The sequence below is a fragment of the Sparus aurata genome, chromosome 17 (assembly GCF_900880675.1).
Source record: "Sparus aurata chromosome 17, fSpaAur1.1, whole genome shotgun sequence".
Classification (NCBI taxonomy): Eukaryota; Metazoa; Chordata; class Actinopteri; order Spariformes; family Sparidae; genus Sparus; species Sparus aurata.
The window spans coordinates 34,512,418-34,573,365 of NC_044203.1; the positions used below are offsets into that span (position 1 = coordinate 34,512,418).

The window sequence follows — 60,948 nt, forward strand, 5'->3', positions numbered from 1 at the left end:
TAAAAATTGATTATCGAATAGTTGGCAAACAATTTTCTATCAATCTGCTGATAAAATTGATCAACAAATTGTTGCAGCTGTAGTCAGCAACAACATTTCAGACATGAAATTAATGAATGTGATGATTGTAATTAATTAGATAATTATGAAAGGGCTTTAAACCACAATAGGCTTGGTAATTGAAGATGTTATAACTCTAAAAACCCAAATAAGAGAATATTATCTTGTGCATTTAATAGAAAATAAATATATTAAACATTTGTCCACCAGGTTATTTTTGCTTTTAGAAAAATGTGCTCTAGGTGAACATCTTTGAAGTCAGAGCTACATTTTCATTAGAAGGTGTGATGTAAGTCTGTGTGCAATGTGCTGAACAGTTCTTGTTATTGACAACAAAATTGTGAAATGCCCAAATATTGCAAGTTACAGGTCAGACGTGCACGTCAGTGTGTGTGTTATCTGAAGCAGTCATTGTTGTGGTCAGTATTTTGACATGATGTGATCAGATAACGTGTCTAAATCTTTAGAGCCATGTGATTGAAGACGTGGAGCAACCTGACAATGACAACACAGACTTGGACAACACTGGTAAATCCTCCTCCTATTTCACATCAGCTGTTTACATAATAACTATCAGGGTTGAGTTTAACTTTGTTTGTGTTCTGTGATGTCTCCAGAACAAACTTTTTTTTTTTTTAACTTTTCCATTAGCATGTTTAACATCACTGTGAGCTGGTAGAATAATCTTGGAGTGAAAAAATAAATGAAAATGGTGTCATTATGACTGTTAACTGAAGGCCTCACTATGGGTTAAATATTCATCTTGAGTTTTGATGAACTTACAAACATCTTAATTATCAGTAGAGAAAAATTCAGATTATCGGACGAGACTTAAATGAAATTACATGAACTTCGCTGTCTGTTTTTTCTTTATAAACTAAAGAGATCCAGCTGAGCTGCCATGAGGAGCTTGAGAGTTGTGAGAAAACCACAGAGGTAAGTGTGACATTCATTTACTACACCGACCTCGAAACACTGTGAGAGCATTTAATACTAAAAATTAAGTTCAAACTAGTAAAATACACATATCCTATTGGCTTGATTCAGCATTGTTTCCCTGTCATGTGGAAATTCATGATGATGAATCAAAACATAAATGAAATTGAAAACCATTTCCTAATCAGCAACATGTAAATGTGTTTTTAAGTGGAAAATTGAAGGTATAAAAAAGAAAGATAAAAGCTTTTTTTCAAATTAATTTCACAAGCATTTTGAGGAAACGTGTTTAACAATACAGTTATTGGGTTAAAGGTTTTCACAGCTGGTCTAACTATTAATGTAAAGAGAAATGTCTTGAACATAAGGCGTGTTAAAAGTCATTTTGAGAATTCAAAACATCTATCATCCGTCTGAAAGAGCCGAGAGACTCCTTCTGTGTAAACACACAGCAAAGGACCTCTTTGAGTGCACTTAATGGTCGGTGGCGTTACGGACCATCTGTCCCCTCTCAGATGGACACTCTGGTGAAGAAGACCTCCGACATGGAGGTGGGCCTGAAGAGGACCAGGAGTGGACGGATCATTAAATCCACTACAGTCAGTCAGCCACTCATAACTCAACAGCCACCAGCTCTGTTCTTGCACTGTTATAGCTAGACGACCTGAGACACTGACACAGAATGTATCTCTGTGACTGAGCATAGATGAGACAGAATCTTGACATAATGCAAGTAAAAAAAAGTATATATTTATGAGGCAGCCAGTATTTTATTTATAGGGTAAGCCTGACATCTTAACTCGTTTTTTCACAGTTACATGAGCTCACTGAGGTTATTTTAAATCATTTGTGATGTTTATATTGACCTACAGCTGGACTGTAAGAACAGATAAGTGAATATAAGACATTATATAACTTTGAATATATTCTACTTCAGAAACGGTCCACTTGTATGATTAATGTGATATTTGTTGTAGAAAACTGTTTCATAAAGTGTTTCCACTTTGAGTCGGAAATTATTTACTTGATGTGAAAAATTAGGAGAAAATTATGAATCATCAAATAATAAAATGATGTCAAAGATGTAATACGACTGCTTTGGTGTGTGTGTGTGTGTGTGTGTGTGTGTGTGTGTGTGTGTGCGTGTGTGTGTGCGTGTGTGTCTAGGAGACAAACCTGATAGTGAACAACAAGAAGCCGACAGACATGAAGGACAAAATGGTGAGAAATTCTTGGAGAGTTTATGAACTCTGATCTGAATTTGATTGAATCAATACAATTTAATATAAAGCTTTAAAGGCAGCTAGCAAATAATAAAGCACCTCTAACGCTCTGAAGTGAGACGTACAAGCTGCGGCATTTGTCCAAAGAGACAGTTCTGTTCATTTAGTTCAACATGCAACGTTTTTAGTGTTTGAAGAATAAAAAAAAGACTTTGATTAAGGCTGATCAAACAGCTGTACTTTCACATGAAAAGCTTTTCTACAGAAGGTTTTGGGATGATGATTTAGATGGAAACTGCGTAGGACGCCTGTTTGTTTCACAGATGAGTCAGCACCGATCACTTCGTGGTTTTCTCGGAGTGGGATGTTATCAGTCAGCAGACGCATGATATTCTGTGGTTGTGAACTGCATTGTTTCTTCTGCTGTTTTTAAAGGTTTCTCAGTATGACATCCCCAACAGCCAGGAAACGCCGTCCACCTCCGCGCCCAAGAAGAAGCGCAAATTCAGCGAGCCCAAAGAGCGCTTCTGACTGCACCCCCCACTGCTAACACAGCAGCACGGCTGTATTGATTTCCACTGATGTTTTTAAAAAGCAAATTTTGATTACAGCATGTTACATAACTGTTTTTTAAGTAAATTCACCTATGATAGGTATTATTGTTTGTGTGCTGGCAGTTTTGAACAGTATTTGACAGTTTTTGAACAGTATTGAGCTCCACAGTGTTTGAATGCAGCACATCTGAACGTGGACATCTAAGAAGAGTGAAGAACAAATGTATTATTTGACACAGTATTGAAGTTGACTTTGAGTGATTATGTTTGTTTTGCTGTTGCTAGTCTGAGTTATTTGTTAACAGCTTGAATAAAATACAAAAATGTAATCCAGTGTCATCTGGTGTTGCAGTTTATGTCACTTGTTTAAGAGCAACACAAGGTTTATTTGCTAAGTTAGTGCTCCGACTTAGAAGTTAGAAGGAAAGGATTTCTTTTTTAATTGCATGTGGACTTTATGGCTTTTAAAACTGGCTGTATTGCTAGCAGTATCATTTTATGTACTCAGAGGGATTGGTTTTTATTTTCCTCGTTACAAGTTGCTTCCAAATTATAATTTTTTGACAAGTGAAGTAACTCAGTCAGCACTGAGGTCAAATAACCCCGTCGTCATTTCACTTACTTTGTGTCTGTTGGGGTCTCACTGTGTACACACCTACCAATGGCGTTGGTATAAAAAGAGCAGTATGCAGAGACTGCAGTCATGTGTGAGGATACTGCGGTGCATGCCAGGATTTTATGAGTCATATTTTTTTATTAGCTGTAAGAACCTTGTATAAATGCAGCGCGCTGTAAGTGCAGAAGAGAAGAGACGTTAGTCGAAACTCCTACTAGCATCTGCACACAGTAGGTGTTAAACTGCTGCAGGAGTATGTCAAGCTGTTTTAACATTAAAAGCTCAACTGGATTTATTCATATTGAATACGTCTGTAATTCGGTTCTTATTAGTGAAAAAGAACATGTCAGATATTCTTTGTTATCCATAACGAGCATCCTTGATATCCTGGAAAAACTCTCATCTCAGATATCTACAATTCAGTTGTTCTATTTGTAATTTTAATTTCACATATCCAGAATAAAAACAATTCCAGATATCCACAATTGGATTTTTGACATCCAAAAGTACATTATGAGCAATAAAAATGCAGTTTCAGATATCTACATAAAGAATTACTAGAAAGAATGCAATTGCAGATATCCACAAATGTATTGTGTGTCTCTGTTAATGGATACCCCCCCAAAAAGATAATAATAAATGCCTAAATGATCCTCTTTAGTTCTGGATTGTAATAATTGGATTATAGATATCTGAAATTGATGTTTTTCATTATAAAAATGTTACTGAAGCTAAAAAAATCTACTTGTGGAGATCTGAAATTACAAGGTGACGTGATTTCTCAGAGGAAGAATGATCCCAATATGTTCTTTTTGAGTGGGAGGAACAAAATCCAGATAACTTCAATATACCAGCACCAGAAGTATTTATCAGTTAAAGTTATTATTACTGTTTTATTAATGTGCACATTCTAAATTACATATTGAAGAAATTTGCATTGAAATTTCATGTCTTCCAAGTCATATTTTGCATTTTGAAAAACAAGCATCTGCTACTAATGTTAACAGTAGAGATATGCAATAATTTTTGGAACAGTGTTTAACATTAAATATAAAAATGTGCTCAATTTTGACTGTTTTCTGAATGTTTTCTCACTTTTAGACCAGTCTGTTCGAGCATCCTTTGTCTTCATATGCAGTTATTTTATTGTGACATGTGTTGTGTTATGTTACATTTATACGCTGTGTACAGCATGTTTGTGATTCAGATTTATAAAATGTCATCTTTTTAAAAAAAGAATGATCTTGCGGTCATGTGGAAAAAGATTGATCATTGCAGAAATGCAGCTCTGGATGCTTTTAAGTCAAAGTGCACAGCAGCTGCTTCTATCAGCAGTGAGACGCTCAGACATGGTGCTTTCTTCTTGGTTTGTTGAAAAGGAAATACAGTCGTCTTCTGCAGTTGAAAGATTTAACAGTTTCAGCTTCCTGTCAGTAACTTCTTTCTTCGCCTCTGGGAGAGACAGTTCGACTTCGCCTGCCTCACGAAAAACAAACCTCAGTCTTTGAGTAGATCCAGAAAATGCCACCATTTGCATGTGAGGTGCCTTAAATGAAGCTGTTAAGTGAAAGTGGATTATATCTGTACACAGTGACCTTTGGGCCCAGATAAGGGCCCATCAGCAGCCTCCCGCCCGGCAAGCTGTGTGTTTTTAATCTCCTATTGTTTTTCCCAGAGAGAGGGACATTTGCTGATAGACTGCCTTAACCCACTGCGGATCAATACTGCAGGAAGCCTTTGTGATGCATATCCAAGCAGCCCCCACCTCTCTGTGTCTGCAGCAGGCCAGAGGGGGCAGAGAAAGAGAGACTCCATCAAATCAGCCTTCACTTCCGAACACGGGCATTGTCTTAGCCACTACATTTATTTCATTGTCTGTGCGTTTTTTTAATGGGTATTTTCTGATAACATAGAAGCGTAAAGCAGAATGGACTGGGAAATCCGTGGTGGACAATACCCACACACCAGCACATCGACGCGCTTTATGAGCTGTGAAATGAATCAGGGTTACCTAACCTCACAGCCCGACTCCAGTCCGGCATTTTTCAACACTTTTTTATTATTTTGACAGCAAGGGGTTCTCTGGGTATTGATAAGTGATGAAATGCAATGAGGGTAAAGGCCCCCTTTGCAGGTCTAGTCATGTTCTGTAGATAACCAGTATCTCTGCTATAGACATTACAACAGCACTATATCACAGAAATGAACCGATAAATAGCACCCAAAAGGCAAAATATATCCAGTGGCATGGAAAATATAGAAGAAACGTACGCTGGAAAATGTTGAGAGAAATTGTTTCTTCTGGCACCCAAAGTGATCTGTGTCTCGGAGATTCAGCCCTCTAAGGCACAAAGACATGGATATGGACTAGTTTCAATCACATTTGAGTTGAAAATGAAAATGTTTTAGACTAGTATTCCCGTCGAGCACGTTCCAAATATCTAACGATGGAGGGACGGGGGGAGGGAATCTAAATTGCAATTTTATTTCGCGTCCACCCTCAATCCTTCACTCGGATCCTGGGACTCTACATCATTTCTGTACACACACGTCTCCCAGAAATGAATTCTGAAATTAAATTCAGGGACACACGTCCAGCGGCCAGTGTTAACAGATCAATCAGCTGGCCAAACAGCAGGAGGGGCCCGCCGGACGCCTCTGCGGACCAATCAGAAATCTGGGTTCGGCCTGTCTGAGTCGATAGCTTAGGTCCAGGGCCGCCTGGGTACGGTCAAGGCAAGACACACTGACAGACTGATGGACAGACAGCCGCAGTCCATCCCAGGGCTCTGTATAGATTAAAGCCAGCTTCTGTGAGCCTATAGTCGCTGTGCGGTGATTGTGCCTGCAGGGCCTATAGGCCCCAAGGGGGGGCAGGGCTTTACACCAGGAGGGGGAGGAGCGAGGGATGAAGTGGACATCCAGCCCAGGGACCGTGACCCCTTTGACCTTGCCAGAAGGGCAGCAAATGTTTCCGAGCTGATTAGCGCTTCCCCAGCAGAGTACCCCGCTCACTGTTAACCCTTTGGAATCAGTTAGTGGGCAGAGGTATTGGAGGAAATCCAGAAAAAGATGTCATTCAAATGTTCTCTGTGAAAAAATACGGCAAAACAAGCATTGAGTGAATTCAGATTTTTGAATAAATGCCCCAGAGGATGAAACATTCTTACACTGTTCGTACACCTACATAACACAACATAACATAGCAACACACCGTATGCTACCAGAGGTTAACAAAGCACTTACTGTATTTAAGTTTGAGGTTACTTTTTCTGAAGGGGAAAACATTTTCATTTTATTCCACTAGTATTGGCTACTTATCAGTATCAGTGAAATTCTGACTGATAAATAGAGCTGATAAATTGAAGCTAATAGACAAAGAGACTTGACGTTTTTACAGTCTCAGAGAAAAACAACATGATTGCAATTTTCAGTGCCTGTTACACAAGTTCCAAAAAGTTTGAAGACAACAAATCATATTAAAGCTATAGAATATTAAATCATCAACACTTAGCTAAACAAAAATGTAGACTTATCAGTTATCTTCTTAGTATGAGCCTTGAGAAGAAGGTAATTCTTGAAAGAAAGAAATCAAAAGAAATCCATATATTGTCCATAATATAACCAAATGTATGACATTTTTTTCATCTCAGCATCAATATGCTGCTCTGCCATTAAAGCATTAATATAGTATAATAATATGACACTCATTAAACGTCCATTCTGCACGAGAACTTCTTCAACTTTTGATGCTGATTAACATTTAGGTTAAAGATAAGGCAGGTTTATATGTACTTCACTTTTCAACCACCAAACCAAAGTGATGTACAAAAGACATTTAAAACAAGATATGAAAGAAAAACTAGACCAAAAAGAAAGCCATAACTATGATGTTAGAGAGTCAAATAAATAGAAGATTAAAATAGGTCAAGTGAATAAAACAGAAGAATAAAAATACTGTGAAGGGCAAAATATGAATGAATGGTTCTGGATTTAATTCCAAAAGGCTCAAAGCAAAGTTTAGATTCATGTGAACTGAGAGCTGGAGCAAACCTCATAATATTTCTGTGAATGCAGAGGCTTTTACTTGTGATGAAGTATTTGCACACTGTGGTATTGTGATTACTTCTTCCTCCAGAGGATGTTTACATGGAGATTTAAAACCGAACTCAAACAGCAAGTGGTGAATTTACAAGCAGGAATGAAATATCCTCCAACAACCACAAGGGGGCGATAAGAAGCCATGGAAGGAGCAGCAGGAGCGAGGCCCTGGCAGATAACTCCTGCTGCCTTGTGTCATGACAGAATAGCATCTCCTTGCTCATGCATGCCTTAATCAGCTCGTACAGTTGGCCTCCACACTGTACACAATTTAAAAAGCATGCGATCCTACTAAACAGCCAACACGAGGCTATTCAACTTGTCTTTTGAGAGACACTGCAGTGGAGTCAACAGTATTGATCCGAATAAGGAATGATAAAAGGAGGGGAGGCTGAGAGCAGGTGTTAGTGGGGCAGCAGATTCAGGGATTTAGTCGCTCACCGGGTATGTATGGTCAGCGCTGGCGAGCGGCGAAGGGGACCAATACCTACTCGAAACAGATGCTCAAAGCAATGGGATGTGCCCCCATTGTGATCAGAGTGGACAGCTGAATTGTTTACCACCAAAGGGCCCTTTTCTTCAGCGGCAGGCCCGCGCACAATGGGGCCCCCACCGCACTGACACACTGAGGATTTCTGTGCAGGGGGGGAAGCAGGGCAGGGTGGGAGGGGAGTGCGTGTGGACAGGGGGTTTATAGGGTGAGCCTCTGTCCGTACCCCCTTTTTTCTTTCTCTGTGCTCAGATGGACCTCTCTGCGTCCCCCCCCCATCTCCTCCACAAAGCCCCCCTAAAGCTACCGGAGGGCAGGGGTTTAAATGTCACGCTTGGCCATCAGAGCGCCCAGCCCCCGGCTCGTGTCTCCAGGGGGAAGCACGCCAAGAGACAGGGAGAGGGAGAGAGGAAAGCTGAGGGGAGGGAGACACTTGCCCTTGCCCCATTGTCCATTACGATAGGCATGAGCTGCTAACTGACTCCAAATCAAGTGTATCCTCTCGCCACGCGCCCTAGCCTTGTCCTGCTCTTGCTCAAACACAAAGGCCCTCTGTGTTTTTGTTTTTTCAACCATCCATAGGTGAATAGCAGCTTTGGTCATGGTATGTTTGAGAGAGCAGCTTAAAGGAGGCTGCGGAGTCTAAATTCAGCTGGCCACCGGGCTGAATGATAAACACAGTTTGTCATCCCGAGACGCTCGAGATCCGTCCACATTGCACTCCGGTGAGCTCTTACATGACAAAAATCAATGCTTACTTTTTGCGTTCAGTCACATAAGAGGGACTTCAAAATGTTAAAGCGGATAGAAGGGGGGGATGAGGTGTGAGGTGACAAAGTGTCAAGTTGAAATACAAGTACAGGACGAAATATACGAGCTGCCGGCCAACTTTATCCCAGCCCAAGGTCTTGGCCCATAGTTAACCCACCTACAAGATTGAGTGTTTTATGTATCTATTTGTTCTAAATAGTGGCACACTTGACCTTGAGTCAAGATGTGTGTGCTTGCAGCCTGGCCCGGGAATCATCCCTCCTGTCAGGGACGGGAGCGAGTGACCTTGAACCGCAGAGGCGCAGGCGTAGCTGAGTGCACAAACTCATTTAACTCCTGGGTTTGTTATCGACATGCTGTAATCGTTAACATTATGGATGATGAATAACTACTGACTGTCGTATACCTGCGCAATATGTCGCCGTGCCACGCAGACTCGGGCAAGCTGTGGGGCCGGCGATGGCAGACACGGCGTGCTGATGGTCAGGTGACTGGAGGACCACATCACTTAGACTTGTTTTTCCACCCAATCATAGCAACAACTCATCAAGAGTGCCAGCAAAGCACACTGAGGTGCTTAAGGACATAGATCACTCCTGTGCTTTACGCTTTTTTTCCCTTTTTTTTTTAGCACACATACCTCTAGGTGTACTCAGAAACACTTAACCTCCAGCATCAGCTGTTCAGATATCTGCAGAGTTTTTTTCCCCCTCTCACTCTGTATTGATCGTTGTAAATGGGTGAATTTACTGTAGTTTCAGAAAAACACAGAAAATGGACAAAGAAATTATTATGGTCAACATTGCCAGAGCTTGAGGCATGAATTCTAAATTTTTTTTTGGTTTTTTGGTTTTTAACGGTAAAGCAAGAGAATTAGTGGTTAAGTATTCATGAGGTAATTTGTGAGAGAAGCACAGAATAAGGACTAAAATGCATGGATATTTCTCCAGCGCTCTGATTCCCTGTTTTAGTACACTGAGGGCTTCGTTTATAATAATTTATCTCATCAGTTCCCTTTATTTTACTTGTTTCTATATGAGCTGGAGTAATAACATTATGGCCTTGGGAGCAAAAGATCCCAGCATCTAAACTCCCAAACTACATCAGGGAACAGCAGGTACCGTAATAAAGTCTGTTTGCGCATTCTTGTTTGGCATTTCCACTGCATCTGAGGAACCACGACGATTAAGTAAATTAATCCCATACCATACTGAGATACAATTCAAATCAAAATCATGCTGCCTTTTCTCGATAAAGGTGAAACGGGGGACAAAACAGCATTAAAATAAAATGAAAATTGTGTTAGTTGCAAAGCATTCACAATATCTTTCAAAATAATCGCAATATGATTTTTTTTTTACCATATCTTGCAGCCTTGGGGACAAATCAATAAGTAAGCGGTTGAACTAGAAGACTTTGCCCCCGTCACTGTCTCAACAACAAGCAATACTGCATCCTGATGCTTCACATTCCAGTTTCAAAAGTTTAAGAATTTGAACTATACTTGAAAAAAAGATATTTTCAGTATGCCAGAAAAGGAATGAGAAAAATGATCAATTTTTACTTTAGGGTCTTTAACCTTGATTACTAAAGGGGTGTGACAAATAATCAATACTGCCATATGTCATGATGTGCTCTCCTGTGATATGGTATCAATACTCCAGCCTGGGCGTCGCTAAATGTTCTCTTGTGAATCTAAGGCGGAGGTTTTTCCTTCTTTTTATAACTTACAACAGCAACTTTGCTGTTGTTTTACACTGATATACACTGATTTAAATCCTTAAGATACCACCGTGACTTGTGATAATGATTGTTTCATTACCTGGTTTAAGAATCCTTTGATTACATCTACTCCTTCTACCTCAATGGGATATTTTAATGATATACAAGTTTAACTGCAGGACAAAAGATATTTCCAGCTCCACATCACATTTCTGTAAGTTTCATACGAGAGTTTGGCTTTTCAAACTAGTTTTGATGTCAGAAACCTCTTTGCACATATACATCTTAAACTCAGACTCAAGGTTAGCGCACAGACACTTTCTCCCTTCAGCAGACGAATATGGGAATAACCTTGTAGTGTCAAACTCTGCACATACATCAATCTGTTCAGCGGAGGTCAAATGTCCAAGTGAAAAGACATGCAAAGACATTTTTGAGCAAATGGGGACTTTAAGTAAAGTAAAGCATTATCAGCTATGAATGAATGATAATTTAAAATTCTAAATCTATGTGGATGTGGCTTTATTTGACATATAAGCAAACAACCTATTAAATATCATCACATTCTGACTCATATACCGTGAAATTCCCATTGCTGCATGTAGACACTCAACTACCTTTTCCTTACTGAGGTCCGTCCACTTTTATGTCAAATGACCAATACTGTTCTAACTTTACAATGTTGTGTAATTGAAGAGGCACATCTTTTAGAACAAGAAGTGGATACTGAAAATACATTATTAGGTTTAGATCCAAAACTGATCAGAGAGAATGCAAAAGAAAAAAGAAAAACTAGCTCAATGACTTTTCACATGTCTAATTGTTGTAGTTACTCCTCAGTGGACTTATTTAGAAAGTTTTATCATTTCAGTTTGTGGGTGAATTTATGTTATATTGTGTATTTTTTATTGTTTAAAAAGAAAAAAGTCTTTCTGGGGAAGAACCGCCAAATACCTGCAAGTCTTCCACAAACCTGAGGAAAATAATGCTTTAAACTTACTGTTTATCATACAGTGTGTCCTATTAAGGCTCAAGTCATTCCCATCAAGTTCACGTATTTAAAAAAATAAATGTCGATAATAATCTATAAAATCAGTGCAACCGGAAGCTTTTTATCAGGCGGTAATAATTATGATCAGCGATGATTGCTGATGATAGTCTTGCAATAAATTATATATGACAGAATGACCTGTGTGGATTTTGGAATTGGAAAAATGTTATCACATTATCAAATCGTGTGAATTGTACAATTTGTAGCTATCAGAATTACTGCTGGTTTGCTGAACACAGGTTACAACAGATGCATCGCCCACGTAGAATACAGTAACATTTTATAATCAGCTTGACCAAAATTAAATTAAAAAGTACAACATGATGCAATACCATAGGCAAATAAATGAAACTGGAAAAAAAAAAAAAAACAACTCGAAAATACTTGAAATACGAAACACAAAACCAGGTCACTGCAGTCTGGAAGCCTTTCACAAGTTGGCCAGAAGTTTGGAACCCATTGAATGTACATTTCATATACAGTAACTCAGAGTTTCCACACCAGGTCTCCGGTTTGACCACATACACAATCTGCCGGAGGGGAGAAAAAGTTTGGTAGATTTTCCTCTCTCTGTCTCTCTCAGGCGGCCTTGGGAGTTTGACTTCTGCCCTGCCAGTGTTTTCCTCCTCTCCGGGCTTTGAGGGCTTTTCATCTCACCAAGGTGCAAGGGCAGCCACTTCTCTCCTCTCCCAGCCCCTTCTTCCTCACCAGCATGCACATACACATGCTGGATTTCCATTTTAGCTATAGCGTGAGATTAGCTGCTCCACCACCCCAAGGCTGGCTTAAGACAGAAGGGCAGACATCCAGCAGTGTTGGTGGGATGCATGCGGGGGAGACGATCCCCGAAGACTTGTTTGAGGCCGCTGCGGATTCTGTGGATGAATCCTCAAAACGCTCATGTGGTTGTTTAGGATGAGCCGTGTTGTGAAGTGTCAATTTGTTGTCAACTTGATGGCCTCACAAAGGGCGAGCGCTGCACTAAATGAAAGTCAGACATATTTAAAAGCGTCTATTCTGCCTACAGATTTTTTGCGGAGAAAGCCAGTGACATCTTCGGTGTGATGGAGTGAAACACCTTAAACCCAAGGCTGTTTTCTGCTTCGTACAGTGATGGTGACCACACTACATAATCTATATCTTTTTTCAGGAAAGATTTGATTACATGTCTGTAAATGGCTAACTTGTATGAAGTAGAAATCTATCATTTTGGACCCTAACTTCTTTTACCTCTCCTCATTCTTAATTAGCTGGAGCAGAACTTGGATCACTTCCTCCTCATCAGAAATCAAAACCTTCTTACAACTGAAAAGTAAAAAATAATTAAAATCCTTGACCTGCTTTCATTGATTTTCTGGTATTGTTTTTATTTGGCCGTATTTTGACCTATCAGACACTATTAAGGTGAATCCAATATTATTTGTCACGGTTAAAGTGCTGAAATTAGATTTAAAAAAAATATTTTTTTAGAATCTGTGTCCACTTTACTCTGGTTAATCCACAGAACATGTAGTCAAAAACCTTCAAATGGACCATTTCTTCAGTGGCATTTTCCTCGAGCAACCAAACAAAATTAATTTTGCGTGTACAGATTTGTTGATCAAAATCCTCCAGTGTAAAATCTCAAAACTCCAAGCTAAATGTGTGTAAACTGACACTTAAAGTCACTTTTGGGTTATTGCTATGTCTCTGAGAATTAATGCGTAATTGTACTTCAATTTACCGACCAAAACATTGTATTATTTTGAAAGGCCTTTGGCAGAGTTAAGCAGGATTACATGCAGGCCTGCATTAGCCAAACCACAATGGTAGGACAGCAGGCCATTTGACCACAAACATCCAACAAGCCCGTCAGACAGATCCGGCATCCTGTGGCGTTAGCGCCCGTTACAACTGACCCGTAACATGTGGCCCAACTACAACTAAATTGTGGCTGAATTATTGATACAGTGGCGTCGGCCGCTTTGCAAGTGGGGGCATGAAAGGGAGCCAACATGGGAATGGTCTGCTAATTTTATATGGAAGCCTCAGGGCACATTCCTCCCAGTGAAGACCAAACATATTGACATATGTGTGTAGGGGGAGAGACTGTATATAATATCAGCCTGGTGTTGAGGGAGAAAAATGGACAATTTGACTCCTCGTATAGACTAGACCTCAGTCAACATGTGTTGTGTTGTGTTTCCCATTTTTCTGTAAATATGGCTATACAATGTGAGCTTGTGGACGTTGAGATGATGCATGTATGGAGAGCTTGGCAGGTTGGAGTAAATATGTATGGGATATCCTTTTCACTTTTGCCCCCTTGCTTTTAAGATTGCTCCCCTAGAATCATTACAGCTAAACCGTCTGTTTCACGTTCATTTGTCAGTGTAATATCAATACTGTACAGAGAAATGGCGAGATGAATTGTGATGTATGGGATCAAGTCGTTTAGAAGGGTATACCAGGGGGGTGGGGGCTGTTTGTAGCTAAGCCAAGGTTGTTGACCATCAGTGAGCTGGCTGGCTAATTTCTCCAGAAGTGTCCAAAAGCCTTTGTGTCCTCAGTGCACTTTTATTTCCACCTCTCTTGGAATTGTGATGACCGTGCCTCGGGGCGACAGAGACACCTTGAGGAGCGCCCACCTTTAAATCCGCTGCTCCATGACTTCAACCATGACCCCTCGCTGGAGGGATCCCTCAGGCGAGATTTAAACGAGCTCCCCCAGGTCCGCTGCGGCTCCTCTATTCACCGTCACGTTTTTAAAGACATGAATTGGCCCCCTCTCTGATGGTTGATTGTAAAACGTATTTGAATTAAAGTGAGAAGATTTGGATAAATTGATATAAAAAAACATATATATGAGGGTAAATGTGCCGTGACATGTATAAGTAAACACTGTGCCCGAGAGAGAAGGAAAGGGCTGGTTTTGCAGCGACTGTGACAGAAAGACAGAAGGAATGCTGTGGGCCCTTGCGACATCCCTTTTCCCTTTCTTTCTTTCTTTCTTTCTTTCTTTCTTTCCCCTACTGTCTTTTTTTTATTTTTTATTTCTAGGCTTATCCATAAAATAGAAGGAAATCCCAGTGCTCAAAATACTACAACACCTTTACTGTATTTACATTCATCAGACTCCTGCCTTTTTTTCCTTTTAATGTAATCTTTTTTCAAATCTTCTTTTCTCACGTTTAATACTATCGCTTACATTTTTACAATTCTTTTCTTTCCCCCTCTCTCTTTTGCTATTATGGAGGACGAATGGCGAGAAAAGCATACAATATACAGGCTATTGATCCACGCCCATCACTGCAGAAAAAAAGTCAGTTCAGGGGGTGGGGGAACGGAGGGGGACTGGACACAGCGATCGATAACCTACTCTATCAGCCGTTTCCATGGCAACCGGCCGAGCAAGGACAGAGGGCTGCCATGCATTTTGCACCTGTCTATTTCATATACCTATTGTGATAATGAAAGTGTCAGGGAAACGAATGCAAAGGTGAAGTGGGGCTCCAGCCCAGCGTCAACTTCCACAATTAGAGAAATTACATAAAGGTTAATAGCTCGGTGGAAAAGGAGAGGTGAAAAATGGGAGCAAGAGTGGGGGGTTCTGGGGGGATTTCGGTGACCTCCTATTCTCCCTGATGTGGATTGAAGGACGCTCGGAGGCAAACTAGGTTGCAGCAAGTCGGATGTAAATCCGGATGTGTGGGTTCTGGGTTAATTTCAGAAAAACATGCACAGATGACAGTTTGAAATCGGCAGTTGTTTCCTGACGATGGAGACTGGGCCTCTTTTGTGGTTGACCCCAATTTGGAGGTCGAGCAAGCATGATCAATGTGCTGGCCATTAGCTCACCATGAGCAACTGTAGGCACAAAAGCAGAGAAATATAGCAGGGTAGATACAGAAAAGGGGCGAGGAACGGAGAAAGGGAGCGGCGCTGTTAGTCGAGGTTAGCCAAAGCTTCCTTCAGATCAAAACCCAGCAGGCTGAGCCAGACAGACTGTCAGGAGAACTTGACACCCAGACAATCACAGAGTCTCCGTCTGTCTGACCGAGGTGGGCATTGAACTTCCAACACTCTTTGAACCGGAGGCTCATTGGCTCCAGAGTCTTGGCGCTGAGCTGGGTCGCCCCTAAGTGAAGGGGATGGATATCATGATCTGGGACCCGTGTTGATCATGTGCCGTATTGATCGCCAATCGAAGCTACTGCTGAAAATGCAGGATTGAGAGGGAGAGAGGCAGAGAGAGAGTGGGAGGGAAGGCAATCAGCTTTGGCTTCTCGCTACGGTCAGTGGCCCTGTATCAGGCTGCTGTGGTCGCCAACACTGCTGCAGAGAAGGAAATGGCGGTTTCAGAAAGTGTTGTACACTTCGAGCGCAAGGTATCTAGCTTACATACATTTCTTTGAGGGTTCCCATTCTGTACTGGTCTATTCTGGTCTACTCCCATTGATGCAGCAGTCATGAATGACAAATCACAAACCGCAATGGATTTGCTTGAATGACAGCAGAGTGAAACTCAAGCTTGAAAGCAGCATGTCGGCGAGTGGCAAACTGCACCACTGTGCACAACACAGCGGTTCGCCTCTAGCACCAGAGGCACTCTGTGTTTTGTGAGCTGTGACAGCGAGCTATTGACGGGCACGTGGCTCTGCAGTGTTGTTCAGGGGCCACTGGCCACTGCACTGACCTTTGACACCCCATCCATGCACTGGCCTTCATTGTTAGGAGGAAGAAAGAGGAGCAGGGGGATGAGGAAGTTGAGGGGGGAGTGATGACCCTTGGGTTTCCTTGCGTTTGGATTTCTCCCTCCCCCACAGCCTCACCCCTCCCATCACAACACCTCCATCCATCCCTCCCCCCTTCCCTTACCCCTCTCCCCCCACACACACTCCACCTTATGCCGATCAATGACAGTTTCATGTGGCTTCTCTGGGCCTGCAGTGACGTGTGTCCTATTGATTTATCGACATTACTCCAGGCAAGCGAACCCAGAAGCCCCCTCTCTCAGTAGGCAGCCAGGCTCCAGCCCAGCAAAGGCGTACCTCCCTCTGTGCCGGGTGGGCCCATGCCAAGTCATCCAACTGTACCAGGCTCTTTGGAAGCAGCAGCGCATTAGCTGCACACAACCGAACAGTATTTTCATGTGGATGCATGTCTGCGTATGTCACTGGGAATGCTTTTAAGCATCACCCCCTCCCTCTGCCCATCTCGTTTCTGCCTGTCCCCCCTCTTCTCCCCTGCACTCCATGGGACATGTAATGGGGACAATGAGTGAGACACCCTGGCACTCACAAACACATTTACTGTCGCCTCCGATTTCCAGAGGCGACTATTCCACTTTTATGGTTAAAAGGTTCTTTTCTTTCGCCCGTGTCAATGTCATGCCTCTGTGGCCATGGTTCATCCTTGTGGCTATTGCTCTCATCTGCCCCTTTTCCTATCTTTTACTGGGGTGGGGGTGCAGATCAGACAAGCCCATCCTTTTACACTCTGCCCCCACCCCCCCAGGCTCTCCTGTGTCCAGTGAAAGGCCAGTGGATTCAGGGAGGGGAGGGGTAGAGGGCAGCTGGACACTCCCCGTGGCCTGGCTAGCCACTGATGTGGGGGTCGTATGCGGGGGGGGGAGATACAACACCATTAGGATAGGACTGCTGCGATGGCAGCTGGCCTTAAAAAAGGAGGAGGAGGAGGGGGGTCAGGGGACACTCAGAGATCAGTGACCTGGCCACAGTGTCCAGCTGGGGGGTCATTTCATGGCCCACCTCCAGCCACGTGCTGGATGACCATCTGGGGATCTGGCAAACCCCAAAACAGAGGTAGCATCATCTTCTTAGTTGAAGGGACGACAACAACAAAAGTCAAGAAATCTGTCAGCCTAATCTGGAGAGAGGTGGGAGGGGGCACTGCAGCTGCCTGTTGTTGTTTGGCATCAAGTGTGGTGCGCATCTGCTGTTTAATGCAATGCGGTGCAGTGTTTGCCCCTCACTTGTGCTCTGATCTTGTTGATTAATTGTAGATATAGTCAATCTGTCCCATACTTTTAGTTCAGAATGATTATTTTCACCATAATATTTTCCCCCCGAATAATTGTTTAGTCTACAGTGCATCAGAAAATGATGGAAAATATCCAGTCATCAGTTGAACTCCCAACAAAATTCGTAAAACTGAAAGAGCAGCAGATTTGAATTTTGTGTTTGCTATTTCTGCTTTGATTAAAATAGTTGTTTTTTTTCGGTCTATCTCATAGTAATTTGACGTATTGGTTAATCAATTAATCGTCACTGCAGTGCATTCGATTCTGCCCTTATTGGTCTATATGCTGAAAATGACTAACTGAGATGCCTATAGTTTGAATATCTGCTGGACTATACTACTGAAGTGGGATCCTTCAGAGGTGAAAGGTGTTTCTAAATGGGATTTCTCCTCTAAAGTGCAGGAGAGCACAGGGGGTCACTCAGCAACCCAGATGGACCGCCAGATTCTCTTTTAGCTGAGACGTTCAGTTTGATGGCCCTGATCGGCGAACAGATTAGCACTGGTTTGTTGTTAGTGCTAACCTCACCCTCCTCCTCCTCCCCTTCCTCCTCCCCTTCTTTCTTCTTCTTCCACCTTCTATCCTCCCCCATCCTTTCATCATCCTCCCCTTCTCCCCTGAGCCTTCTGTCTTAAACTGTTTAAGGTGATCGAATTTTGCCCATCCTCCCAATGTGGTCGGAGGGGATCAAGGGTTGCTGACCCCAGCCTGATTGTAAAGGTTGCGGAGGGGAACCTCCATAATAAATAGAGGTCCCGCTAAACAGATCTGACCTTCTAGATGTTTCTATGAGCTTAAAAAAATCTCTGTCTTTATTTTTGGGGATTCTCTAATCCCTTTAACATTTATCATTGTTCTGCTAATGAAAGTGATCTTTGCGTTCATGTCTGATAGGTTTCTAATTAGATTCACATAGACCCATGTGGAAATGATCCAAAGGAGCCAAGGGAAGATTGAAGCGGTGGAGTTATTGCTCTCAGAAACACCAGAGTGCTCCACTGTGCTGAAAGAAATTCATAAATGTGGTAGAGGGATGGGGAGGGCCGCAGTTGTGCACCAGTATAATCTTTGGTCAGCACTTCTTCATGGCCGATTCTGTGAAAGGAAAGAAATGCTCTTCTGAAATTTGATTAATTGCTGTCTCTCCGCCTCTCAATCCAAACATTGGTGGAAGTGGAGGCCAGTTGACAGGACAGATACATCAGCCTCGCGAGCTGCAAGCCCCTGGCAAGCAGAGGCATTTCTTATCCTGTAACAGGATATCCACATACAGCGAGGTGTGGAAAAGTGAGAACTGCATCGTCTTCATTTGGCCATAACAAGGGAGAGGGGGAGGCGGAGGGGAGGAGAGACGGGGAGGGGAGTCAGCCAGCCAGCCAGGCAGGCAGCTCGCTAGGTTGGGCCGAGGAGTATCGATTGATTTCCCAATAGCCTCTGGTCCATGAGCGGCGAACCCTGGCCCCGGTTGCTAGGTGACCACACCATCCAAGATGGAGAGTGGGGTGATGAAGGGTGACAGCAGCTCTGAGGGTCAGCGGGGCCAGTGGTCATTCTGCAGCCCCTTTGGGACGCTCCGGACATGCAGATAATGCAATGAAACTGGACCTCAGCACGCAGGGAGAGACGAGCGAAGCAGGAATATAGAAAGACAATACCGGAGAGGAGAGTGTTGTCCACCATCTTTGTTCTACTCGCCTGTGATCAATGCAGAGTCTGCGAATCGCTTTGTCGCCGCATGTATGTTTATGACGTACATTACAGCAAAAATGAAATTGGAATGCAGCAGTTAGATTGGTTTTATGGAGATTGTGTTTGCTTTCAGGTTTCACGTTGTGGAGATTTCCGCTAAAAAATAGATTCCTTGAAAAACGTTTATGACACCCGTGTGAATCCAAAGGGGCTGTTGACCATATATGAAAATATTGATTTGACAAACAAAGGGCTATTCAAATAGTCACTGGCCAAAACATATTGCCTAAATTTGAGGATGAAGGATATCGTCTTTTCACAACCACAGTAAAAACACACCGCTGCTCTCATCGCCGGACTAAAGCAATTTACTCAAATGTGCAATTTACTAAATCGTAAAAGAAGCAGAGAAATTTATTGTCATAGTTCTGTCAAAATAAATACGCAGCCCTGAGTTGTTAGGGTCCAAAGCAAAGAGTGAAATTGAAAATGTATGCAGAGTATGAAATAAGGTGCTTTATAATGACATATATTTACAATTATAAAAAATAGTTTACAGGCATGTGAACAGAACATTTTACAGCTTTTTATTAAAGTATGACTCATGACAAGACCACTCCTCATAAAAAAATATACGGTGTTATTTATATAATCATCTGTTTTAAATGTTCAAGGCGATGAAACCGTTGCAGGATAAATGCTCGGTGAATGCACGCTCCCTCAAAAAACATCCGTGATCCGAACAGTACAAAAGACAAATACTGTAAACATGAACTGGCCATAATCTATATCACATATTCCACAATGATACATGATACCGTAGCGCTTTTCTACATATCGATTGTTCCACTGTGCGAGTGAAAAATGATACGGAGGGCAAAAGAGAAGAAGAAGAAGCAGGAGGAGGAGGAGGAGGAGGAGGTGGTGGTGGTGTTGGAGGAAAAGAAGAAGAGGGAGGGAGGGGGGTGGTTATAAACTGGGAGACAAATGTAAAAGGATCTACATCACACTGTAAGCTCTGCACTGAGAGAGAAGTTACCAGAAGGCAAAAAAAGCAGCACAGAAGGGGGTGGGAGGTTTTGTGTGTGTGTCGGTGTGTGTGTCGGGTTGAGGGTCACGGGGAGAAACCCATCCAGTCGGCCCTGAAAGGCCACCTTGCATTCTGGCTGTTGCCTGTGTTCTTCCTGTATGAAGGATTTCCCTTCATCCTGTGCCATGCCTCTCATGTCCTCCTCAGAAGGAGCCTGAGCGTTTTCATGTCTGTTGGAGTTCCATATCCCGAGGAGGGAGGACTTATGTGTCTCTGTGTGTGCGCTTGTGTATTTTCCTCCATCCTATCTATTAATAATATTGGGGAGAGAGAGAGACAGGGAGATAGAAGTGGATGTTTGCTTTGGTACAAGGCAAGATGTTTCTCTGTTGCAGCCCTAAGCTGTGAGCATTCAGCTCTTAAATATTCCCTTCCCTTGTGACTCAAAACTATCTCTTGCCCTAAAGGGCTGCATGGACCTCCCTGGCCAAATATCCACATACCTTTAACAGCAACTGGCAACCGAAATTTTCAAATGGGAGGATTTAGGGCCTGGACAGCTGGAGTAAGAGTGAACGAGGAGGAAAAAGGGAAAGGAGCAAAAGTACGAACTGAAATTGTGTCCCAAACATTTTGGGAATGGCCCAAATCTCGACCTGTGCTGACTATGTTTGATTCTGATCTCAGCTTTGAGAAGCGTACATTTTTAGGACTCGATCCACTTTTCAGCTGTGAGCAATTTCCAGAATTAGGTCTTTCCTATCGTTCCATGATCCAGAGAAAGTTTCGACACCTTTGTTTCTTATAAACAAGAGCACTACGTTACGGTGTATGTAGTTGTGCTGGATTCACTTAGTCTTTCTTGTCACCGCTGCATCTTGTTCTTAATGCTACTGCTTGAATTATCCAGCACCCACGAGATAGACCGCATTAACCGTGTGCTGGCCTCTCTTCATGTGCTTCCAGTGCGGTATACAATTGATTTTTCCCCAAACCCTCTTCTCACTTCTCTGATCTCTAAACCCCTTCAAATATCTTTGAGGTCTCGTCTTTGGATCTAAAACTGCTGGATGTTCCAACGTGCGAGACTGAAACCAAAAAGTCCTCAAAACTTAACGAACTTGCCTCTTCATGATCACTGACTTCTGAAACAAAATGTATTTCTGTGAGCGGTGACTGATCTGCTGGCTCAAAAACGACTTAGTTAAGCATCTGTAAAGATCAAAGTCAAGGTTAGATTTAACCAGCGTTAAATATTATATCAAACAGTTGCACTTTTTTGACCCTTCAAGCCAACCAAATTCCCGCACAACAAGGTGTAACTTACTTCCACCTTTTGCCTCTGCCATAATTTGCATGGCCACAAGATGTCCTTGAGTCTTTTCAGGCATTTGAACCAGCGATCAATGCTGTTGTTTTCGCTCTTGAGGACAGATTCGCTGCAAATGGAAACTCAAAAGGGAATCGAGCCTTTGCTGTCTCTTAGACTGCAGAAATCTTTAGGGTTTAGGAGTGACCCCCATTTATAATTTCTCTTCCTCTGTATTTGGACCTGCAATCGTTATTAGCACGTCGCAATATGTCGACTGTTATCGGTGTTGCTTGTTCTCTTGTTGGTTTCTAACCTCGCCTTGATATTTTTACATCTCCCTGGTTAACTTTTGCTCTTTTAAAATGTGCCTTTTAAATAAAGTGACCTGACTAAATTACCACTGAGGGCCCCTTGCGCCCAAGACAATCCTCCAGCTGTGTATTTGTGTGCGAGTGTGTCACTCTGTGTATGTGTTTAGCAGCGGAGAGCGAAGGGGGAGGTGGATGGAGATGGTATCAATCGCCAAGCCAGGCCATTGAATGTATTGATTAGTTACCTTTCTTATTAACATGCTGATTAAAGAGAGAAGGGAGAGAGAGAGAGAGGGAGAGGGAGTGAAAGAGAGGCGGACGAGACTGCACACACACACACAATCCTCGCCTCGCCTCGGACGGACGGACGGAGGGGAAGCAGCCGCCGCGGCCGCGAAGCAGGAGAGGATGCAGAGTGGATTTAACAGCCGAGCGGGGAAGGAAAATCAGGGAATGATTGGGAAGAGGAGGAGAGAGGGAAGCAAGACATGCAAGAGAAGAGGAGGAGGAGGAGGATGAGGAAGAGGAGGGGGTGTAGATGCAAAAGGGGGGCGGAGGATGGGAAGGGGGGGCAACCTGACTGGAAAACCAAGGAAGGAAAAAGAGAGAAACCCTGCTGCCTTTGATCCCCCACCGAGTTACACTGGCTGACTGGCTGGAGAGACTGACACACACTTTTCGGCTGTGAGACACACACATTTGCACCCACACCCACACACACACACACACACACCTGCACCCTCACTTAAGCACACACACACACACACACACGCTGTGAGGCTGACAGGCCGAGGCGAAAGCATGCATTATCGTGGCAGAAAATAGCTCAGTGTTTGTGTGATCAATATGGAGGCTTTTTAAACTGTATTTTTATCAGCAAGTGACCATGTTAAACAGCGCGCGGTGCGGGATCTCTTAAGATGCACGCCAAGGTTTTCCGAGAAAGGCGTTTTTTTATTCCGAGAGGGACCGGAAGGTGCGGAGGGCACAGTGGAAGAGAGGGAGGGGAGGCAGAGGATGCAGGGGAAGATGCAGACGTGTTTATTTGTATGTTTGTGTGGAAGCGTTTTGAGTGGGTGTGTCTGCATGTTTGTTTTTGCATGGGAGAGGAAGAGGAGGAGGAGGAGGGATGATGGAGGATTTCACTAGACAGCAGAATCAGACCAGAATCTGACACCGTGTCTTCTCTGAGAGCAGTTACAGGCAGATTATTTAGAGGTTTGCTGTGTGATTCGGTGGCAGTTTCAGTGATTCCTGCTGTGTTGAATGCGGTTGTGATGAAGGCGAGTGAAGCCTGCAGTGTTAATGCTGCAGGCCTGGGAGTGCATGTGTGTCGTAGAGGCCTCGTCCTGTCCGCGTTTCTGTTTTTACTTGTAAGTATGATGTGTGTGTTTTTAATGTGAACTCTCTTCACTTAAAAATCGGCTCGAGAGAAGCCTCACTCTGCTCATTATTTTTTCAGTCTTTAATTTAAAAAGCAGGATGAAAACAAAACAAAACAAACTTTTAGAATCATGACTGGAATTTCTGTAGATGTTAACTACCTTTCAAATTTGCCTCAAGAGATTCTGCTCATATTTAATTTAAGAAAACACAGAGTAACAACAAAAAACTGTTATAATCACGATTGGACGTCTGTGATTTCTGCTGCTTTTATCTCTATTTATTTGCTTAGTTACTTCCTAACTTTAATAGTTTTATTTGAAATTGATAATCTTTCAAAATGGCCATGAAAAATTACCAAAAATGTTCATTATTTGTGTTAGAAATCTGTGTTGAGGAATAAAACAGAGAAACAATTATGCCCGTCATGTGGCAGCATGTTGGTCATCACTTAACACCAAATCCACCCCAAAAAACACAGCAGATTATTTAAAATCAGCTATTGTGGTTTCAGTTACTGGATTTAATGAGTTATTGGAGCGTTAAAAAGTAATGCTGTGCTTCCAATCAAATGCACAATATAGCAAGAAATGTAATAAAACCTCCTGGACACGAGCTGAGGACAATAAAAGCAGAATTCCTGCAGCTTTAACAGACTGTAAACTTTGTCACAGAGGAAAGTGGCATCTGGATTTTCCACATTTATCTCCCCTGTTAAATAAAAACAAAAACTTCTCCACCTGTGGCAAAACATAAGTGGAGGGCTGGACTCCTTCCTCCTGCTGTGGGCTTGTATGACTAATGATGGAGAGCACTAATTGTTCAACTTAAAAAAAAAAAACTTCTAATGAGCACTGACTCCGAGCTGAGAGAGAGAGAAAAGAAAAGGAAATAAACTCAAGACAAGTTGGAACTTATCGACCTCTGCGCCCCCTTGAGCTCCATTTTGCATGAATTAAAACACTTTTTCCTTTTTCCCCCGCGCGGCTCGGGCCACCAGATAATTTCATTTGCATAAGGAATGCGGGGCCCAATTACACAGCGAGGTGTTTTACATTTTATATGAAAAATAGTTGTAGGGCAAATAGGAGGCTGATTACAAATGCACGGATCGATACTGGATGGGCGCGTGTTCGTGTGGGACGCGCGCTCACACACACACACACATGCAAACACACACACATGCACATATTTCTAAATGAAGAACTTAATAAGAATTAAAGCTTTTATTTGTGTTAAAGCAACAAAAAATGAGCCTGCAGCGATATTTTAGACGATTTAATGCATTCAGGAGATCATTAAACTAATGTAGCAAACAAACACTCATCAATTAAATATTCAGAAATATTCCCCTCCTCGTGTAAAGGTTGGGTTCTTGCAGGTGAAACTAGTTTTTCAGGAGTTTTTTTCAGTTTTTTCTCCCCCTCTCTCCCCTCCAGTTCCCGCCGCCGTCGCGCATTATTGGCTCATCTGCGCAGGAGGCGAATCCAGTGAATTAAACGAGTTGGAATTTGCATTAAACCAAGATATGATCGATAATAAACATTATTCACGCTGCGAAAGTCAAGTTCCACATCACGGCGCGCTACGATCATTACTGCAACTAAAAAACCTGCAAAGAAAAAAAAAATGTTAATAATGTGATGATCATTCATTCACTGCTGCAGAGCTCCAAGTCTGTCCTGCAGCAGACACATACTGATCTTATAATTGTACTTTTTTTAAAGGGAGTTTTGAATTGGAGCTCATCCTGTAACTATAAGAGGGGGAAAAAATCGATTGTCAGGCAAATGTGGAACCATTCAGATATTACAGCGTGAAATGATCACTTTATTTCTGCTTTAGCTTAAATATAGAATACACTTAATGAGCTGTGCAGGTAGAGGTGTGTGTGTGTGTGTGTGTGTGTGTGTGTGTGTGTGCAGCAGGCCACACGCTGCCCATGCAGATACACAGCAGGCCTCGCACTGAGACATGTGGCTGCAGGTTACATGTGTGTTGACTGAGCAGATCCATCCGCCTCGTGTTAATCATTATTATTTTTATGTTGCATAACAGATCCGATCAAACTGATTAAAGCCTCTTTAACCTCCCAGTCATCAATATTTATGTCGCACACAGTCAGAGTCCTGCAGGTTCTGAGTCAATATGCTGCTTTTATTTATTTTTTAATTTAATTTTTTTTTCAACATCGACGCTAATTTCTCACATTATTGTCATCATCACCATCATCGTCGTCATTAATATTTTTTATTATTAATTTGCTTCGTTTTCTTTTCTTCTCTTTTTCTCTCAGATGTAATCCGGTCAAATTAATTCAGGTATCGATTATTCACGTTGTGATCTGTGTAACGGCCAGGTCTCGTGGTAATAATTGATTTTATCGATTGGTTAGAGGTGGGAGAGAAATAAATAAAATAAATAATAATAATAATAATAAAGGGGGAGTTGACAACAAGAGGAGAAACAGAAGAGTGTCACAGTAGCACAGGTTGGGAACATTTTGAATTATTTCACGAGGCTGATTTCGATTCGTGATAAAAATAAATAAAAGCATTAAAACATTACATTTTTTAAAATCAAAATATATTTTATCTAATCTATTTTATTATATAATTTTATTAATATAACCACTTTATTCTCTTCTGTAATAAAACATATAAACAACCCTTTATATATGTTCAAATAATTAATATTGACAAACACGTTGTAGCACTGCTGGTTTCTGTTTCTATTTAAATATAATGTTATATTTCATAGTTCATAGCGTTGAAATATAGACTTAAAATAATGATCCACTTTCAACATTGTGTCCTACAGAAAGCTAAAAATAGAAATAATAAATAATAATATTAATAACAGATATTTTACAGATGTTTATAACAATGTAAGAGTTTAAAACTATCTGTAGAGTTTGACTTCACACCTGCAGCTCCTCCAGTAAACTCTTCTTCTTCCATCTTTACATCTCTGATGTACATCGTTTATTTTGTGCTGTGAAAAATTAGATAAAGAGAAAATAAATGATCATGTTGGAACACAAAAGCACTGCTACAAACTGTAAAGTCAATATTGTTATATATTATTAAATTATTAATACAAATAAGAGACAGACTTTTACTTCAGCAGGTGAATAAAGTTAATTCTGATTTCTCTTTTTTCCCCCAAATTATAATTTTATCATCTGTAACAACACAAACTTACAGTGTTGCGTTTGTGTGTAACACCTGTACCTGGAGGACGTGCGCGTGTTCTGAACGCTGATTGGTCGATGACACTGTGCTCGTTACTGTCCTGCCTCACAAACAGAACTCACACACCTGAAATCTGACCACAGTTATTTTTTAGTCGACGGGAAAATCTGATTATTTGTACATTTGTCAGATTTGTATGATACCTGGTGATGACGTACTTTTACGCAGCTGCGTAAAAGTACGTCATCACCAGGTATCATACAGCAAGAGTTCACAGTGACGGAGGTGAAGGGCGCCAAATTATATATAATATATAAGAAGTTATAAATCATACTGTGAAAGAATATCAGTGATTATGATGAGTGGAAACTATTTATTCAGCCCATCTTTGACTTCCTGTTTGAAAGTTTTCCCACCTGCAGCTTTTCTTCTTTCTTGCATCTTATTTTATTTTATTTTATTTTATTTATGACTCCTCTTGAAGTTTGTTTGTCTTGACTGTGTGTGTTTGTGTGTTGAGTTGATTTTTGTCACGAAAAGTAAAATAAAGTTTTAAACATCCAATTATGTTTTTTTTATTTTTTTTTCTTATTTAACTGCGCCAACTTTGCTTTTCAAAATAAGAGTTTAAAATTCTGACTGTGCTGTATTATCTGTGTGTTATGATGTGTGACGTATACAATAAAATAACGTGGGAAATTAACGTGTGTTCTGTGTTTTGTGTGTATTTATAATGTTATCTACATCTGTGTGTGTGTGTGTGTGTGTGTGTGTGTGTATTTGTACTGTTCACACACACACACACACACACACACACACACACTGCAGAGGCAGAAAAAAGACAGAGTGAACCTGCGTGATTTGGGTTTCATATGACATGTTAACCACTCATTACTCTGTGTGTGTGTGTGTGTGTGTGTGTGTGTGTGTGTGTGTGTGTGTGTGTGTCTGTGTGTGTGTGTGTGTAATTAAATAATGCAGAGGATATTTTCCAGATTGGATGAAAACAAAACGACCAATTTGGGACAGGATCAAAAAAATCCTGCAGCACCAACAACATCATCATTATCTTCCTGCTAGATATAAATTATTATTATCATTATTATTATTATATTTTGAAAATAAAAATATAATCATATTGATGTCTGAAAGCTGGATTTCCTTTATTTTCCCCCTCCAGCTCAGTGAAGTCATCAGAAACAGAAGGAAGATCTTTATTTAATCCCTCAGATTAGATTCTTCTTCCCTGATGGACGCCGCAGAAAAGCCGTCATTTAGATTCTGTTTATTTTCTATTTGTTTATCTATTTTTGGGGGGCTGCTGCAAACAGGAAGTCAATACCTCATGCAACCCCGCGCGTGCGCCTCATCCATTATCATTTCCCAATAAGTGATCACGTTTGCTCGGTGATTAAACAGCAGATCTGAGGGGCGTAAAGTGCTCTGAAAGTACAGTGGATGAATAATGTTGCATCTCGCTCCTCCGTCCTGCTGCTGCTGCTGCTGCTGCAGCTCGGGGATGTTTGCAGGCCTTTTGGGGGGCCCAGCATGCACTGCGCGTCCAAAAACACCACGCTCCTGCTTGGATTTTTTATTTTCTACTAATAAAATATGAATTCATGAATCTTGAGGAGCCGCCATCCTTCTCCCTTATTCTAATTTTTCTCTGCAAAATCATAAAAAAATAAAAATATATATATTCTGCCTCTCCTTCTCCTGATTTTTATTCATTTGGCAGGACACGAATGGTCATTTTGAGGTCACACCGATGTCCTCTGACCTCTGACCTCCTCGCTATTGGCCCGCTTGTAATATTGTGCTGCGGGGATTTGACGCGGCCGGACACGTCCCTCAGGATGAGAGCATCAGCTAAATGGTTCGAAATCTAAACACGCTCAATATTGGCTTTAGATTAAAAGCTTATTCTACGCTCACCATATACTGAAAGTCACTTTGGATGAGAGCTCCGGCTAAATGGCTCGAATGCGAAGTATTCCTCGGTTTATTTATTGCCCCCGTGTTTTGGTAATGTGAGGTTTGAAGCGTCCGGCTGTCTCTCACTGTACAGTCCCCCTGAGAGCATCAGCAGTAAATGTCTGTAAATGTAAATGTTTGGGCTGTGATGCTGCTGATCGTGCTGTGAGGACGGTGCGTCTGGAGGAGAGCAGCTACACACGATCCTGAGCTCCTTGTGCGGTTAAATTAATCTTCTAACTGGATGGAATGTGAATATATTTCTCCTCATTACGCACGAGTAGATGCTTTTTACAAGTGTTATATTATAAGTGGCTGTATGTTGACAAACCCAGACCCGCACACCCCGCCGGGTGTCAGCTTCCCTCCAGGCCCGCAGTGTATCACAGTTGCGAGGGGGGGGCTCTCAGCTCGGGTGTCGGCCTTGCCTCTCGGATTTTTCAGCCACAGAAGGTGAACTTTCACCCCTACTTCCAAAAGGACCTTTTATTTTCGCTCTGTAGCCGTTGACCATTTTTTACCTCCAGCTACTCGCCATCCATACACGCATCCCTCCGTGCAGGCTGCGCGCGGGGCGGATCGATAGGGCAGCATCTGCTCCGGGAAGCCGGCGGTCCCACACCGCGCACCGCTCCGCTGTTTCCAAACGCCAGAACTGCTCATCTCTGAAAATTAAACTGACAGACAGATATGATTAGTATGCGCGCTCTGCCTCCGTGCTTCTGTCTGTCTGCGCGTTTCCTCGCTGGGGCGCGCGAACGTGCACGCACGGGCCGGATCACGCAGACTAGATGTATATTTACGCATCTTATAAGGCGGCGGTGCACGTAAGTGGACACCAACATCATGTAAAGCAGAAGTGCACACAAAGCACAGGGTACGTGTGCGTTCTCTCACGCACAAAATCACCATAAAGTCACGCACACTCTCGAAAATTAGACACTAATTCAGTCATAATTATTGCGCGTTAGATGCACCCAAAAAATGGCATTAATTGGAAACTGCTGCACGTGTTCACACACGCGCCTCCAGTAGACTAGGCCTGCAGTGTGTGTGTGTGTGTGTGTGTGTGTGTGTGTGCTCGGCGCTGCAGCAGCAGGTCGAGGGTCTTCTGGAAAAAAAAAAAAAAAATTGGGTCGCATTGATCTGGCTGAGGGACTTTCCGGGCTGAAGTGTTGTCTGTGTGAGTGAACGGAGCCACGAGCTGAGTGCTGATTAAGAGCTGGGCTTAAACACACACGAGCGTCACTTGACAGCGTTTTATTCCTTAAAAAGGTTAAACAGGAGCAGCCAATACTTAAATAAATGGACGAATAAATAAAAATGAATGCAGAATGATTCTGGGCTATTTGGCACTAACACCAGGATGCGTCCTGGTGAGAGGATGGCACACAGCACAGTGTGGATGGATAGATTTTTTTCTCCCCCCCCCTCTGGAGTCAATAAGTTACTGAGGCGATCTACATAATTGCATATTCACCCTTAATTCGTTCTTTAAATCATCTCAGGGCCTCCTGATCCAGTCCCGCGGCGAGACCAGAGATGAGAAATTAAAGTCAAATCCTATAATAAAAGAAATCGTCATCATAAAAATAAAATAAAAGCTGAATTTCGTGTGTATCGTCCAGCTATAACTCCCTCCATCTCCACCCCAGAGAGGATTGTTCACAGTGACAACAGCATCACTTGTTACATAAAGCAGACAATCAGCCGATATGGCTTCAGCTCGTGACAATCCATTGATCAGATCCAATAAACAGCCGCGCGCGGCACAATGACCGGGATGCGCGCACATTATTCATAAGTTGTTGGGTTTTTTTTTTTTTGCATGCAATCAGCTGAAGAAGACTTAACCTGTGGGGTTATGAGAAAAGGGAGCATCTCCACCTCCGCACCTCCCCCGCCCAGTCACCCCCCACTCCCCACTCCCTCCCTCCATCCCTCCCTCCCTCCCCCCGGAGAGAAAGGGTTAATTGGAGTAGGAATTTCATCGCACATCTGTCAGATTTTTAAGGCCGTGACGCACTGAAAGCAGAGAGTCAATGTGAGCAAGGGGGAGGAGGAGGAGGAGGAGAAGGAGAAAGAGTTGGTGGTGAGATCGATGAAGTGGCAGGCAGAGGGAGGAGGAAAATCTCACGAGATAATGAAAGAAAAAGAGGAGAGCTGCTAGTGTAGAGCGAAAAAACGAGGCTAGACCCGGAGATTTCTGTTTTTTGGGGGGAGTGGAAAACAAAGACCGAGAAACGGAGAGCGGAGAGAACCGAGAGAGATCCGTCTTTTCACCGCAGATGGTTGTATATTTTTTTTTGCACTCTGGTTGTTTGGTGAATGTAGCACCCCGGGGCGCAGCGGACCAATTGTGTGAATCTGCAGGGCTGCTCGGCGACACAATCGGAGACATGCACAGGACGGACAACAGCCGCGGACGCGCTCTGAGAAGTGGATAATAAGAAGGTAGGATTCTGGAGCCTCTTTTTTTACAAAACGCACACACGTCGATGTATTTAATGTCTCTGTGTCGCCATCGTGTTTTGTAGTTTTGTTCGCGCATCGCTCAGATTCATTGCATGTGATGTAAATATTGCACAAAAAACGCACCGGTGATGTCCAGCTGCCCTCGCACGCGCGCTGCTGCATTTAGTTATAACTTTGCATAAAAAGATAAAATCTTGATTAAAAAAACGGATATCGGTGTTTTTTTTGTTTTTTTTTCAGTCTGTTCCTCGGGATGTGTGAGGTCCAAAAAAAGACTAAAATGCTTCTTTTATTGTTCCCGTTTGAGTGATTCAGTGTTGGAGGAACGTTTTGCTTCTCTGTGCCGATGAAAGTTTAAATGCAGCGGAGTAACAGCGCCTGTCTTGTCTCACGCAGGCACAAAAGCGAGGCTTCTGCCGAGGATCACAGCTGAGCAACCAAAGACACAAGAGAGCAGAGTGCTGATGCACAAGTGCGAATAAAAATAAAAAAAAAATCACAGCCGAAGCTCCCGATGCTGTTGCAAACTCGTTTTCTGGGAGTTTGAGGGAGTTTGAAGACAGTACTTAACGTTATCAGATAATTAATTAGACACCCCATAAGCCCGGAAATCAATTAATTCACAAATCAATAAATCCATAGTCTGGTGTAACAAGAGACCTTCCAGACTGTTAGCCCCGGCTGCTGAGCAACAATAACAAGAGGAGAGCAACAACGCGCAGGGGCCGCAAACACACGTTTATTTGGTGAAATTGAAGATGGATGGGAGTCTAGAGGAGATGTCCCTCCACAGCCACTCGGATCTGGTCCACAGCCAGGACGGCCGGGCCATGCTGCACTCGCGGGACCTTTCAGCTGCTTTCCCCAGGCCTTCCCTCGGGGGTCCCTCCATGTCTCTGGAGCCCGAGACACGTCCCCCGGGCTTCGACCACTCCATGTCGGCACTGGGCTACAGCGGCGACTCCCCGTCCAGCTCCGGCAGCACCTACACCACCCTGACACCCCTGCAGCCCTTTGACGACAAGTTCCACCACCACCACCACCACCACCCCTGCCTCCCAGTCAGCAACGTCATCGGCAGCTTCACCCTCATGCGTGAGGACCGAGCACACCTCAGCACCAACTTCTACAACCCATACGGCAAGGACCTGGCCATGACCCAAACCCTGTCGCCCCCCACCACGGGTTCAGGTCTGGGCTCCTCCATGCACGGCTATGGCAGCTTGGGCAACAGCCCCAATGGCAATGGTGGCCAGATGCTCCACGGTGGGTACGACGTCCATGGGGGGAGCATCTTCTGCAGGACAACGGATTTTGGACGTGAGATGTCACCACCGGGCCTAGGAGGAGGCGATGTGTCAGTGGGGCATCAGCTCAACAAAATGGAGGCTCACCAGCACGCCCCCAGCCACCACCCTCACATCTACAGCCAGCACTACCAGCCCCACCATCACCCAAGCCAGCAGGCCTCCAAGATGGCCGAGCACCTGCACTCATCGTCCGCCTCGTCCTCGCCCGGCGATGGCAAGCTGCCGGGTGGCGGAGGCGGCGGGGAGGAGATCAACACAAGGGATGTGGCCCAGAGGATCATCACCGAGCTGAAGAGGTACAGCATCCCCCAGGCCATCTTCGCCGAGAGGGTTCTGTGTAGGTCACAGGGCACCCTGTCTGACCTCCTGAGGAACCCCAAGCCCTGGGGCAAGCTCAAGTCTGGCCGGGAGACCTTTAAGAGGATGTCCCGCTGGCTCCAGGAGCCTGAGTTTCAAAGAATGGCCTCGCTCCGGCTGGAGGGTAAGATCTGGCTTTACTCTCTATCTGCCTCACACACACACACACTCACACTCACACACACACACACACACACACACACAAACACGTACGTACACACTCACGCTCATACAGAAACCACAACAACAAACAGACCCACTCTCTCCCCTTGTTTTCCCCAAACACCTTCCTTCTCCATGTCTTCCAAAAAAATTCTCCTCTCCAGCAATCAGTATGCAGCTCAGGCTGAGACACGAGGAAAAGGAAAAGCATCATACTGATGTTTCCCTTCTTCACACCAGCTGTGAATGTGTTACTGGTTTGTCTATTGTCTCAACAGCCGGGATAATCAGAACTTAGCAGCATATTGAGGACAGTTTGAATCAGAAAGGGCCATATGTGCCGTTCCTTTGTTTACTTTGCTCCCAAACAGCTCCTATTGATTTGTACAGTAGCTACAATAAAAAAAAAAGCCACAGACATTTGCCCTCCTCTCAAATGAACCATGAAGATCAGTGTGAGCATCGGTTGGCAATTTAATCGCTTTTGAGCCCACAAAATAATTTGTGCAGATATGCCATTCTGGAGCGATTGATTAATTCGAGCAGTGATTTATATCTGCTCAGCGCGCGGCTGAAGTTGAGTTGGCAAGGTAGCTGATGCAAATTAGACTTGAGCCTTTGCCAGACGTCTTTTATCAACATTGTCACCGAGGCAATTACTGCGAGGCTAAATACAAATGTTGTCCTGCTCGGAGGCACAGCACCTCGCAGGTTGGTGAGATTCCTCATATCTGGATAAACGAGAGGATGTCGGCTCACTGGAGGCGCATGTGATCCTTAGTGCTGAATCGATTAGTCGACGGACAGAAAATAAGTTGACATCTGTTTTATTGTCCGTCAATACAATTCACTCATGAAGCAAAAAAAAAAAAAAAAAAAGCTAAACATTTGCTTCCTTTTTGTGTTTTTATATAATTGTAAATTCAGTAAATTTGGGGTGTTGTATAAGCAATTTGAAGATTTCACTATAAGCTCAGAGAACTTGTGATTGTTTTTGATTTTTCACTATTTTATAAACCTCCACTTCTATGATTATTTGTGGAAAAATAAAGAAATTAACGGGCACAGGCAGAAAAATCATTCGTTGTAGGCGCAGGAGAATTATACGGATTTAACAGGGTAAAGATTTTTTTTTTTTTCTGAAAGGCACATTGTAATCTGCTGCTTGACATTTAATATTCTTTGGGGATGTGGATTGAAGACACGACAGCACGCTGTACAGTGCCGTGTTACAGTGTTGTCCCTCCACAGGGACCGAGGGCCCATCTGATACACGGAGCACAGAAAGAGATCCAAGTGAACACAGTAATATGAGACGAGCATAGACGAGTGTGTGTGTGTGTGTGTGTGTTTGGTGTGTATCTGCAAGTGGTCTGCTCACTGCGGGGGTCTGTGAGCAGTACGTGTGTGTGAGCCTGCCCAGTTGATCACCGCTTCTCGCTCTCTGTCAGCACCTCGACTGATTAAGCCCAACAACACAATAGGGTTCATAGGTAATGATTGTGCACTCTTGCAATCCCTTCACAATTATTGATCTTTGATTGTTCGGCTCTGAGAGCACATGTGTACATCCTCCATTTAGCAAAACGTTACAACAATCACACCCCCAAAAACCTCTTATCTAAAGATGACTTACCTCCCGGTTCTGTACTGTAATTTGACGGAAAAATGCGGCTTGATGAATCCAATCCCGCGACGTGTGAGTTTGCTTTGTATGCAAAATCGGCCTCTTCCTGTCACACAAAACCCTAATCTGCCTCATGATAAAACAGCCCTTTGTTCATGTGAGCGGAATTCTAATCATCAATCATTCTTTCTTTTTTTCTTTTTTTATTTCCAGCATCCTTGTTTCTTCATCTTTTACAAACACAAACATTATTTTAACGAGCCAGCCCTTCCAAGTCAGAAGCAGCGGATCAATCAGCCTCATAAAAAATTAAAGTCCCTACACAGAGAAGTGTGCTAATGTTTGACAATGCCTCTCTCTCGCTGCTCCCACACACTCTGAAATTGCATATTTAGTTCTTGGCAAAGCCACAGTTTGGACAGCTCGGCACTTTTCTACATAACCTACTTTCCGAAGGGGGGTTGTTGTTTTTTTTTTTTCTCCCCCCCCTGGCCAACCCCCTTTTGTTTAATTACAAGCCTCTATTGATTTCCATGGGAAAGAGCAGCACGCCTTGCCCACACACACCTCGGCCGCATCGGCAAATCGAGACTGGAATTAGAATGCGCGGTGCCCTGTGCTCCCCAGTCTGAAGATAGCTCAAGTGCTCTCTGCTTCACGCCTCAAGTTTTAAGATGATCCTCCTTAATGCAGCACTCGCTTAAATACATAGAAGGCCCCTTCAGTGTCAGCCAGCAGCCCCGTATTATTTCCATAACTGTGTCTCTTCTTATGCGGAGGGCTGCAGAGCTCTCAGCCAGATGCACGGTAATTATGGAATGAAGTTGCTGCCATTTTGTCTTTTCCAATAATTGTCTTTCTGCAGAGACATTTTGCTAAACACGGAGGAGGTGATCCCTGGGATTTATCCGCAGTATCTTGTGTTTTTGTGTGTGTGTGTGTGTGTGTGTGAGTGTGAGTGAGTGTGTGTGTATACTCTATGGATTACTGTGCTGTATATGAGATGCATCTCTAGCCCAACCTCAGGCTGTGGAGGAGGCAATCAGGATTTAGTCAGAGAAGAAGGCAGGATAAAGACTACACAGCCATGCTCCGACACTTAAAGTCGAGGAGAGGTGGGGGGGGATCAGAGACTATAACTTTAAAGATGATGGCCGAAGCCCTTGACTAAAGGTCTAAATGAATAAGAAAGGTCAATGCGGTTTACGTGTCGGCTCCAGTGCCTGCACCACCCCCACAGTAATGAAAGCCACAAAGCCTCGTCCACCTCTCGCTGCGTACAGTTCGCATTCTGCAAGCGAGGCTCAAAGGTCAAAGCCGATTCCATTTGCATATCAGGAATCGTAAACAGGTCGACGTGGCCCGAGCTGCGCAACACCTCACAAACAGGGTTGTTGTTTCTTTTTTTTTTTTGTTTTGTGTTGTTTTTATCTGGCTCATGCAGCTCCCCCCACTCTGGCGCTGAAGGGGTTAACCAGCCTCTGTGGGTCGAGGAGTCTGAGCTGCACAGATTTAATCAATAATTTCTATCAGCCCCTGGCCCAAGAAATCAGCAGGGGGTGGGCTAGGGGGGTGGGAGGGGGGGCTGGGAGGGGTTGGGGGGTGTGTTCTGGCTGGGAGGGGGGGTGTAGGCTGAGACGCCGGGGGGTAGGGAAAGGGCTTTCGATCACGTTTCAGCAACACGAGACAGGGGCATACATCATGATTAGAGGCTGTTCCCACGATCATAAGAAGCCTATAGGGGAATATTTATGTCTGCAGGAGTAGCCCCAGCGTTGGGGATTTATAGCATGGTAATTGTGAGCCTTTTACACATGATTACAGCATAAGGAAGCATTTACTTAATGGCCGGCGTTATGATCGTCAGTAAGGGAGAGAGCCGAGGATGGGATGGAGGCGAGGAGGAGGAGGAGGAGGAGGAGGAGGAGAGCGGCAGGACACCCTGACTCCTCCAACAAGCCATAAATCCACACTACAAGCAAGCTAGCCAGCACTATCATGTCATTCCTTTCATTACTACATGAGCTGAGAGTGCACCACTGTATATACCCCTCTATAGCTGCAGCCCACCTCCCAACCCCCAGCCCAGAAATATTGATGGCGGCGATGGTGTAACGCCCGTGAAAAATGTAGCATTTGGAGTAAAAAAAAAAAAAACGAAGAAGAGAAAAAAATTTATTTCACTTGTAGTGATATTGACATGCTGCTGACATCTCGGCCTGTTCAGATTTTAATGAGACGTGGTTCGATAACTCTCAGAAATGCAAACGAGCTCTGGATGCCTAAAAGCTAACAGGTACCTGTAATCTCAAGTTGACAAGAGTGCATCCCCGAGTCAAAACATTTCCTTCTGATAATGATTCGAGAGGAGAACGTACAGAGGGAAATCACGGCCAGATTTATTCATGTCCAGTTGAGTACTTAAGTTTCAGAAACTCAGCTGGATGTCAGAGCAATCAAAGTCTGACGGCGCCGCACACACACACACAGACACACACACACACACGGCTCTGATGCTGCTGTTGTGATGGCACTCGCGTGGAAAAGACGGCGGTAAGGTCACACTTATTTCTCAAGCGCCGCGCTAATGAGGGAAAATTTGCTGCTGTGAGTTTTGAGGAGCGAAGAGCCGGTCATACAGTAAACATCAGCAGCAGCCCTCGCTGTGTGAGATGTTTCTCAATGGGAACATGTAAGCCAATCAATTGATCTTGTCAGTGCTGTTTTGAGAGCAAACGGCAGCATCTGTGGTTTATATAATGTATGTTTGTAGCATGTGTGGTTTTTGATTGAGTCTCTCTGTGCGTTAGGCTTTAAAGTATGGGACTTTAGGGTTATTGCGAGATGATATCTCCCTCTAATCAAGTCATTTTTGTCGATAATGGAGCTCCATAAACCCTGTTTTTCTTCTTAAAACAAGTGAAGAAATCTTCCAGTGCGGTGAAATTACTTCAGCCTGTTTTATATTTCTCGGTTCTTGGGCCGTTTTCTGCTTTTTTTGTGTGTGTTATTTCAAAACATTAAACAAAACATTAATTTCTGGATCATTTCCTGGAAAAGGTCATTTGAGTAGGAAAAAAAATCACACCTTTTGGCACATTTCCTCACTTTTTGTATGAGTAGATGAAATTTGAGACTGCTTTACTTTCCCAGTGAAGGATTACTGGATGTTTTCCAATTTCAAAATCTTGAAGGATTCAGTGTTACTATTCTTCTGAAGGTGTGAAAGCTTCTGAAACATCATGTTAAATGTCACGGATATTACAAGTCCTTATTTAAGGATGCATTAAATAAAAAATTGTGTTGATCCTTTAATATTTCCTTAAATATTTTTCATACTATTAGCAAAAAGAAAAAGAAAGTACACCTCTGGTTTGCAGCTTCCAGACCTCCAGGCCAGCATTCAGTAAAAGTCTAGCATCGGCAACACTGGTCCTCCCTTAGTGTGTGTGTGTGTGTGTGTGTGTGTGTTTATTTGTGTGCACACCCTGTTGTGTGCTTACACTTAGAAACGCATTTGATACCATCAGCAAAACAGTCGCTCAACCGTGCAGTGCTGATTGAAACCTCTTAAAAGTGTGCATTTAGGTAATTGCACGACTCTCCCAAATATGTTTTAGTCCACTTAAGGCTTCTAAACACCCCGGGCAATGCCGACTCTGCTTGTTTCACTCACCCCTGACGTAACCCGCCTTTAATAGAAAATAAATTAGTTCCCCCTAAAGTGATTATTACTCACTCACTACCACCACATGTAAATGACTTTTATGAGAAACTAATGATGTTGAAGTGTCCACTAAGGGAAAGGGAAGAGATGAAGTGCACAGAGAAAGAGAGAGAGAGAGAGAGCGAAAAAGGGGGGAGGAAGGGGATGGGAAGTTGGCTCGGTACACAAAGGCAGAGGTTGGTGTTGTGTTTCCTGTAAATACAGAATTACAGCGTGTTAGGGGTGAAAGGTTCACCGATGGATATGCAGAGAAACATGCAGCCTGAATTCAAAATGCTCGTCTGATTCTCAAAATGGATCTGAGCTCAGCCCACACACGTCAGGCTATTTTTCCTCCTCACTGAACAAAACTGGCTTTTTTTTTTCCTTCTTTTTTTTCTGCACGGTAATTTTTTTTTTTTCAAATTTCAGACTTTTTGTGAAGAAATATTGATTATATAATTGGGCTGGCTGCCGCAGTTACAGTGGTGTTTAACCCAGACCCTGAGTTTATATTCCGTGGTTGGTGTAAGCGAGACTGACATTAAAAAAATTAAAAAACACCAGCGGACTTCATCACCCCTATAGCCGCTTAAAAAGTTAGAATACGGCCCTTTTTTTGACACTTAGCTAATTTAGCAAGAAATAATAACAGTTGTTCCCCTCTGTGGACCACAGTTTGAATAACAGATACATTTACAGTATATGAAGAGAAGCAGAGTCTGAACAAAAAGTGGCAACTTCAGCGATCAATTTATTTTAGATGCACTTAAAAAATGTAATTCATAGTTTTGAGTTGTTAATGTGTTTTACTAGTGTGGAAGTAAACGGTTTAGTGTTTCCGGAGTTTGCCTCTTGCTTCAGCCTCAATGTCGCTGTCTGTCGTGCCTCTGAATGTAGATTGCAGATTAAAAATGTAAAACAGACATGCACAAATTCAAGCCAGTATCCACTAATACTCTTAATAGATTTAACTATCCCCTCTTAGGACAAATAAAAAGCAGAAATCACATCACAGCGAAAGAAAAAGAAGATGAAAGATTTGGGCTGGAAATAATGTTTGAATGTGATTAGTTTTTCTGGAAGACAGCCATTGTCAGTGGATGACGACACCGGATTTTGCGCTTTGACTCCAGGCCAGATACATGTAAAAATATACAATGTTATCCAAAAGGGAACGAGCATAATGAAAACCACAAAGAGCTTTGGCCTTGATGTAGTTATCTGTTTTATCCCAGCAGCCTACAGCCGCTCACTGGCAATAAGATGTGATAGCTTGAACATCTTGATTCCTTTACTGCACAATGAAACAAGTTGCTGATTCATCTCTTTTAACTAATCAAAGTTGCTTAGCTAATCTGTTTTCTTTCAGCAAATCCACTTTCCCTCAGCTTAATCCATTTGTCCTAGTTAGCCAGCCAGTCTGTTAGCTAACCTGTTTCCCCTTTCCTTTTTTTAATTTATCTTTTATCCATGTGCCTGCAGCCTGCAAGCGGAAGGAGCAGGAGCAGAGCAAGCTGGAGCGCAACCAGGGCCCGAAGCGCACCAGGCTGGTGTTCACGGACCTGCAGCGGCGCACGCTCCTGGCCATCTTCAGGGAGAACCACCGCCCGACCAAAGAGCTGCAGGTCACCATCTCCCAGCAGCTGGGCCTGGAGCTCTCCACCGTCAGCAACTTCTTCATGAACGCCCGCCGACGCAACCTCAACAAGTGGGCAGACGAGGGCCGTCCCTCCTCCACGGGTTCCTCGGGCTCCAGTGTTTCCTCCTCCGCAGTGTCCTGCAGCACGGCATGATGACGGACCGCCGAGGAGGTGCGGTGGGGAGGGCACTGAGGGAGCAAGGGGGCACATAGACTGGTCTAGGCAGAGATCAGCCGTAATAAATGTCCTCCTCGTTATCAGAAGGAGCGACGGAGCCAGCTATTATAGATGATTTTATGAAGATGAAGCATTTTCCCAAACCAAAGTTGATCGCTCCCTTGAAATAGAAGGGGGCGATACCCAGAGTGATATGATCGCAGGATGTGAGGTCCTGCTTGTATAGACAAGGGTGCAAAGATGATTTGACTCAACGAAGAGTCACACCCTTACATAGACACCATCTCATTGCATTATTTTGATTATCTAGATTAGAGATAATGAGGGTATTACAAATCAGGAGAAAGCATATTTTGGTGTACCTTCAAATCTATAGTCATCTCTCCAAACGTGAAGAATCAAGAGGTGCCGTTTGCTCACACCTGGAGAGCTCCATTGTGTAACTTCTTAATCAAAAGTGTTCGCCATCATCCAAAGACGTTTATCCTCCCCCGTCGTTCTTATGGTCCTGTTTCTCCTCAAGAATCAAGGTGAAAGAGGAAGAAACAGCATTTTTTTTTTACATCTCATTTTTTTCCCGAAGAACCTAATTCCCCTTTCTTAGCATGTGTTTCCATGGTGATAGTTCCCAGGACTGTATGGCGTTGTTCCAAGTTCGGAGCCTGGAATTATCTCGAGGGTTCTGTAGCGTCCTTGACTCCCAGCCGTCAATCATTTACCATCTACAGGAGCCTTTCCTGTATTTTTGCGAAGAGGGTCCCACCTTGAATGAATCAGAGTTTTCAAGGGGGAACCGCAGTGCATCTCGCCGTACGCCAGGACAGAATCAATAAACACAAGCAGGAACGCAGAAACAGACTCGTTGGTGCAACTGTCTAGCTTTAAGACTCTCACTGAGCTTCCAGTCGAAAGCTCCACAGCCATGTTTTTGACTCAGAATCAAGCCAAAAAAAAAAACAGAAAATGAAAAAAATGAAAAACAACCTTTGAACACAAAGGCTCCATGGGGAAGAGATACACCTGACACAATGTATAGTGACATTGTAGTATTTTTTTCCACTCATTTCCAAACAACTGTAAACACCTCTGCTCCATTATGAAATCTTTTTTTTACAGATGTCTAGAAAATGGAGGAATGTGATTCTTTCAGCCCTTTTTGTACAGATTTCAAGCACATCGCTCTATTTATAGAAACACGTTGGAAGTGCAGGGCAGTTTGTTTCCGCCCTGCTGACGTACAAGGTCATTTTTTTGGTCCACAAAGGAAAGGCTTTAACATGCCTCCTTATAGCCAATAGTTAAATCAAACCAAGAACGTTTCAAATGCAATTGCTGATCTGATCAATGTATTTATTACTGCATTTGTGTATTTATTGTTTTCCCTTTTTCTTTTCTCTCTATTTATTTGGTTATTTATTTATGCTATCTATATACTGTAAGTATTTATTTAACAATGCTCTGTATGTCTGTGTGAAACTGAAGACTTTTTCTGATGGGCACTTTTAGCTGTAGAATCCCATCGTAATACCAAAGATTAACATTGCCTCCCTGAATGTACGGCCTGAATCCCTAAACCCAATACCCGATCCCAACCTGATCCAGCCCGACCCACCCAGTGATGTTACGTATCTCTCTCTATCTTCAAGGCCTGGCCTTTGTTTTTTTTTTCCTTTTGTTTTTTTTTGTAGAATAATGGGGATTTCTTTACTCTTGCAAATGTCTCTGCGGTCAGCTCTTAACGCCAAGGCCAAAGCTTGTTTGAATGTTGTGATAATATTTATAATTAATAATACTATGAATAATGACAATAATAATAATAATAATGATGACGATTATGATGTGGCATCCCATAGGTTCACAGGTTGCTTGTAAAGTTGTGTTCAGACCAATGCCATCTGACGGAGTGTGTCAAGTGTCTGGGGACCCACTTAAAGCGCCGTCTGAAGGCCCCATAGAGTGCGAGTCCTTCAGGGTCACATGCAAACATGCGTACTGTGGTTCTGCCTGGGGAAATGCATGGTTGTGACCCCCCTCATCTCCCTATCTTGCCCCCCCTCCCCTCCCCAGTGCAGTGCAGACACTCCTGTCTATGTCCAACTCAGTGTGATCTCACCGTCCTCCATATGCCAAGCCCTTCTGCCAGTTGTCTCAGTTCCAAGGGGATTCTTAGGGTTCGTTCCTGGACCTCCGGGGTTCCTCATCTTCCGAGGATCTAGGGTCTTTGTTCCATAGTTTCCAAAGACTTTAGGTTTTGTTCCTGGTCTATTGGAGGTTTTTTTTATGGTGTTTCCCTCATCCTCAGGGGATCTTGGGTTCATGTGTCCAGAGTTCTGAAGGTCTGCCTGACTTTTTAGGGTCTTAGGGTTTGTCCGGGGCCTTTTAGAGCTCTCTGGTTTGTTCCTCATCTTCTGGTGATCTTGGGTTTATTTGCTGAGATGTCAAAGATCTTAGGGTTTGTCCCCGGCCTTCTGGAGTTCTTCCAGTTTGCTTTTCATCTTCTTAGGATCTCTGATTGAATTGCAAGGCCTCTTAGGCTTGTAAGCTTTGTCCCTGAATTTATTAGGGATCTACAAGTTTGTTCCATCGTCCGTCTTGAAGGAATCTCTCAGATTTGTTGCAAGGTTTATGGAGCTCGTTGGGTGTGTCCCTGTCCCTCTTTGAGCATTGGGGTCTATTCTTGAGCATATGGGGTTCTTGTAGTTTGTTCCAGATTCTCTAGGGATTCTTAGGGTTCCCCAGCAACTTGCCAAGACACAGGTGAATTGATTTGCCAGTGTTTTGCATTGTGAATGCCTAAATCAGGAGCAAATGAGCCAAGATCTGATTCTCTGACCCCTGTGTAAATGCTGCCAAAGACTGGCAAGGATTGCTTGGCCATTTTCCACCCTCTCTCTCTTTCTCTCTATATATATCTCTTGTTCTCTCTCTTTCTCTGTCTTTAACATTGGAAGGGGCGGATTGCCGGGGCCCCCTTCACAGCGTGCACTTGAAAGACGGGCGGTCATGAAAGAGGCCATCGACTTTTTCTCGGACTTCAAAGGGGAGGCTTTTTTCATCCCGTCTCCTCTCTGGGTATCTGGTCTGGGGTCCGCTCTTGGCCAGACCTGTGGGCTTTAGGGGGCATTCAAAGGGGGCGGGGGAGATCAGAGAGGAGGCTGAATCATCCAGAATGAGGATGGTGGTAGCGGTGTGTGTGTAGGAAAGGTGGGAGGGGGGTTGTTTGAGGAGTAGGAGGTGTTGGAGTAGTGGGGCATGGAGCTGAATTAAACTTTAATGAGCAACAATTGTAAGCATGCTGAGAGCGAAGGGGGCGGTGGGGGGGGTGTGCAGTTGAGTCTGTACAGAAGGGAAAAAAATAAAAATAAAAGAGCTGGGAGGCTGGGAGGCTGACCCCTGCTCACTACTGTCATTGTATCAAAGCTGAGGTGACACCTTTCAGGTTTCCCTTTGTCTCTCTGACTGGGTGCCTAAAATGGAGACAGAGCTTTTTGTATTGAGCCACCTTCTGCTCCTGTCAAGCAGGGAAGCTCTTCCCTTTCTTTACAGAGGGGAGGCGGGAGGGAAGGAGGGAGGGAGGATGAATCCAGTTGACTGCTGCAGGTGATCTGCATTGCCATCTTAGCCTGCGGCACCCCCTAGTGGGTTTACCACAAACTTGACCCTGAAACAAGTCTGGCAGCCGAGGCCATTGCAGAGCAATTCTGAGGGGAGTGGAAATAACGAAATAGCAGAACTGAAAGCCAAGATATACTTTCAGAATAAAAAAGAAAAAAAGTTCATAAAAATTACATTTTTTGATAATGTTTAACCAAAAAAAAAAACAACCAAAGATTGATGGGTAACTGCTGAATCATTATGTATCATGGGTAGTTTTAGCAGTTCCCTATCAGAGCTACCGTAGCACTCAGAGGATTCAAAAAAGCACCAGTGGGATTCCGCGTGCTGATTATTTATGTTGCATAAAACAGTATTATGTCAAGCTGGAACTGAGAAACTGACATGAGGCAGTGTCTTCAGATGGAAGTCTTTTGACTCTGTAAAACCCAGTGTCCCCCTGTCTGTCCCTGCCCTCTCCCCTGTGTGTACATGAAGACTTTACCCATCTACCTCAACTGTGTGAGATGTTGTGTGGCAAAGATATTCCTTAACCAAAGAATCCATCCTGTCAGGGTGTCTGTCTTATCTATCTATCTATCTATCTTGTCTGTCCATCCGTCTTTTCTTCATGCCTTTTACTCCAAACCAAATGTGCTGGAATCAATCCGTTACAGGAGCCGAACGAGGCCTCCGTCCAGCCAAAGCTTAAATCCAGTATGCTAGAGTGTCCCATTGATCCATGTTCTGTATATAAAAGAAAATCATTCTCAAGACCAAAAAAAGAAGGAGGTGACAATCCAAGCAAGGAGGATCTTGCTGTAATCAACGTTGCCTATTCCTTGTTTTCCGAAACACCTGAAATCATGTGACTTGCTGTAACAGAAAAGCCCAAGAATCAAGCACTCATCCCAAAATAAAAAATGGTCGGAGGAGACAGAAGCTATTTTTCCACATTTGTAAGCCACCCCTCCCACCCCTGTTTTTTCCAAAATGTTTAGTGTAGTTGAAATACTGTTCGATCCCACTGTTGTAAGTAGGAATTAATGAAATCCATACAAAAAGCTTTAAACGAGGAAGAGCTGAGGGAAATATTATATTTGAGTCTGAGTTTCCTCAGCTCCGACTCGACCCACCATGCTTTATCGTGCCATTCTTGTCCATGTGTTAGACTTACTAATGAATGTGGCTAACCAACCAAAGGCTTTAAAAAAAAAAAAAAAGATACACAACACTTTAAACGTCAATCATGGTGGGACATTTTGTATCAACAACTAAAGAAAATCCCTTTGAATACCTCATGTGAAAATTGTTTGTTGTGATGTTGCACTAAAAAAATAAAAATGACTCATTTGTAACCCAACACTGTTCCCTGTTGACTTTGTTCTGACCTTGTTGGAGGTGTTAGCGTGGACGCTCTTTGGGTTTTTAAATGCCAACACTGACACCAATGTTTTTTTTAAAACTGCTGTTATCCAACATAAAACTAAACTCTTCAATTAGCTTCCAAGAAACTACGCAGATGAATCCTGCTATTCTACCCAGTGTCGACACTGCTTTAGTAACTTTCGCAAGACATTATAGAGTATATTTTTTCGATATATTTTATCCAACATCAAAAGCAAGTTTTCCCGATCCTCTGTTCAAATTGTAAGGGTTGTTCTGATACCAACACCAGTATCGCAAAGGCCTCCTAACATGCATCAATCAATCGATAATTTATACAATAAAAACAGGACCCTGTTACTTTGTACCAGTGTCCTGTACACCTGTATGAAAGCAATGGATTTGTTACTGTACAAGTAGCCAGTATCCATGAATGGCAAGTATTTGTGTAACTTGAGGAACATAGTCGTATGCAGCTGTTGAGGAAAAAAAAAAAAAAAAACTAGTATCAGTTGCTGCACAAAGTTCAGGTATTGGAATTGCCCTCGGGAACGAAAAAAAATGGTTTGAAAGGATGTGTCAAATTTTACAAAGGTTTTTCCCAAAATTCAGCTCCAAGCGTTTAGTATTGTGAGATGTTTTGGATGTCCAATGCAATTTCAATTGAAGCTGTGTGGGTTTAAATAATACTTACATGAAAAACATGGGTTTCTGAGGATGGACTGCTGGTGGAACTGGCAGCATTTAAGAGATTAAAACAATTCAATATTTTTCTCTTTCCAGGATAAAAAAAGCCTTTAAACTTTTAGACAGTAAAGCTTTAAATCAATATATTGAACCGGGAAACAGCTCACTTGGCACAGTCTCAGGGTTAACAAAGAAAATTTGCAGCAGCTCTTGCTGCACATAATCTATTTGCAAAACCACAACCTTTTGGGTTTTTTTACAGGTGTGTAACTGAAATATTACATTTTCATTTGTGATCCTTAGATATGCTAGTAAGTGAATTTTGCTTGGACCCCCATTTCCACTCTTAGAAATATGTTTAGCTAACTTGCCGCTGGCTGTAGATTTACATTTAATGGGCAGATATGAGTGAGTCTATCTTCTCATCTTTGCTCAAAATGGCTTATTTTCCAAAAATGTTAAGCTATTCATTTGAAGGACTTCCTGTAGAAGCAGCTCAATGTTTCAACAAGAGGGTCTGTAGAAAATAGGAACCTACCACAAGGCTTCTCTACTTGCTCAGGACAGTGTAACTCGCCTGCAGACATGCTCGTACAGGATACACCACCACATCAGCATGTGTGCAGGACAGAGATATTTACCAGACACACTGGTATTGATTTTGGCGTTCCTTCTGTGGTAACATGTAAAAGCTAAATTGACCAACAAGCCAATTTCTCAAAGAGTCGATGGAACCTTTCAGACCGTTTTCATGGCAGATTTAACAGACTGAAAACTGCTGGTGTAAAGTCAAATCTTCACCTTCATCGCATCTACGGCACGGAACACAGATCTGATATTTACTGAAAGGCCGACATCAGACTGATCAATAAACTGATATATCGACCAAGACTTGGCATGTTTCACTGCGACTGAGCCTCAGCGAGGAGTACATCTGTCTCTTTATTATAGATTCGTACACACAGTCAGTCAGACACAAACAAACTCACAGTCTTACAAGACAAGGCCAAAGATGGTAAACTGTAGTATTTAAAGACATTTTTGTCTTCTGTCAGAAGGTACATAAAAAGTAGTTTCTAAAAACAAAACTGAAAAACGTTTCAATCAGTGTGAATATAAACCTTAAAAAGTATTGTTTACATAAAAAAGAGAGGGGAAACTTTCTTTTTTTTCAGTTCTCTCTGCAGCTACATGATGGGGTAGCAGGCGTCCTGAGTGATGCCACACTGGTCGTTCTTGTTGCGTGCCATCCGGATGTAGCCCTGGTCTCCAAATGAAGTTCCCCAGCTGTACAAGAAGAGCATATAGAGCGAATGAATGAATGCAAATTTATTTTGGACATGTGAAAACAATACAAAAAGTGAAATTACTTAGGCAAATAAGCAAAATAAAATTTAAGTATATTCCACTGACATGCACTGATGTGCCCGAAAAGGAGCAGAAAGAAGTAAACACTTATTTAATTCGATAAACTATATGTACAATTAATAATCACATACTATGTATAAATATATGTACATACACAACCATGCCCATGTTCACACATCTACGGACATACATACACCCACACGCATACAAATATATATACATAGCTTATAATATACATCATATATACACACTGACTACATTTCTACATCTTATTATAAAGGTTTTTATTGACACATGCACACATCTATGAAAACACCTCCCTCATCCCTGTACCTTTTGAAAATCATCCCCTTGTAACTTTTTTTGATTGACTTAACTTTTTAATATTACCTGGGAGTAGTTTGCTTCTTGCTTTATACATTATTTGTGCAGTTTGATAATCAACCAGATCGATGAACTTTAGCGCACAGGGATTTAAAAACAATCACTAGCACCCCATACTAATAGTTAAGCATCCACTACTTTCTGTGTTAAACAACAGAATAGCACAAAAGTAACAGGAAGTAGCAGTAGCCTTTCCCCATTTCTAGATGAAGTTGAATGCGATTTGCTCGCCTGGTGCTCATGCAAAAACGTTTTCTAGCTTCCCAGTTGAAAGTTAAGAAATGCAATGAGTGGTGAAATAAAGAGAATTACACAAGCTAAAAACAGACCTGATGCATTCAGCAATAGAAGACTGGGAAGTTGTGTTTTTCATGCAATAACTGATGAGAAATGAAACTTCTTCTTTCTCTATGACGCAAATAATTTCATGACACCGCCTGGAAACCTCAAGAGGCAGATGTTTGTGGCATTTTCAGTCTATCACGGCACTTCATCTCTGCTAGTTGACACAGTGAACCACCCAGCACAGCTCCGACTTCCCTGTTTCACTTCCCCCGTGTCCTCGACTGCAGCCAGTAAATACCACACAGGGGGGACCAGACAGGGAGGAAGATAAAAAGGAGCAACACATAAGCTTAGTATGTGTCCATGTCCGAGGTTTTGGGTCAGTGGAAACGTCTCACCTGTTCTTTACCAGCCAGTAGTCTTGTCCGTTCAGCGTGCCGTAGCCCACAGCTAACACAGCGTGGTTTATTTTCTGGGTGCAGGACGGGTCGTCGTACACTCCTGAAAAGGCAAAGGCCATTATATTCATGTTTCATTATTATTTATTTTCTAAAAAGGAACAGTTTACCCCAAAATTAATGCCGAATCATCAGGCAAAGTTTCAAAGTCTATTTATGACCTTTTCGATCTCCACCCTTCTAAAAAATATCACGCAAGTAAAGATGTATCAGCTGATGACTTGTGACGTACCACTCCTGTAGAAAGCAAATCTGGGCCTTGTGGCATCAATTCCCACTGAAATGGGTCCGATGGTGGCGAGCGCCTGCTTCAGAGCCCCCTCGTCGCCCTCAGGCAGCCAGCTGTAACTGGAACAGTTGGCGGCGCGGTAGCTGGGGTTGTAGTTGCACTGTGACGCCTGCTGTAAGAAGACAAACTGGGGTTATAGCTGATGATTTACACAATACCTGTTCTGAATATACCCAATGATTTCCTAATGAGGTGCTCATTTTAATACCAACTAATTAAAACTGATATGATACAGAGTTGGCTCGAGGCACAACTTTACCAACGAACTTGGGTGATCATGTCCATGTATGAAAAATGTTAAGTTATTATTAATTATCTTGGCTCTTGGCAGAGATGAGCGAGAAAGTGAATTCCAGGCACGGAGACGCTCGTCAGTGAGCTTATTAACAGAAATATTTCACATCACACAAAAGAGTTTTTATTTGTTTTTTTCGGGTGAATTAGAGGCACAACACCTCCGTGAGGCTGCAGCAGTCTGTCGGATCGGCTCAGAACTGCCCTCCTCCACACAAACACGAACAATGGCGAACCAGATGAAGCCTGGAGGACAAACAACATTGTCCGCTCCGATTAATTTATTGTTGCTCCAAAGAGACATTAACTGCAGACCACAGACAAGTGAAGAGTGTTGCTGTCTGCAGCCCGAAGGGTCGGACTTAACTTCTTGTACACCCACATCGTTGTCTCATACAGGAATTTCTTAACTGTAAACCTGAGTTTGCTCTGAATTTCCCATACACACCATGTTTCCTTTTAAAAAGCACCATGTTTCAGTTTCTTGTAAACTGGATTATAACAACAACACAGTAATATTTGGTACTTCCTGTTTTATTTTTGGGCTGACGCCCTGCAGAGAGAACAACAATCTTCCTCCCTTAAAGTTGAATAACCAATCAGCCCCTTATGACTGATTACAGTATGAACCATAGTGACACTAAAGAAGAGTTACCTCATCTCACGCTGCAATTTGTAGGGCTGCAACTGCTGATTGTGTTTTAAATGTCAGATAATAGGGACAAAGTGCCCGTCACAAGTTCCTCTTTCGCACGATAATGTCTTCAAATGCCTTGTTTTGTGACCAACATTTCAAAACCTCAAATATTCGCCATAAGGACATTTTCAACCTTTTGGAAGTACTGGTGTGTATACTGCAATATTATTAACATGTGTTTAACTCCCTCCCCTGCATGAGAAAGCGTTTACAACTGTCTCTAATATTTCAGTATCAATTTTGGGCCATTTTGAAAGGTTTGGACTTGGCTTGGATTAGGGTTGCACCGATCCGATATTAAGATCAGATATCAGCCCTGATATTGACAAAATAGCTGGATCTGGGATCAGCAAAGTTAAAAGATCCACGGGCCAATCCAGTTTGTCTTTTTTCTCCGTTGCAGCACATCCTACGTCTTCAGCATGTGTCACAATCTGTGTGGAGATATTTCACGCTTGCCACGCCAACTAGTTTAACGGCTGTTTGCAATGTCTGCAAAGTAAATGTTTCGAGGGGTGCTGGAAGTACTGCAAACTACAACACTACCAATTCAATCAAGCACATCCGAAAGCACCATGCTAAGGAGCACGCTGAATTCCTGCAGCTCAACAAAACCAAAGGCGGAGACTGTACAGCCCAGCAACTAACTTTGGCAGAAGCGCTTTAACGACGTGAAAAGTTTCCAATGGAAAGCTTGAAAGCATCGGCAATAACACAGAAGGTTTTAGAATTCACTGTTTTAGATGCTCAACCAATGTCAGTTGTTGAAGATGAGGGCTTCCATCGCCTACTGGAATACTAAGAGTCAAGGTACTCTCTTCCATCACGCAAATATTCTTCCAAGACTGGTATACAGTTTATCATTAATTCAACAGCAGTATCGGAACGGTATTGGGTATTGACAGATACACAAAGCCCAGGCATTGGTATCGGTACTGGGACTGAAAAAGTCGGGTCGGTGCATCCCTAGCTTGGACATGTGAGCACTTGTCTGTCGTCATTAATCAGTATCTTCCCTGCACACCTGGAGATGATTGCTTAATCAAAGGTGGATGACTTCTCTCAGCGGTTCTCTGCTGGTGGCTTGTTTACTTAAATGCATCTGCCACAGAAATGAAATGACAATCTGAGGCCAGAATGCTGCCGAGACTGTTATCATCTGTGAGCAACAGCAACTTCAATGATGTCCTGACACAGATGATCTTTGAGAATCTGACCTTTTATTATTGTTTTTAATGACTTCCCACATTTGTCTGCTCGTCTATAACGACAAAGCGGTCACATTTGTTTCCCACATGCCCTAAACATACTCTGTAGAATCCAGGTTGAATGGATTTTCCCTTTTCCCTCCCTTTGGTGCATCTTTGAGAAACAGCAGCAGTATTAAAGTCAGTGACTTACCCGTCCTGTGTAGGGGTATGAAGTGTCAGAGTCGATGCCCTGGTTTTCGATGACATACTTGAAGGCTTTGTGTATCCAGCCACCGTTGCAGCCAAGGTTTCCGTATTTAGGCGTAGACGAACAGTCCACCAGGTTCTGGGGGCTCAGGTCCACCAGCTTACCCGTCTTCTTGAATAACTGGCCCTCCAAAGCTCCAACAGCACTGAAAGCCCAGCAGGAACCACAGGCACCCTGGATACAAAATGAGTTAATGGCAAAAAACAAGATGTATTAGCTTTAAACGTAGATTAAACACTTTTCACATTTCCATGTTTGGCAGCACAACATTGCAGCAGTTGGAGTTGGAGAGGTTAAAGAAGTCTACTGACTCTTTGGGGATTTTTATTGTTCGTCAATTATATTTAACATGTTGCACAGAACAGAAGGAAGTCCAAAATCAATACTTGTCTGTCTCTGGATGAATGATATTCATCAGCACAGCACAAGTTTGTAATAAATTGAAAATGCCTTTTTTTCCTTTTGCCTTGAGATTCTTCTTTCCATTTCTCTGCATTGTAAATTTTTAAACTTCTACACTTCTCATTTACTTTTCACAACAAGACCTTCAGATTTCACATCAATCATCGTGTCTTCAACTTCGTACCGCTGACATTTGTCTGTAACTTCATGAAATGAAGCTTTATGACCAAAGAATAAAAACCTGTGCAATTAGAGTAAAAAGATCAAAGATATAACATGTCCATATAAAACAACTATAAACCTGCACTGTGCATTAACACAGATGTGCAAGGAGTAAGTTAGTTTACATGTGTACTACAGTGACAGAGTTGTATACAGAGGTGGGATGTAACAAAGTACAAATACTTTTCTGAGTTTCTGATTTTCTGTCTTTGTTGCTGCTCGGGACGCTTTACCAACCCAACATGTGTCTATTTGACGTCCTGGGAATGAGACTCAACAAAAAAACTGTCTTTGTGGTGCGTTCAGGAACAGCTGGGACAAATCCTACTGATTCTACCTTTGACTTAAATAGTCTTTGAATTATTCTTATATGAAATGACCTTAGGAAACCGTTTAGAAAAAGCTGAGGTATTTATACTCTTCTGCTTTCTGGAACTAAAGTGTGTCGGTGGAGCGACCTCATTCAAAGTGTGGATGTGACAAAAGATTTGGTGGTTGTGGTGATGACTTCCTGGACAAACGAGGACCGATTGGACGGATGAGGAACAGGAGGATTGAGGTAAACGAGACTCGTGGGATGATTACACTGTTGAACACCAATGAATCCTGCTGACCTATGAGTCACTGATTGGAAACACTGAGTATATATATATATATTATTTTCTTACCTGCATCTTGACTTTGGTGACGTAGCCCTTCTCTCTCCAGTCGATGGTGTCTGGTACAGCAGCGCCTGTTGTCCCAGCAAAGGGAGATGGTGCCCTCTGGATGTCAGTGGAAGGAATGAGTGTGGCGTAGGACTGCATGATCTCCTCTGGTGTCTATAAGGAAGCAGATAACAGCTAATGAAATGAGCAGCACTCAGTGGACTATATTTACTTAAAGGTCAGACGTCTTGTAAAAAGGTGAACGGTCTGTTTTTGATTCAGATTAGTCTGTCGACTAAAGAATCATTTCCATCACGGACCAATCTGCCTGTTATTTTCATGATAAATAGATTTCTTTTTAAATAAAACATTGTAAAACAGCGAAACACACAAATATATTCACTTTATCTTTGTATAAGATCACAGAAAAGGTTCTTCATTCTATGCTGACATGTACAGAGACTGTAGCGTTCTATTCATCAACAATATAGCCCATAAATATATCAAATTACAGATTGTTTCCACCCAGATGCTGCCATTTATATAAATGGCTTTGCAGTTAAAAAAAAAGTTTGTATATGGTGAGTCCTGATTCTGGTAGATAAATGATGTGGTAATGGATCGGTGCAAACACGATACCAATTCAAACATTTTAGACTGTATCGGAGGCCTTTACAACACTGGTATCTACAGCGGAAACACCCCAATATCAATTGTGCAACATAAAAAGTGTCACTTGTAGTGAACAACCCTCCAGAGAGTTGTCACCAGATTCTCTGTACATTGTTTTGATTTGATTTTTCTCATTATGGCCATTTCCAAATGAATCAAGCATCTGTTTTAAGTTAAATAAACCTTCAACACAGTCGACCGAATGGCTGTTGGACAAAGCTGAACATCTCGGACAGGTTGGAAACACTTTTTCCTTTCGAGGGCCAAAAATGAAACTTAACAATGAGTCGTGGGCCAGACACTTCCTCAGTCGCCCTCAACACTCTCCGCATATATTTTTATCTTTGACACACAACATCTCAGGAGAGTGATCCCTCCTCTGTGGCTCTTCCTGAAACATCCTCTAATTGTTCCCCACCCCAACCTTTGGACTCTTTGGCCAGCCCTGTTCTGGCACTTGAAGTGTCACTTTTATTCAAACCAAAGCTAAAAAGGAGATTCAATATTTGATCTACATTTGTCAGGCAGACACAAACATGACTACAAATCAATGCCTATGTTGCAATGCAACTTTTTGCTGACAAATTCACCATAATAAGGTGATATCATGTCCCTTCTGGAAAAATTAAAACCTTGCATTGTAACAGGAACAACAGTAATATCAAACTTTAAGGAGCGCGTTGTCCCTGATAACATTCCTGTTAAGCAGATAAACAGGCCTCATCCTGTGATTCAGTAACTCCCTGCTCTCTGAAACTCAGTTTACTTCCTTCTTTAGGTTCACAGGAATCAGTCATTGCAAAGATAATGATCGATAAACGGGAATCAAATGTCGTCTGTATATTTCCAAAGAATCTCTGACACAAAGTGAGACAAGGCAGGTTAAGACACAAACTGAACAACACTTAGTCTGTAGTGACAGAGTTCATTGAACACGACCTGCTTATCAGTGAATGGCAGACACAGTTAGCAACTAGCTGGTGAGCATAGTGGGACATTTAGCGTCCGAAGAGGCAGATAGTTTCCTCAGAGACAGGAACAGAGCTCAGAGAGACTATCAGACCTAAATTCATTCCAGCAGCAGGTGTTTTTTGTGTTGCACATGTTGTTGCCAGTCGGTCATAAAAGGTTATCAGTCAAGCAAACAATACAACATCATTGGGTAGTTAAAATATAAAGTTTTATACTTTTCCACTGACCTCCAATCAGGTAGTAAAGATTACAAATAATTCTAGTTTTTGCCATCATGTAACTGATATAACTCTTCTAACTCATGAGCCTGACAGAACTGAAACTGGTGGCTGTTAATCGTCCATGTTGTGTGTGGCCAAACCATTAATATAGAAACTCTTGCAACATGAGCTACAGATTTTAAGGTGATGAGCAAATACTGTAGTGCTCCCAAACTGCATGTTTACACCCTTCTGGGCTGAGTGTGCAGATTCAGGTCACCTGTAGCAGTGTATGTGTGTGTGTGTGTGTTTGCAAACCGGCTCTTAATCAATGATTGAAGAAAGAATGAAAGAAGCTTGGCAGTGTTGCCAGATATCGTGAGAGAAACAAGCAAGCGGGCCTATGAAAACAAGCCCAAAACAAGCAACTTCTCCGTTCGTGGTAAAAAAAAAAGAAAAAAAAAAAAAGAGAGAGATTATTACACTTTGCACACACACAAATATCAACCTGAATCCAGATATATCATTGTATTTATTACTGTTTTTATATGTTATGACCCTTTTTTGTTTTAGTTCCAGGACTTCAAATCAATATGACATGCAATACAATAGGAAGAGGAACACTTTAACAACAAGCCCAAAAACCCACAACCCGCGACTACCAATATTTATAATCGACTCTACAGAAAAAAAGCCCAAAGTCGCTTATAATAAGCGGACTTGGCAACTGTGAAGCTGTGGAGATTTCTTTCCTGCCTTTTGTTCTTTTGTAAATGAGGGATGTTTTGAGCTGTGTGACGATCAAAAGTCAGCGTTCAGCTGTAGGTTACCTGCATCAGGGCACAGTTCTATTTATGATGTTTTTTATTAAGTTTTGGACAGGATCTCAGGTGTGCTCCCACCAGAACCACCACGACAGTAACAGCGCTGAAGACGGCGATCTTTTGAAAATGGGTCACATGAGTAAAGTTTCATTTGGAAACAAAATGCAGAAGAACCGGCCAACATCACCAAGCTTTTGTTCCATTTTGTAATCTTTGGAGGCACTTTTAACCCTCTACTGTCGGTTTACTATCATTTAAACATGAAAAAGGAGAAGCTCATCCGTTTTTTAACTTTGCACTAAAACTTTGGAGCTCCAAGCTAGAGGCTATAAAAGATGCTATTTTTTTAAACAACCATTAGAAAACATATATTCAACATTGCATTAAACTAACAGGCATTCAGCTGTCATTATTATTGAAAAAGACTTGACGTGCTTGTCAGTTTTGTATTTGTCAGCCTTGGTCCACATCTTTTACATTAATCTTTAACCTTTTTTAATGTTTCGTATCCACAACAAATTTGCATTACGCAGCCTCTGAGGTCTCCTGCAACCTTGTCAGTATTGTAGCATATATAAAAATAAACCGGATTATATTTCATTATGATGATTAGCTGTTGAGCTCCACAGTTCAGACTAGTCACGATGCATCTAATCCGTATCCTTCTGACCTCCCGCTATCATTAAATTCATGGTGATTAGTGAATAACAGTAATAATCATAAATCAATTAAAAACTCTCAGTTTAAACAGTATGTGAGTGTCTCACCAGGTCTCCCATGTGGTTCATGCCCAGTTCGTACGAGTGAATTCCCAACGAAGCCTCCAGGTTGTGTTTGGTAATGAGCATCAGATTCTGCTCCCACAATTCCCTGCGGCTCACTTCCTCCACCTACAAAACGTACAGATAGAGAGAGAGAGAGAGCGCATGAGGTCAAATACTGTATAAGTTGATGATAAAATCATACATATGGATTTTTAGGGCCGCCTAACAGAAAAACTCTTACATATTTACATCCACTTGTTTTGATCACATACCTCGTTTCTGTACAACTTCTCATGAGTCTTCTTCCACAGATTCCAGTGGAAGTCCAGCCGGCTGTCAAACGTGGCCGCTGCCCTGAGACACAGTGAGAAGAGCAGGACGCTCCCCAACATAAGGCCTGTAACCACAGAGACACAGACGAGGGAGGACATGAGACGTCAGGATGTCGTCTGCTAGCTGACACACTAAGACGACAAACTGCCTGGAAGACGTCAGAAACATACGAGTAGTTTCCACTTCATAGAAAACCCACACAGAGAAAAGACATCTGAGAAAAGAAATGAGTCAGCAAAGAGGAAAAAGTCTTGTTTGTTAATTCAAGACATTTAGACATTTTGTGTAATTCTATTATTTGTTTTATGTGTTGAGGGTAAATGTTACAAATTCCGAGGTATTGCAGATTGCACTTTTGTGGCTAACTGGCACAGGGGATGCAACAGTTTTAGATTTTGATGGTAAGTTTAGTCATAAAGGGAAAAATCCCAGTTTCAGTGTTAATGAATTCATTTATTTCACACCACTATGGATAATTTGAGCATTTTTTATTTGAGATTTAATTGCATTTTGTTCCCCGACCTTTTATTTATTGGCTGTTTTTTAAAAAACCCTTTATACTTAATTCTTTAATTCAACCTTTACTTTACTACAGATAGGGATCTTTTAATGTTGCAGTAAAGTCGAGGTGTTTGTTGGACTTTAAGCAGCAACGTCATTCTGCCGAGTTTTGTAGGATCTGCCTCGAAGAAATGCAAAATTTGAAATAACACAACACTTATGCATGCGATGCTTAACAATGCAAACTGTAGTTGTATAAGCAGGAAGTGGTTTCCAGGAGTTGGCTGCAGGTATGTTGCAGTTACCTAACTGTACATCAGTTAGGTAAGAAATGAACAGAAACACAACTCAACTTTAGTTTTCACACCCACAAGGTCCAAGTTTATGCCCTGTCTTTGTGTGTGTGGGGTCGAGTCAGAACATAGGGTGGAAAGGTTCAGCAAATATTAATTGAATTAAAGATGAAGATGCAAAAATATCACCTATAGGCCTGATTCATATGTGCCTTTTGTTGCATTTTACATTTTAATTTTCACAACACTTCTGTAAAGTGTTTGTTTTTATGATTAGAAAACTGAAGGCCGATCCTGAAGGCTAAACACATCCACTTTTCTATATGAAACTGATCCTCTTCTGACCTGAAGGAAGTTTCGGGTCCTGTGACTAATGTGGGTCAGGTGAGGTCATCATAAACACATTGTGGAAACTAAATTGAATTTGAAAAAGTACAAGTACACAGCCCGGATGGTCACTTTTCAGCTGCAGGAAGGAAGCCAACATGAGTCACACTGAAAGAAGCTGAGTGTTTGAAAAAAGGAGACACATTATGCTCATTGTCATTCCAGCTCCTGTCTTTTTAAGGCTCCACACTCCTGGGTCTGCTCTGATTGGTCGGCTGACACATGCCTGAAACCAGCACTGCTAACAACAACAGAGCAGCTGTGCTAATAGAGTCTACCAGTCAAACTAGCTGCTAGGCTTAAATAATGCAAATACGTGACATGGTGACGTAGTGTGATGTCACAATGTCACAGAGTTAAAGGCGGGGCTACTGGCGAGGCATTTCAGGGGTTTCGTTTTTTGCGGTAGAGAAAAACTTAATTTGGTGTCGAGTTTAACCTTACTAACAGCAAGTTATATTTGAACTCTGACCATTTTTCACAAATTTCACACCTTTTTTTAATGTAGGCTGTTTAAGTTAAAGTATAAAAGTAGAATTATCAAAAAAAATAGTTTTGAGGCTCACCATTGGCCCACAGGCCTTACTTTTAGAGTCCCGCTGGTTTAAATAATTTCTCATGCATCTTAACTCAGACTGTCGAAAGTGAGCGGCTGGTGGTGTTAAAGATCTCAGTCGACCGGTCAGCAGCAGTGGAAAGTATCACTTCCACAAATTTAAAGCTATTGTACTGTACATAAATCCCCGAGTGAGGCAACTGTCACAAGACCAGAAGTGAAACCAATGAACAAGCAAGAAATTTAGTCCCACTAAGCATCGATATGAGTTGTTGTTCAATCAGATGATCAAAAAAAGTACGAGTTACAGCAGCTTTAGACACGCAGAGAGAGAGAATGATCATTTAAATACAGGAAGTGTACGGAGCAGGTGATGTTTGAGGTCGCTTCAGTCTGATGTGAGTGTTCAGTATGTAGATCTGCAAGTCTCACCTGATCAACAAGAAATGAGACGAGAATAATAAATAATAACTCATGTGACAGAAGTCCGTCTGTCTGTCTCTACATCTACATAACAAGAACATTAACCCAAATCTGTACTGTCTATGTTTGTTTATACACAGTGGTGGAATGTAACTGAGTAAATTTGCTCTGGTACTGTTCTTAACTGCAATTTTAGGCATTATTTCCATTTCCTGCCACTTTATACTTCCATTACTACATTTAGAAGGTAAATATCACATTGTCTTTCACTCCACTGTGTATTTAGTAACTTTACTTACTAGTTACTTTGCAGATTACAAGCTGCATCGGAGCCAAGGTAGCTTGTACTTTTGATACTTTTGGTACATTTAATATCAGATGCTTCCAGGCTTTAGTTCAAGTACTGTTACTAAGGGTGACAAAAATATGTACCATAAACATTTGTTTTATAGACAGAGGTGGTATGTCACTATGTGCTTTTACTCAAGTACTGTTCTTAACTAATTTTAACTTAATTTAAAGGTATTTCTATGTCTTACCACTTTATACTTTTAGGAAGTTAATATGGTGCTTTCTTTTACTCCACTACATGTTTGGTAACTTTAGTTACTAGTTGTACTTTTGAGACTACCATGTTTTTACTCAGTACTATTACTGAGGATGACTTTCACTTTTATCATAAATAATATTTTTACACGCTATCTTTACTTTTACTCAAGTATGACTTCGGGTACTTATATACATACATGAGCTCTAGATTTTCATCAGCAGATAGTTGAGTATCCAGCCGAGGAAAATAACGTTGATTTGTTACTTTTATTCATCTTAATACTGTTTTTTAATAAACAATAAGAACAGGAAATAACTCAGGCTCACAAAGACTATTTGTTAAAGGGTAAACTGTGGCAGACATATAGCTTTTATAGAAATACCGGGTTTTTTTTCCAACATCTTATAAAATGAGCGGATTAAATGTTAAAACAGATAATGTGTCATTAATAAGTCTACATTTATATAAGATGATTATTTTTGTGTTTCAAAGATCTCCACCTGCAGTCTGAACACAAAAGATCTCATGTTACATGAAAACATCAAAAACGAAACTAAAAGCAAACACGAGTTTCAGGTTTAATAAACGAACTCTGCTTTCTATAAAAGCCTCGGCTCTTCTTATAAGAATAATTTAAACCACAGTTGAATTAGTTCTGATGGAGTTGAACTTACCTTTGTGTGTCGGTGTCATCGCTGCTGCTGCTGCTGCTGTGTTGTACCCACCCTCACTGTGTTGCTGCTCGATATTTAAGAAGGAAATGTCACATGATCCGCTCTTCCTCTTTTGAAACTCAGATTTTCATCACGTCGCTCATGTTTTTATAATCACCTGCCTGTACACCCACTGCACCATATAAGGCTGTTATATGACCGACGAGGAGGCAGAAGTTATTAATGTGCCTGCTGTGAGAGCCTCAGAACTTAACCAGAGGATCAGAACCCGTCCTCTGAGACTGAGGAGGAAGGTGTCTGGTCTTATTTTGACTCTGAATAATGTAAAACATTAAATTCATACCTTTAAAAAAGTCGAAAGTCTAACTAGCAGCCCCTACAGGCTATAATTTGAACTGCACTTCACATTATAAAACTGTTCTTTGAAGCAAAAACAGGATAAAATACTCTGTCAGAGATGGAATGTAACTAAGTACATTTACTCGAGTAAGTATTTCCATTTTCTGCTACTTTATACTTCAATTTGAAGGCAAATATTCAACTTTTAGTGATACTAAACTTTAGTTCATGTTATTTGATTGCCAATGAAGCAATTATAAACCATGTAGAAGTTATTTATTGTAAAGATGCAAATGATTTTTATGAAATAAATAAGAAATCAACTCATAATCAGACAAATGTTGAACAAGATATCTGATAAATAACAAGGCACTGAATACATTACATGAAAATATATATTTACTTTTACTTTTACTTTTGTACATTTACTGGTAGAAGGTTACTTTTGATACCTAACAAACAATGAAGATGATATAATGATAATAGAAAAAAATAAAAAAGGTAGTGATGATAAACTTATTTTAAATAGGACTTTTCTTAGCAAGGACAAGTCAGATAACATGAGTGAAGGACATGGACAATACAATAAATTAGATCAAATATGAAGATATAAAGAACTTTATAAACGAGAACGAGAACATATCAAATATTGATATATCAAAATAATTATTCTCAAGTACTATTCCTGTGGGTGAATTTGGCATTTACCAAAGTTGTATTTTAACATGATATCTTGACTTCTACTTTACTCAAGAATGATATGTAGGTAGTGTTTAATGGTTTTATTATTTGAGATGCTTTAACACTTAATAAATGTTGTGATAATAGTGAGATATTCTGTGTGTCGGGGGAAAAAAGAGGTGAAAAACATTCCTTCATCAGCGAGATTTAATATGTCCAATACATTTGAGGACAAGCTCTCTTTGATACATTTTTGAAATTTCAGGTGAAATGTTTGTTGTGATGGTGCTGTCATATCAGGTCAGGAAGGTCACTGAAAGTGTCCGGGAATCACGAGTGAAAAGTCTTGGAGTGAGGAGTTTCGAGGTCAAGAGGTAGTTTGACCTATCATGAGGCTGGACGGGAGGCCAGAAGGTCAACGTGTTTTATGGTAGGCTGCCAGATGTTGATGATGTGCTGATCTTGGATGGAGTCAGAGTGATACAATGCTGACATTTTATATCAGTCTCGTCAGTACATGTGCAAATATGAACCTTCTGTATCATGTTTATGGCCCTGAACATGCAAATTATGTGCAAGTTTATATTTATGTTGTTTGCTTTGTACCACATGCTAACATTATACAATAACTCTACTTTAGCTATACTATCAAGATAAAGATGATTCAGTATTGCTCTCATACAAAGTTTATACATTTTACATTAAAATATTA

The 60,948-nt window shown here is 42.1% G+C and overlaps 3 protein-coding genes across 7 annotated transcripts in view; 2 read left to right on the forward strand and 1 right to left on the reverse strand.

The window, feature by feature from the left end:
• Positions 1 to 3,112, forward strand: part of hormad1 (HORMA domain containing 1) — a 7,440-nt gene extending 4,328 nt beyond the window's left edge. For 3 of the 4 annotated variants that reach the window (XM_030393739.1, XM_030393738.1, XM_030393737.1), the window contains exons 12-16: positions 528 to 588; positions 944 to 996; positions 1,512 to 1,595; positions 2,164 to 2,217; positions 2,655 to 3,112. In XM_030393739.1, coding sequence (XP_030249599.1) covers positions 528 to 588; positions 944 to 996; positions 1,512 to 1,595; positions 2,164 to 2,217; positions 2,655 to 2,750 — 348 coding nt within the window. In that variant the 3' untranslated portion in view covers positions 2,751 to 3,112. The remainder of the gene's footprint in view (positions 1 to 527; positions 589 to 943; positions 997 to 1,511; positions 1,596 to 2,163; positions 2,218 to 2,654) is intronic. The other variant, XM_030393740.1, reaches the window with a different exon arrangement.
• A 27,348-nt stretch (positions 3,113 to 30,460) lies between these two features.
• Positions 30,461 to 44,853, forward strand: onecutl (one cut domain, family member, like). The gene is made up of 3 exons (XM_030395072.1): positions 30,461 to 30,893; positions 31,311 to 32,705; positions 39,562 to 44,853. Exons 2-3 carry the CDS (start codon positions 31,673 to 31,675, stop codon positions 39,870 to 39,872), a joined length of 1,344 nt encoding a protein of 447 aa, XP_030250932.1. The 5' UTR covers positions 30,461 to 30,893; positions 31,311 to 31,672; the 3' UTR covers positions 39,873 to 44,853.
• Positions 44,854 to 46,455: 1,602 nt separating this feature from the next.
• Positions 46,456 to 59,325, reverse strand: LOC115568061 (cathepsin S-like). 2 transcript variants are annotated; one of them, XM_030395111.1, is made up of 8 exons: positions 59,217 to 59,325; positions 55,772 to 55,896; positions 55,503 to 55,625; positions 52,089 to 52,241; positions 50,740 to 50,970; positions 48,291 to 48,456; positions 47,999 to 48,101; positions 46,456 to 46,850 (listed from the first exon to the last, which is right to left on the reverse strand). In XM_030395111.1, the coding sequence occupies exons 1-8, from the start codon at positions 59,233 to 59,235 to the stop codon at positions 46,751 to 46,753; spliced, it is 1,020 nt and encodes a 339-aa protein (XP_030250971.1). In that variant the 5' UTR covers positions 59,236 to 59,325; the 3' UTR covers positions 46,456 to 46,750. The 2 variants fall into 2 exon arrangements, with proteins under 2 accessions (XP_030250971.1, XP_030250970.1); XM_030395110.1 differs by having other exon boundaries at positions 48,291 to 48,459; positions 59,217 to 59,320.
• Between the last annotated feature and the right edge of the window lie 1,623 nt (positions 59,326 to 60,948).

Excerpts from the sequence above, each read along its gene's own strand:
- onecutl (XM_030395072.1), top strand. The coding sequence starts at position 31,673 with ATGGATGGGAGTCTAGAGGAGATGTCCCTCCACAGCCACTCGGATCTG. Across the intron at positions 32,706-39,561 it reads GGCCTCGCTCCGGCTGGAGG|CCTGCAAGCGGAAGGAGCAG; the intron begins GTAAGATCTGGC and ends ATGTGCCTGCAG.
- LOC115568061 (XM_030395110.1), bottom strand. Across the intron at positions 52,242-55,502 it reads TGAACCACATGGGAGACCTG|ACACCAGAGGAGATCATGCA; the intron begins GTGAGACACTCA and ends GCTTCCTTATAG. Across the intron at positions 48,460-50,739 it reads CATACCCCTACACAGGACGG|CAGGCGTCACAGTGCAACTA; the intron begins GTAAGTCACTGA and ends GTCTTCTTACAG.